A 72,089-nucleotide genomic window follows, 5' to 3' on the forward strand; every position below is an offset into this window, starting at 1 on the left:
CCTCTCTGCCTTTTGCAATGCTAATATTATCATTTAAATTTGAATAGCTAAAGTGTCCCATAATAACAATACTAGAATCCTTGGACTGTAATTTCCTTGTAGATTTGTTCCTCTACACTTTTTCCACTAGTTGGTGAATTATATACCATACTGAACGTAACAAATATAATTACTGAATGTAATTCAGATTTTTTTATTCCTTAGCGGTACTTAAATAGACTCTGTCCTTAAGCCATTTGGAACTTGCTTTCTCTCCAGCACCACAATGTTCTTCAAATCAATTCTGACACCCCACCGCGTTTCCTTCAATCCCTATTTTTCCTGAACACATTGTATCCAGGAACATTTAATACCTCGTCCTGTTCTTCTTTAAGGTAAATCATTTTCTTGTTACAATATCATATTTCCACTTGACTATCTGACCTTAACCCAGTAACTATATTGATCTACATTCACAGTAATCATAATTTAGACTTTATACCTTCCCTCATAAGTTGAACCAAACTCATGCTTTACTATTTCTTACTCTATCATTATCTGGATATCCCAATATTTTCTTCACTTAACTTTTCCTGTCTTGCCTCCTGTTTCCTGCATCAATTTAGTTTAAATCCTCAACAATAGCACTATCAAAACAATTTTGTAGAAAATTAGGCTTGACTCTGTTTAATTATAACCAGTCTGACCATTACAGACCCCAACTCTACAAGAAAGGATCCCAATGTTCCACCAATCTAAAGCCTTCCCTCCTGTACTGTCTTTCCCACCCTGCATTCATCTACTCTGTTCTCTTGTTTCTATGCTAATAGCGATCTGGAGATTAGCAATTTAGAGGTCCTGCTTACTAATTCCCTACCTATCTCACTATACTCTGACTGAAGGACAATATCCTTTCTTCTACCTATGTCATTAGTACGGAGGTGGACAACGACCACTGACTCTTCACATTGACCGATCAGGATTCTGTGCAGTCATCTATTGACTTCCTTGATCCTGGCACTAGAGGTGTAACATACCTTTCTAGATTCACATCTGCCACTGCAGAAATGCCTGCCTGTCCCCCGTTAAAGCACTAACCACTATCTTTCTTCCTATCTTATACGTGCTCTGTACAGTTGAGCCAGTATGGTACCATGGACTTGCCTTTGGTCGTACTGTCAAATGAACAACCACTTTCATCAGTATTCAATATGAATTTTAATTAGAGAGTGAGATGCATTTCAGGAGGTCATACATTTCTTGCCTCCTTCTTCTTTGTTGTGTAGCCATCAATCATTCCTTCTCTCTCTACAAATTCTTAAGCTGCAGGGTGACCACATCCTTAAGCACAACTATCTTAATCTTGCTAATGTGCCACAGTTCTAGCAACTGCTGCTTACACTCCGGAACCCAAAATGGGGATTCAATCATATACTAGCTATTTAGTCAAGTGAGCTAGAGTGCCCCCCCCCCCCCCCCACTCTCATTTATATGAAACATTGCTTTAACTTGTGTTTGTAAAGTTTGAGAATCTATTATTAGACATATGACATATGTATAATGGTGATTACCTCTTTGTAGAAATAATAGATTTAGAAGATCTGTGTAGTTGATGTGTAATAATGCAATCATAAAAGATGTTGCTCAAGATAAGAGATCAAACCTTTTTGGCACAACATATCAAATTGGTAAAAGTTTTTCTAAAATTTTGAATTTTATAAATGTGACAATATGTATCTTGGTTTAATAAAATATTTACAATTTGCAACATCATTTAAATAGTCTTTGTTCAATTAACAGTCCCATGTACTGTTTGCAAATACAATCCTAAATTATAATTATCCATTACTCACTGGAAGAGCTTTAAAGATAGTAGCAAAGAAGATAGTTTGACTGCCAAATGATAACAGTTAATACTCCCTTCCAAACATTTTTTTTGTTTTAGCAGCAGGAAGAGCAGGAGCACCAACCAGGGAGCTGACGGGAAGGTGAATCACTGATTTCAAAACTTTCCTTGAGCGCCGGGGCCCTCCATTTTAGTTTTAGCAGCAGGAAGAGCGGGAGCGTCGACTAGGGCTGATGGGGAGATGAATCACTGATTTTAAAATGTACCTGTGTATAGGCGGAGTGTTACTGAACAGGAGTGGACACGTGACTGCTGAGTAAGTGAACTAATATATTTGGGTGATTGCATTACCCAAACCACTGCTTAGGTAGTGCCTCTCACCCATCCTCCTCCTCTAACCAAAAAAAAAATTCTGTGCCGGTTTGGTAAGGTAACTAGTTTTTTTTTAATTCTTTATTTTTCTGTAGTCTCTTTGGGAATTTACAATAGTGGAAATGGCTGTTAGAGCAGTTGAATTTTCCTCCCGCAGAACGTGGGATGTGAGGGTCACCATTAGTGTCCCTGTTGACGTCATTTGAAGGAAGTGCACCCTGCAGCTTTTTGAAAACTGTGTTAGGGAGCTGTAACTGGAGCTGGATGAGCTTCAAATCATTCGGGAGGCAGATGGGGTTAATCAGAGGAGTTACAGGTAGGTCGTCACATCTCAGGTACAAGGAAAAGGCAGATGGGTTACCGTCAGGGGACAGAATGGGAACCTACAAGCAGTACAGGGCCATTCCCCTCAATAACAAGTATATCATTTTGGATACTATTGGGGCTGAGAGTCACTTACCAAGGTAAGCAATGGGGTACAGGTCTCTGGCACAGAGTATGTCCCTGTTGTTCAGAAAGAAAGGGAGGAGATGAACAAAGCATTAGTCATTGGGGACTCCATAGTTAGGGTGTCAGATAGGAGGTTCTGTGGGAATGAGAGATTCATGGTTGGTGTGTTGCCTCCCAGGTGCCAGGGTTTATGATGTCCCAAGTCATGTTTTCAGGATCCTTGAGGGGGTGGGGGAGCAGCCCCAAATCGTGGTCTACATAGGTACTAACAAAATAGTTAGGAAAAGGGATGGGAATGTAAGGCAGAAAATTGGGGAGCTAAGGTGGCAGCTTAGTGCTAGAAGAACCGGAGATGTTATCTCTGGTTTGTTGTCCATGCCACATGCTAGTGAAGTAAGGAATAAGGAAAGAGGGGAGTTGAGCACATGGCTACAGGGATGATGCATGAGGGAAAGTTTCAGATACCTGGATAATTGGGAGTCATTCTGGGCTGGGTGGGACCTCTACAAACAGATGGTCTACACTGAACGAGAGGGGTACCAATATCCTGGGGGGGATATTTGTTTCTGTTCTTCGGCAATGTTTAAATTATTTCAGGAGGGGGATGGGAACCTATATTGTAGTTCCAGTGTCCAGAATGTTGAGAGTAGTGAGGTTAAATATGTGTTTCAAGGTCGCAAGAGTTCACTGGCAAGTGGAAAGGTTGTTTAAGTGTGTCTACTTCAACGCCAGGATCATCCAGAATAAGGTGGGTAAACGTGCAGCATAGGTTGGTACCTGGGACTTTAATGTTGTGGCCATTGCTGAGACATGGATATAGAAGGGACAGGATTGGTTGTTGCAGGTTCCAGGATTTAGATGTTTCAGTAAGAACAGAGAAGATGGTAAAAGGGGGGTGGGGGGGGGGATGGCATTGTTAGTCAAGAGCAGTATTATAGTGGCAGAAAGGATGTTTGATAACTCGTCTACTGAGATATTATGGGCTGAGGTTAGAAACAGGAAAGGTGAGGTAACCCTGTTAGGAGTGTTCTATAGGCCTCCGAATAGTTCTAGAGATGTAGAGGAAAGGATAGCAAAGATAAATCTGGATCGAAGTGAGACTAACAGGGTAGTTGTTATGGGTCCCTTTAACTTTCCAAATATTGACTGGGAATACTATAGTTCGAGTACTTTAGATGGGTCAGTTTTTTGTCCAATGTGTGCATGATGGTTTCCTGACACAGTAAATACAGACAAACCAACAAGGGGGAGGCCACATTGGATTTGGTACTGGATAATGAAAATGGCCAGGTGTTAGATTTAGAGGTTGGTGAGCACGTTGGTGATAGTGACCACAATTCGGTTATGTTTACTTTAGCGATGGAAAGGGACAGGTATACTGTATACCACAGGGCAAGAGTTATAGCTGGGTGAAAGACAATTATGATGTGATTAGGCAAGGTGTAGGATGCATAGGATAGGGAAGGAAACTGCAGGAGATGGGCACAGTTGAAATGTGGAGCTTATTCAAGGAACATTTACTGTGTCCTTGATAAGCACGTACCTGTCAGGCAGGGAGGAAGTGGTCAAGTGAGGGAGCCGTGGTTTACCAGAGAAGTTGTATCTCTTGTCAAGAAGAAAAAGAAGGCTTATACGGTATTAGGATGAGACATGAAGGCTCAATTAGGGCACTTAAGAGTTACAAATTAGCCAGGAAAGACCTAAAGAGAGAGCTAACAAGAGCCAGGAGGGGTCATGAGAAATCGTTGGCATATAGGATCAAGGAAAACCCTAAAGCTTTCTATAGGTATATCAGGAATAAGAGAATGACTAGAGAAAGGTTAGGGCCAATCAACAATAGGAGTGGGAAGTTGTGCATGGAGTCCGAGGAGTTGGGGAAGCATTAAATAACACTGGAAAAAGACGATGTTGTCGAGGAGAATACTGAATACAGGCTACTAGACTAGATGGGATTGACGTTCACGAGGAGGAAGTATTAGCAATTCTGGAAAGTGTGAAAATAGATAAGTCTCCCGGGCCGGACAGGATTTATCCTAGGATTCTCTGGGAAGCGAGGGAGGAGATTGCAGAGCCTACGGCTTTGATCTTTATGTCGTCATTGTCAACAGGAATAGTGCCAGAAGACTGGAGGATAGCAAATGTTGTCCCCTTGCTCAAGAAGGGGAGTAGAGACAACCCTGCTAATTATAGACCAGTGAGTCTTACTTTGGTTGTGGGTAAAGTGTTGGAAAAGGTTATAAGTGATACAATTTATAATCATCTAGAAAGGAATAAGTTGATGAGAGATTGTCAACATGGTTTTGTGAAGGGTAGGTCGTGCCTCACAAACTTTATTGAGTTCTTTGAGATGGTGACCAAAAAGGTGGATGAGGGCAAAGCAGTTGATGTAGTGTAAATGGATTTCAGTAAGGCATTTGATAAGGTTCCCCATGTCAGGCTATTGCACAAAATACGGAGGCATGGGATTGAGGGTGATTTAGTGGTTTGGATCAGAAATTGGCTTGCTGAAAGAAGACAGCAGGTGGTGGTTGATGGTAAATGTTCATCCTGGTGTTATTTAATAGTGGTGTACCACAAGGATCTATTCTGGAGCCACTGCTGTTTGTCATTTTTTAAAATGGCCTAGAAGGATAGGTTAGTAAATTTGTGGATGATACTAAGGTCAGTGGAGTTGTGGATAGTGCTGAAGAATGTTGCAGGTTACAAAGGGACATAGATAAGCTAGGAGGAGAGGTGGCAAAAGGAGTTTAATGCAGAAAAGTGTGAGATGATTCACTTTGGAAGGAGCAACAGGAATAAAAAGTATTGGTAAGACACTTGGTGAATGGTAAGACACTTGGTAGTGTAGATGAGCAGAGATGTCCATGTACATAGATCTTTGAAAGTTGACACCCAGGTTGATAGGGTTGTTAAGAAGGCATACGGTATGTTAGCTTTTATAGGTAGAGGGATTGAGTTTTAGAGCCATGAGGTCATGCTACAGCTGTACAAAACTCTGATGCGGCTGCACTTGGAGTATTGCGAAACAGTTCTGGTCACCACATTATAGGAAGGATGTGGAAGCTTTGGAAAAGATTCAGAGGAGATTTACTAGGATTTTGCATGGTATTGAGGGAAGGTTTTATAAGGAAAGGCTGAGGGACTTGAGGCTGTTTTCGTTACAGAGAATAAAGTTGAGAGCTTACTTAATTGAGACATATAAGATAATCAGGAGTAGATAGGGTGGTCAGTAAGAGCCTTTTAGCTCGGATTGCAATGGTTAGCACAAGGGGACATAGCTTTAAATTGAGGGGTGATAGATATAGGACAGATGTCAGAGGTAGTTTCTTTACTCAGAGAGTAGTAGGGGCATGGAATGTACTGCCTGCAACAGTCACAGACTCGCCAACTTTAAGGGCATTTAAATGATCATTGGATAAACATATGGATGAAATGGAATAGGTAGGCTTCAGATTGGTTCCACAGATTGACGCAACATCGAGGGCCAAAGGGCCTGTACTGCACTGTAATGTTCTATATTCTGTATTCTTTTTCCCTGGGTGTACAACAGCCAGGGTAATTAAGGGTAATTAAGGATGCTCAACAGACATTGGCTTGGCTTGTAACACCCAAAAATCTGTGAAAAAGTTTTAAAAATTCTTTGTTTTCAGACTCTGAAGGGAAATTTTCTCTGCTCTTCATTCCGAAAATCACATTGAGACAATGCTTCCACATCTTTGGATCTGATTTTCAGTAAAAAGGACAGAGACAATTTGCAACAGTTTCAAGAAGGGGGAATCAGATTTTAACTAGTTCCTCAATCCTAATAATATCCAGGAATTTATGCTAGCATTTATATAAAGGGCAGTTTTGATAATCTTTGCATATGGATTGCAAATTTTCATCAATTAGAGGAGCACTTACCACCAAAATGCAAAAGCTCAGTTCGTCAGCCAATTCAATGTGCTGCTCTGTAAACAGCTTTTTATGTTGGGTTTTTATCATGCTACTACAATTTTCAGAGAATAAATTTTTCTAAAATTAAAATAATTTTTTACTTATTATGATTGAACATGTTGTAAAATATTATTAAGGACATGAGACAGTTCATGACCTGAAAGAGGTCAAGGCCTTACTGCAAAAAAAGTGGTCTTAATGGCCATAATAGATATTGTAAAAGCAGTATCAAAATAAAATAATGTTGGTAGCATCTAACATGCCATAAACATTCATTATCCTCTCTTGCAATCGTCCTCCTCAGGAGCAGATTGCTAAACCCAAGTACTATTGCTAATAGAAATGTGACCATATTCCATCACTTATTGATAGGACTCATAATTACAAGTTGATGACTGCTGCATTTTACTGGCCACACATTAGGACTGGTAGAAATTGATATTTTCAATGCCTTCAAGACTCAAAATGTGTGTAAGGACATTACACAGTCTCCAACTGTCACAACATAGTAGAATTAATTCTTAACATTGAAGACGTGAAGGTGAACAGAAGTCACTAAAGCTTACAGCTAGTATGAATCATTTAATTCTAATATTGCTAATACAACATAAAACGGCATCCCACTTAATGCTAACTAGATTGAAATTCGAAAGGAATAGAAAGGAATAAAAAAGAGAAAAAAAAAACAGCAACCTGGCACAATTACATTGCACCAACACCTTTGAGAAACACATCCCAATTTTCTGGAATAACGGTGGTGAGGCTGTCAGTGCACACCATTATTATAGGATCAATATATCAGCTACTTTAACATCTGTACAGATACAACTGAATGTGGAAACCAAACTCATAATATATTTCTTATCCACAATAATAACCAATGCAATCTTCATTGACAGCCTTGGCAATGAAATGACTATCATGACTTGAATGTTTGGTTAAATATTCATTGGTTCCATAATATTTCCATGCAAGCAAGTGTGAGGTTATTCATTTTGGACAGAAAAAGGATAGATCAGGGTAGTTTCTAGATGGCATGACGTTAAATACAGTGGGTACCTAAAGAGACTTGGGGGTTCAAGTGGATAGATTTTTAAAAGGTCACAAACAGGTGCAGACAATATATAAGAAAGCTAATAGAATGCTGGCCTTTATATCTAGAGGACTGAAGAATAAGGATGCAGAAGTTATGCTGCAGCCATACAAAACACTGCTTTGACCCCACTTGGAGTACTGTGGCGTATAATAACTTTGGAGGGAGTACAACATAGGTTTTCAAGTATGATACCTGGACTTCAGGGGTTAAGTCATGAGGACAGATTATACAAATTTGCCCTGTTTTCTTTAGAATTTGGCAAATTAAAGTGTGATCTGATCAATGCATTCAAGATATTAACAGGAAAAGAAAGGGTAGATACAGATAAACCATTTCCACTGGTTAAAGATTCTAGAACAAAGGGACATTGTCTGAGAATTAGGGCCAGACTGTTCAGGAGAGATGTTAGGAATCACTTCCATACACAAGGGCTGGTAGATGTTTGTAATTCTCTTCCACAAATGACAGTGGATGTCGAATCAGTTGTTAAGTTTAAATCTGAGATAGGCCTTTTTTTGTTAAGCAAAGGTTGGAAAGGACATGGCACATAAGGCAGTACAGAGAAACCTTGATTATCTGAAGGACATGGGTGGGAAGTATTTCATTCCGTTAATCAAGTTCTGGATAATTGAATGCCGGATAACATAGTTCAGCTGAACTTCGGGACCTTGCATTCTCGCCGATCTTTGGATCATCAAATGCTGTATAATCGAGGTTTCTCTGTACATGGAATTTGGCCACAGATCAGCCATGATCTCACTGAATGGTGGAACAGGCTCAGACCTCTTCCTATGTTTTCTATGCTTCCCAAGTAAAAAAAGATTAAAAATTTTAAAACTGTGTATTTAAGAGTCTGCTAATTTCTTTGGTAATAGTAATTGATAATTGCTGATGTCTTTCTGACCTGGAAACTTAATTTATAATTATGGAATCTCATTCCTTCTGAAATAAAAGCTTGTTGGAACACTTCAAGATACATAAAACTAAAATATTTATTTAAAAAATAACTTTTATCTCTCTCCCTTGATCTGATCAGTTTTTCCCATTCTTTGGGTTAGGTTTTATTAAGATTATTGGGATCCCAATGTTGAGACCATTTGCTGGTCTCATCTCCACTCAAGGTCAATGTATAATTATAAGGTGCACGGCTACACAAAGGCTAAAATGTTTGAGGAGAGCTTGGGTTGAGTGTTCCTATATTCATGAAGTTTAAAAGACCAAAGGCCTGCCCTTGTGAAATTGTAGCAGTTATTTCTCTTCTGCATCTCAGTTGCAGATATACAGGTAAAGCATGAACATTATATAAATACAAATAATTATAACTGTTTATATTATTGTATATAAATATTACAATGTTAAGCATGCTACATAAATGTAAACAGTTCTCATTTCAAGAAGGAAGACCTATTGTATTAGCAGAAAAGAAATACCATGCGTACTATGACTTTTGCAATCATTCCAAGCCATCACTTTTTGCTTGCATACAGACAATTACAGTGAAAACTGTCCTATTCACATCTTTAAACATGGACTGCATTCAGTTAATACTTCTCTGAAATTTGTCTTTTACTAAGAGTAAGATTAACAAAGCAGGTTAGATGACTATCAAGAGTCAGTTAGCCTTTGCAATTTCTGAACAAAACCATTTGCATGTGGATTTAGCATGTAATTAAGAAAGCAAATGGAATTATGGATTTTATTCCAAGGGGTTCAAGTGCAGATGTCTTGCTACAGCTCCTTAGGATATTTATGAGAACTGCACAGAATATCATATAAACTTTTGGTCCCTTTACTGAAGAAGCAATATATCTGTGATGAAAGCAGTTCAGAGAATTTATTTGGTTGATTCCTAGGATGAATGAATTGTTTTATAAGGAATGGTTGAGCAGGTTAGGCTTATACTCACTGATGTTTAGAAGAGTGACGACCTGATTGAAACACAAAAGATTCTGAGGGAGTTTGACATGGATGATTCTGGAAGGTTGTTTGCCTTTGTAAGGAATCCAGAAATAAGCAGCACAATTTAAAAATAAGAGGCTTCCATTTAAAAAAAGAGATGAGGAGAAAGTTCTTCCCTTAAAGTGTCATTAATTTGGAATTCTGCTCTCTGGCCAGTAGTACAGTAGGTCATTGAATATGTTCAATGTTGAGTTTAACAGATTTTGATGTATTCAAGATTTGACCAGCAGCAGGAAGAAAGTGGAAAAAGGCCACATTCAGATCAGTCAGGATCTTCTTGAATGTTAAAACTGACTCAGATGCCTCATCATTGTTCTATTTCTTCAGAGGTTATTATACAGCAACAGGCTGTTTAATATCATTTCCTCAGATGCAGAAATTAATTGGCACTTTGTGATCATGTGCAAGCACAAGTCCCTGCCTTTGAACAAGGAATTTAATGCCAGATTCTTCATTTAATATTGTCCTGCTGATGAGATGGCTCATCTGCTTGAACAAAGCCCAGATACAGCATGGGGCCCATTTGTCTTTGGGAAAATGACAAGTGTGGGTGCAAATAGGCCACTCAATTAGGTTAATAGCAAGGGTAATACACATCACATCAACTCCTGGCAGATAGCCCTCCTTATAAAAGCAATATGTTGGACAACTGATGTGCTTTGCTTCAGAGTAAAAATACACACATACATTTTCCTCCATCACAAAAATCCAGTCTACCTTCTTGCCTGTACACTAATGTAACCCATACTTCCCTTTGTTAACTTTGTGATTTAAACATTATGTCATCAGTTAAAGAACTTGATTATTCTTTGTTCTTTTGCCAGGCACCATAGATTCCTTGGTAAAACTTTTTTACCATAGATTCCTTGTAGAGTGCATCACATTAAAACACATGGATAATGACTACAGCCATAGGTGCAAGTTTGTTACCAACAAGGTGAAAAAAGCTGTTATTTAACCATAGATAGGAAAATCTAGGCCAGTTTTTCTCCTGAAATTCTCTTCAAAGTTTTTCGTTAATTCTATGTGGCAAAACATTGTCTTGAGCATCAAGACTACTGCCTTTATTCTATTATGTTCTCTGTGGCTTCCCTGCATCAATCAATGCACTTTCATATGCTCTCATTCCATCTCTCACCACTACCTCTCCTCTTTGGTACTGCACTCAAGGTATGTTTAAGATCAAAATAGTTATTGCTCTACTTTAATATTTAATCTTACTGTCCTTGCATGGTCACCTTGAAGATGTCCTGAAGTCCCATCCCTTCTTGATTGCATGTTTCTCCTTACTCTATGAAACAGCTTGAGGTGTCTGAATATATTGACAATGCTATACAAAAATGAAAGTTTACATTTCAGGGAGGAAGGGCCATTATATTAGAGAACAAATATAACTTCATTAGCATATACATAATGATTTCAAAATGTCACTTTTTTAACACACTGTTAAGTCGAGTGAAGATTGTCCTATTCATATTCAATATTTTTTTTCTGAACTTTTATTTAAAAAGACACCAACAAGGTAGGTTAGCTGCCCTTTACCATTTCTGAACACAACTGTAAGTTTCAGAAAAGTTCTCAACTGAATAATCAATTATTCGTGTGCAACTCAATTGAATAACTAATTATTGGTGTACAACCCCGCCATTGAATGGATATTGCTTCTGGCTTACCCAGTTTAAAAAAAAAACAATACATTTCCAGACTTCCTATGTCCAAGGTGAAATTGGAAGGAAGCTGGAGAGGTTATTGTACGTGGGGGTGAACAGGACATGACCCCCCCCCATCCCAGTCTCCATTGTATAGCAATGGCTGCAAGCTTTAAATCATTCCAGGGGGACAGCTGAATTATCAAGTAATAAACTAATTTTCACAAGAGCGAGAGAGAAACTCAGAGCAAAAAAGAAAAGGCAGCTGCACAAAAGGTCAGTGAAAACCCTAATCTTCCTTCCAAAACAAAAATGGAGATGAGCACTTAAAATGTTACAACATTCAAGGCTATGGGCCAAGTCCTGGAAAGTGGGGCTAATGTAGATTATGGGTAGTTTTTATCCACAAAGACTCAATCAACTGATTTGCCTCCTCTGCACTGTATGATTTCATAGCTATATTTTAAGGTCTCTCAGCTGTACAATTTTTTTCAAAAGAAATCTACCAGTAGACTTTTTCTCCCAATTAACTTCCAAGAGATGTGTCTGTATGTGAACTTTCCATAATGTTCTTAAAGCATAGCAAAAGGGAAAGGCTGAAATAGTTTAAGCAATTTTGTGTGTAATGAAATAAGCCCCTTTTGAAGTATTTCATTTACTTGAAAATACAAATCAGAACGACATTTTAATGTTTTGTTTAAACATCTATAATATTTTATACCTCAGCAATAACTTAAGACAGATGGACAAAGTAATAATCAAATGAATAATCTTTTCCATTCCTCCAACGTAAGAAATTAAAAAGCCTGGAATTATTTTCCTAACAGTTCTATTGCTATACATTTTCCTCTTGCATTTATCTGGAAAGCTATAAGAATATCAAATTTAAAATAATCAATCAATTTATACTACACTAGAAAGGGTGCTGACTGATTGGCAAGATAGTCCTGATGGTTTCCTCAGTGGCATACCTCAGTCAATTGGGAACTATAAGCTCTACAATCTCCTAGGTAATTCAAAGTTGGAAGACCTAAACAGATTCACTTTAAAAAGATGGGTCTCTATTGATGTAAATAATGTGATTCTAGCAACTATAATTAAATCATGTCACAAGCTAAACTGCTGAGCATAAATTGGTTCTAAGTATAGATTTTGACACATGCAGAACTGTTAAGCAATTGTTGCCCAATTATGGAATCACAGTTTGCAGCAAATCTTGTATTTGTTTAGGGTTCTGCAAACATCGACTGCTTGAGCAAGTGCCCATTATAAAACAAAGGAATGTGCTATTTAATTTGATCAGCCAATCACTAGGATGTATGCCTAGGCACCTGGCACCGAAATTCATACATGACATCAATGCACCTTGTATGTCTGTTGTGGGGAAGACAAGCAATACCATTACTAATGGCATCAGCACTAGCTACTTTCTCCTCAACCATATTCCTCTCAACACAGTCAACAGACACGAAATAAACTGTCAATATATCAGACTCTCTCAGCAGGATACTGCTGACATCTGCAACTTCCTGGAACAAAATCCTAATTCCACTGCAGCAGATGGTTCTACCATCTAGCAAAGACTAAGTGGGAAAATATTATACCATGCTCAATTCCTGGATATGCTAAATTTATCTGACTGAGCAAAGCAATAGAAACAAGATGCATCAGTGTGAATGAGATGGAAAATGATGGAAAGTGTAAAAATTGTAAGCAAGAATTTCATTTGGTAAGGCACTTGTAGCTTGCAATGCTTTTGAGAGTTGCACGGCATGTGTATGTTGAAAGGGAAGATTCATTCAAAACTAAAAGATACTGATCAACTCAGTGATGTGGAGGCAAATGTCAAAGTTGATAATAAATGAAGATTGAAAATCAATCTTTGCACTTCACCAGAATTATTAATAAAATCAGAGTAAATTTTGCAATATAAACTGCAGTGCAAACTTTTATTGTGAAAATATGACAGCATTTGCTTTAAAGTGATAACAGAGTTCCCTCGAAATTCCTTTCATGACTATGACACTACGCTATTTAACTACTGCAGGATCCCCAATCTTTTTTGCACACTGATAAACCAAAATAAACATAAGTTTACATAGTCGTAGCAATTGATGGTTAGAAATTCACTCAGCTAAAATACATATAAAATGCTTAGATATCTGTCCTCTTTACTAATTCTATTGCAATTAAAGAAGAAAATCCTGGCAATCATAAACAATTACATTAAATAGCACACTGCAAAGTTCCCATTTGTGCAGTCACTTAGAAAAATCTTGGATGATGGCCTTAACATTTTAAAATCACCACTTTAAAAGATGTGAAGAAAGCATACTAAAGAATTTTGTGACAAACTATTTGACCCCAGACAAGATATTGTATTCATGTGATTTTATACCTGTAACTTAATGTTAACCTGAAATCATATCATTTGTTTCAAATTTTGGTAACTGCCACAGTGCAAAAAAAGGTGAATTGTGGTTGTTTCAAATGTAACAAAATGTCTTTCTATAGACATGTGGGTATATAATTCATATAGAGTTTATACCAATCCCATACATATTTGAACTCCTTCCACAATTCCAATTAGAAAGTTCTTCTGGGTAAATTTTGTTACTTGATCTTCATTTTCCATAGACACCATCATGGTTAGCACTGCTGCCTCACAGCGCCAGGGACCCGGGTTCAATTCCTGCCTCGGGCAACTGTCTGTGTGGAGTTTGCACATTCTCCCCGTGTCTGCGTGGGTTTCCGCCGGGTGCTCCGGTTTCCTCCCACAATCCAAAGATGTGCAGGTTAGGTGAATTGGCCATGCTAAATTGTCCATAGTGTTAGGTGTTGGGGAATAGGTCTGGGTGGGTTGCTCTTCGGAGGGTCGGTGTGGACTTGTTGGGCCGAAGGGCCTGTTTCCACACTTAGGGAATCTAATCTAATCTAATCTACCATTAAAAAGCATCAAGGGTTGCACTATGTGACAAAACAGGACTGGAGCAGCCAGCTTTACTGAAATATATTTTATTGGAATATTCAGTATATATATTGAATAATAAATTAGTCTAAAATACTTGAGGCTAAATGATTTTATCCCACTTACAAATGAAAGTCTTCTTTGGAAAAAAAAGCCCCATGAAAGAACTTCACAAAACTGACAAAATAAGAACAATTTGCATTATCATTTTGTACATAAATTTCTTTAACTTACAGGCTTATAATTTTACATTTGGCTGCTACGTAAGATGTCCTTACCACAAATGAAAACCTTATATTCTCAAAGCATGTAGTAATATGCGTTCTTAAATTTTACAGAAGTGAAATGAAAATGCAGATCAATCTTCAATATGTTGAAGGAGATGTTCAAGTCCCACTAAACTAGTTAATCACAGACATCACAATGTTTTGAAGTATCAACAGAGTATATTGCTTCAATAGTACTACACATTTCTGCACGTATGTTGGTTCAGAAGTTTCATGCATCTGTAAATACTATATTTCTATTGCTACATTAGGATTCTAAGAATGGGGATGAGCCAAAATTCAGATGTTACATTCCTTCTCAGGCAACATATTATGAAATATTATCTTTATACAAAATATATTTGAAAAAAAATCAGATATTAATTTTGCACTTCATTCAAATATTAATCATCTGAAGTTTTAAAGATTTATAAATGAACCCATGCAAGCTGACACTTTTTAAAAAATGTAAATTTTAAAGATATTTAAAAATTGAACTAGCTAAATAATTGTAGGATTCTATTCAATGACTATCTTAAATGAAGTATAAAATCTGAAACTTTTGCTCATCCAGATTGAAACTAAAAGAGCAATGAAATCACATACTTGTTTAGAACCGCACATCAGCAGTTATGTTTCAAAATATTTCCATGGGATTAAAATGAACATTTTCCATGTAATAAGACTGAATCTAGAGTTGCGTGTAGCTGTATGATGTTGCATGTGTATTTGCTACACAATGATTTACAGGACATTTTATACCACGAGCAATCACAGATTGCAGCTCATGTAGCAGTGAAAAAAACTGCAATTTTGAAACCAAAAACCTTATTTACAGCTTTTTACATTCATTTGGCATATCATCTTTAATTCCAATTGTCTATATGAAATCTTCAAATTTCCACAATAGTACATCAATCTTGATGAGGCTTCTCTGGAATAACTTTACACTCATACTGTAATCAGAAAGAAAACACAAAGAGATCATGGTAAATAAATTGTACAAAACCTGAAGACTATCAATTATGAACGTTGTGTTATTTCTTTACTTGTAAAGTCACCTATAAATTCAACTGGAGTATTAAAGAATAGAAGAAAACATTGCAAATGCAAAATAATGAAGATGCTGGCAACCTGAAAGAAAAGCACAAAATGCTAGAAACAATTAACAGGTCAGACATCATCAGTAGAGAAATGCAGGGTTCACATTAAGGATCACTGACCTGAAACATTAACTGTTTTACCCCACAGATGCTGCCTGACCTGCTGAACGTTTCCATTATCACTTCAAGTCTACAACCCATGCTATCAATAAGACAAGTAGACAGGCAGGGGGCATGGCTGCCTTGCTTGTAAGAATGAAATTAAATCAATAGAAGAAATGACGTATGGTCAGAAGACATATGATCTGTATGGGTAGAGTTGAGGTACCGCTAGGGTAATTACATACAGGCCTTCTGTGAGGCAGAAAATAAACCAGGAGAGAGAAAAGACATGTAGGAAAGGCATTATTACAATAATTATGGTGGACTTCAATATGGTGGTCGTCTGAGAAAATCAAGTTGGTAGCAGGTCCCAAAAAATGTGGAAGGTCTACAAGATCTTTTTTTGGAACAGCTTGAGGTTGAGCCCATGAGGGAACAGGCAATTCTGTATTTGGTGATGTGTTCCAGACTGACTTGTCATGGAGCTTAAGGTAAAGGTACGCCAAGAGCAGTGCTCACAATACGATAGAATTCACCCTGCAGCTTGAGAGAGAGAAGCTGGAATCAGATGTAACAGTATTACAATTGAATAAAGGCAATAACAAAGACACTGAGGGGGAGTTGGCATGAGTTAATTGGAAAGGGGGAGGGGGCCTAGCAGCAAATAAGATGGAGTAGCAATAACAGGAATTTCTGGGGGTAATTTGGGAGGCACAGCAAAAAATTCACTCCAGGGAAGAAGAAGCTAAGAGCATGAGGCAACCATGACAGACAAGGGAAGTCAAAGACAGCATAAAAGCATACAATGGAATGAAGTTTACTGGGAAGCCAGAGGATTGAAAAGCCTTTCAAAATCAGCAGAGGACAGCTAAAAAAGCAAAAAGGCAAGGAGAGAAGGTGAAATGAAGGTACACTAGCTACTAATATAAAATAAAATTGCAAGAGTTTTTTTTAGATATATAAAAGACAAGAGTCAGGAGTGGATATTGGACTTACTGAAAAATTAGATGAGAAAAGTAAAAATGCTACAGAAAAAGTAGTTTGCATCAGTCTTCACAGTAGAAGACACCAACAGCATACCAGAACTTTGAGAGCGTTAAGAATTAGGGATACATATAATCGCTATCACGAAGGACAAGGTGTTGGGAAAGCTGAAAGGTCTGATGGTGGATAAATCACCCAGACAGAATGGACTACACCCCAGACTTCAACTTTCTGAAGGAGATAGCTAAGGTTTTGGTGGTGATCTTTCAGGAATCATTGGAGTCACAAAAGAAGTAGAAAACAGCTAATGTAACACCCCCTGACTAAGGAGGGAGGCAGACAGAAAACAGGTAATTACAGACTAGTTAGCCTGACCTTGATTGTCGATAAGATCGGATAGTCCATTAAGGATGAGATTGTGAAGTACTTGCAAAGTGTGCGGTAAAATATGACTGAGTCAGCATAGCGTCATCAAGGACAGGTCATGCCTGACAAATCTATTAAACGTCTTCGAGGAGGTAACAAACATGTTAGACAAAGGAGAGCCAGTGGACATTATCTATTTGGATTTCCAAAAGACCTTTGATAAGGTGCTGCACAGGAAGCTGCTAAACAAGAGAAGAGCGCATAGTATTAGAGCAAGATACTGGCGTGGATAGAGAATTGGCTGACTGGCAGAAAACAGAGTATAAAGTCATCTTTTTCAGGATGACAGCTGGTGGATAGCAATGTACCACAGGAGTCAGTGTTGGGACAACTATTCACATTAATCGTTAACAATCTGGACAAAGGAGTGAGGACATTGTGTCACCTGCAAACTTACAACAAAGATAAGTGGAGGGACAGGTGATGTTCAGGAAGCAAGAGACTGCAGAAGGACTTGGCATGGTTAGGACAGTGAGCAAAGAAGTGGCAGGTGGAATACAAAGTGCAAGTATGAGGTTATGCACTTTGGTAAGAAAAATAGGCATAGACTACTTTCTAAATTTGATGGCTTTGAGAATCTGAAGCACAAAGAGAATCCTAGTTAGGTTTCTCTTAAGGTTAATATGGAGTTCAGATGGCAGTTAGGAAAGGAAAATGTAATTTTGGCTTTCATTACAAGAGGGCTAGAAAAAGAGCAGGGATGTACTGTAAGGCTCTGGTCAGACTATCTGGAAATATTGTGAGCAGTTGTGGACCTCATATCAAAGGAAGGATATACTGGCCTTGGGAGGGATCCAGAAGAGGTTTACAACAATGATCCCAGGAATTAAGTGCTTGTCATATAAGCAGTTGAGAACTCTGGGTCAATGAGGTTTAGAAGGTTAAGGGGGATCTCACTGAAAGTTACAGAATACTGAGAGGCCTGAACAGAACAGAGAAGATGGTTCCATCAGTAGAAAAGACTAGAACCCGAGGGCACACCCTCTGAAAGAATTATCCTTTAGAACTGAGACAAGGAGGAATTTCTTCATACAGAGGGTGATGAATCTGTGGAACTCATTGCCACAGATGGCGGCAGTGGCCAAGACAGAGTGTCTTTGAGACAGAGATTCGTTCTTGATTAGCAGGGATTCAAGAGTTATCAGAAAAGACAGGAGAATGGGGTTGAGAAATGCATCAGCTATGATTGAATGGCAAAGCAAACGCGATGAGCCAAATTGCTTAATTTTGCTCCTATATCTTATGGTCTATTATGGAGATTGCTTTATCCAATTAATTTGAAGAATCTCCATCTAAACAGTCCACGGCGGCACAGTGGTTAGCGCTGCTGCCTCACAGCGCCAGAGACCTGGGTTCAATTCCTGCCTCAGGCGACTGACTGTGTGGAGTTTGCACGTTTTCCCCGCGTCTGCGTGGGTTTCCTCCGGATTCCTCCCATAGTCCAAAGATGTGCAGGTCAGGTGAATTGGCCATGCTAAATTGCTCGTAGTGTTAGGTAAGGGGTAAATGTAGGAGTATGGGTGGGTTACGCTTCGGCGGGTCGGTGTGGACTTGTTGGGCTGAAGGGCCTGTTTCCACGCTGTAATGTAATCTAATCTGTAATCTAATCTAATCCAATTACAAAAGTTATCAGAGCGTGCAGAAATGTCTTTAGTTTTCTATCATATTTCCATTTTCAAATCAGATGTGACTCTGCACAAAGAAAATCTCTAAAATACAGAACTGAACATTCCTCCTTTCCCTGGATTTGGGCTTTGTTTGATGGAATGTCCTCTTCCACAATGATGTATAGTTTTCTGTTTTCACCAACTGCATTAATGACTTGAGGAAGGCACTGAGACAACCCTTATCTCAATTCCAGACTTTTTTTTATTGCATTCAAATTCCATCATTTGCTACCCTCAGAACATTACCCAAATCTCCAAATTACAGTCAGTCCTCCATATTTGCAAGGGTTCCATTCCTGAGAATCCTAATGATTGATGAAATTTGCAAATGCAAAGCTATTTGAAATGGTTAAAATGGCTAAAAATATAGCAGATGCAGAGTTTTTGTCCACAGATGTTATTTCTTGTTATTACTTAATTTTTAGTGTGGATGGGCAAATTCACGATTCATGACTTTGCAGATACAGAGGATTTACTGTAATAGTCTAGCAATACTAAGATTACACCATCACCTCTCCACATAAATTATTCTAGCTGCTTGTGATAGAGGTTGGTGCAGTTATAATTTCACTTCAATTATAAAAGGAAGCATAAAACTTACACACTCAGCACAACATAGAAAGCATCTGACAAGTATATAAAAGAAAACTGATTCATTAAATAAAGAAAGCATTTCTCTAGTTCCATTTTGTATAAAGTGCTATCTTAGAATAAAAAATACAAACTAACCAGTTTGGTTGAGGCCCAGATTTTATTCTCTTTTAATCAGAAAATCCCGAAACAATGGAGAGACTATGCGTAAACATCCACTGAACACAAATCAACTGATAAAAAAGGTGTGCCAATTTACTCACCATTGCTAACTGGCGTCCTATATTTCCCATTGTTATTCCACCAGCAAAAAATATACAAGGTAACCAAGACCGAACATAAAGAAAATCCGGAGATGTATATCTACAAAACAAGGTGTAATAATTCGTTTCCCAATATTGAGATATCCAGTTAACTCAAATCTCTAATGTAAAATTTTGAAAAATGTGTGTAACTTCCAGTACACTTTTAACTCTTTATTAGCAAGTTTGGAATTAACATTATTTATTATAAATCTGAATTTAATGCAAACCTATACACATGAATAAAGACCAGACATCAGTCCAAATGAATTAAGGGGAAGTATTTCTCAATATATACTAACTTTGCACAGTTCAGACTATGCTGTGTTAAAAGCATGTATCACTGATACAAAACACAAATTCATCTAAACATACACACTACATAGAATTTAATTGCTAAACAATTGCTGCAGTTTTAAAAGCAAATAAAACTCCTTAGACTACCAGGTTTGCAAACTTCAACTTCAGTTTACACTTCAAGATGAAGCAAACCTTTTCACTCCTGTGACTTGAGTGTACGCAGACAATCATTTTGAATTATTTAGTGTTTGTCAAATTTTTCCAATAAATTCTCAAAAAACCTGTACAATTTCTTGATTTTATACAGTGAATAGACAGGTGATGGAGAGGTGGGAGTTCAGACCCTCAGCAAACAGATTCCCACTTTATTAAGTTGTTGCATTGCCTCTGATAGCTTAGGGATGTCAAATGTGCTTTTGCTGATTTCCTTTAAATTAACCCACTAATTCCCTACTGGCCTCTCTCCCTGACATACTTATACAGAAAGAAAAATCTGGAAAGCATTTTAAAACCAGAGTACCTTTTCAAAAGGATTTTTTTTTTTTACAAAAGTCTTTAAAAATACAGAAGAGGGGCAATGAAAAACAGATATTTGCTTGTCGTTTAGGTGCAATTCCAGCAGTGACACTACAAATTATAGGCGCAAACTTTAAATTTTTATTTAAGTTATTTGTGAAATGTGGGCAAGGCTAACAAGGCCTAGAATGGTTGCCTATTTCTGATTACCCTCAACATGCTAAGCCACTTTTTTGAACCACTGCAATCCACATGGTGTAGACACATCCAGGGATCGTCAGAAGAAGATTCAGGGTATATACCCAGTGACAATGAAGGAAGTGATATGGTTTCAAATTATATTGATGTGTGGTTTAGAAGGGAACTTGAAGATGGTAATGTTACCCTGGATCTGCTGCCCTTGTTCTTTTCGGTGGTAGAGGTTATGTATTTGGAAGATGCTTTGGGTGAATGCATAGCAAGTAGAAGTGCAGCTTGTTGGCCACCTCAGTAGTGAAAGGAATAAAAGTTGAAAGTGTAGGATCACATGCTAATCGAGCAGACTACTTTGTTCTGGATGGCATGAAGTTTTTTGAATGTTGTTAGAGCTACCCTCATATAGACAAGTAAAGATTAACCCAGCAGACATCTGATTTCTGCCTTGTAGATAATGGACATGCTGTAGGGAGTTAGGAGGCAAGCTATTTGCTATAGAATTCCCAGCCGCTCACCTGCTTTTGGAGCTGTTTCATTTAGAGCATCTTCCTTTGTGCTTTCCCCATTTCCTGATGGCTTCAGATTTACTAAGGAAGCCACATTTGGTGAAATGCTACCTTGATGTCAAGGGCAATCAGCCTCCCACCTCCCCTCTTAAAGATATAAAATGTCTGCAGAATTTCAGACATCTGCAAATTTGTGTATTTAACCTATCTACCATTTTCTTATTTTTAACAGCTTATCTATGGTAGAATATTAAATTGAAAATTGTTACCAACAGCTGCAACGACAATGAAAGCAAAATTGAAAGTAAAAATGAATGTCAAAACAGTAGTGATAATTATTGTTTTGCATAATAGAGAAAGGTATGTAGTGCAATTTCTCCATAGGGTCAGTACAGGGACCACTGGTTTTCATAATACATACTATGACCTAGGCTTAAGGACTGCAGGGCATGATTTTAAAATGTAGGATAACATGAAAGTTGGCAATATTGCAATAAACAAAAGAGGATGTACACGAGCTGTTGCAATGGTCAGACATGTGACAGATAAAATTTCATTCAGAGACGTGTGAGGTGATGCATTTTGGTAGACAGCACATGGAAATAAAGGATTCAATTTGAAAAAGGGTGAAGGAGCAGATGCATACAAAATGAAGTAGCTTCAGTTACTCCTTATTAAGGCATATAGTACAGTCCAGTTAAATAGGGGCATGGAGTGCAAAAGCAAGGAGATTTCGGTTATCCTTTCTGAAATTCTCATTCAGCTTCAATGAAGTAGTGTACCTAATTTTGAAGACAAGTCTCACAAGATGTGAAAACATTTAGAGAGGGTACAAAAAAATTCATAAGAGTGGTCCCTAGGAACAAGGATTGTCAGTTACATAAATCAATTGGTAAACACAGGAATAGGCCATTCAGCCCCTCTGCCATTCTAGGCCATGCTGATCATCCACCTCAAAAACATTTCCCTGCAGAATCCCCTGATGTTATTAGTATCCTCAAATCCTATTTTGAACATTATTAATGACTGAGCTCCCACTGCCCTCTGAGATAGACCATTCCAAAGATTAAATATCCTCAGAAGAAACAAAGTCCTTAATTTTTTTTTCAAATTAACCTGTCCAGGGATGTTATGATATGCGTCTGGAGCAGATAGAACTCAAACCTGGGCTTCGTAGTGCAGATGTATGGGCACTACTACAGCATCACTAGAGTCCTCAATTAAGTTGGGGATTTGTTTTTTTTTATTTAATCTATTTTTCTAAGCAATACATTCACAGATGTTATTACACACCTCTGAATCAGATGGGACTTGAACCTAGGTATTCTGGTCCAGTACAGTTGGGGTTTTCACCTTAATGGAGATTTGATGCAGCTGCTCAAGATTATGAGCAGGCTGAAGCAGATAGGGAGAAACAGTTCTCACTGGCAGAAGTGTCAGAACCCAAAAAAGATCATTAAGGATGAATGGCAGAAAAACCAAGACAACATGAAAGAAAAGGACTTCACAAGATTGATTCCAGAGATAAGGGGGTGGTTTTATGAATTAGCAGTTTAGGCTTATATACTCAAGTTTAGAAGAATGAGAGATCTAATTCATACATAAAATATTGAAGGGATTGACAAAATAAACATACAGAGGATGCATTCTCATGTGGGACAATCTTGAACGAGAAGTCAAGAGTTTTAGGATAAGGGATAGCAAGTTTTAAACAGAGCTAAGAAGAAATTACTTCTCTCGAGGGATCATGAAAATCACTACTCTAGAGTAAGGTGAAGCCTGAGTAACTATTAAACTGACCCCATACTTACTTCACACACACCCAAACATCCCTCCCAAACCACTTCAGTAACCCCCCCCACAACATCATGACCAGACCTAATACAGTTCTCAGGACGTGACTCTCCTATACACCACCATCAGACCCAACCAGGCCCCCTGATGCCTGATCTGACCCAATCCCACTATGCCCTTGGACCTGACCCAATATGTCTTATGCCTTCGCCAGAAATTAACCTCCCCCCAGACGCAACATCCACTCTCCCCATTCCCTGGCAGACTCTACTTTTCCCATCCATCCCAACCTACCCTAAACATTACATCACTTAATTTGCCACTGTGCATCCTACCCCCTTGGCATCCTATCCACTTAGCACCCTACCCCTGACATCGTACCTCCTATTCACCTGGAATCCTACCCTGCCCAGCTGAAATTACCCCTTATATGTCTGGCACTTATCCCCTCCTTAATTGACACCGGGACACCACATGCACCTGCCATCCTAATATCTTTCCCTTATGAACTTAACCATTTGACAGCAGCTGTCACTATGGTTCTGAGGACCTTTGAATTTCAGAAGACAGTTACTATGGAAAGAGGACATTTTCCTTCCCACACCAGAAACGAATGACCAGAATGGAGGTATAGCTCCGTATTTCTGAGACAACCCTGATTAGTATCTTGCCTCAGAAACACAAAGGTCCATTTGTTCAAGTAAGGGCCATGGTTGCAATCTCCTCTCATCGGAAGATCCGGCCCAATACTATACATTCCCCAGGCACAATCATTCCAGGAAAAAGTCTGGAACATTGCAGAAAACAAAACAGACTCTACAATCTTTGAAAAACCAGGCCTGCATTTACTCACTATAAATAAAGCTCCATGCATGTATTTTCATTAAAGATACAAAGTGTGAACTTATGGCTTGTAAATCATTTGGTTGGACATTACAACATTGAACTATAATGCTCCGTATATAGGTTTTATTGACAACAACTGAGTTGTCTACAATTTAGTTTTATAGAGTAATCAAGTTGATAGCCACAGAAGATGTAATTTTACGAGAGAAACAGAAACTTTCAAAGTCAGATATGTTCTATTTTGTACTTACTGGTAAACACCATTGTAGACTAAAAGTTGAGTGACCAGTGTGGCAAGAAAAGCAATTCCTATGCCAAGCCCAAAGCCACTTCGAGATCTATCAAAAGTCCACCACAATCCAATGGAAAGTGCTGCCAAAGTAAGGGACAACTGCATATTGTTGGCAAAATCCACCTTCTATGAGAGACTTGTTAAGGTTTACTGGATAAAAACAGCATTTAATACTGACTTTTATTCTATAAACTATTTATCTGATACAAAATTATTTTTGTACAGTTTATCAGTCATCTCAGAGAAAGCTTCTTCTATCAGAAACTATACTCCATCTCAATGTTAAATGCAATTTTGTAGAAGTAATTTTTCAAAAAATAAATCTACAGAGATTCATCCTAAATTTCCAAACAGTCACTTTTCAACTTTATTGATAAGTTTATTGCCAGGCATAGGCTAACACATTTTATGACTAAGATTGCAGGATATTTTTCAAAGAGAACTGTGAAAAAGAATATTTATAATTCGCAGTTTGTAAAACAAAGACAAGGATACAGCACTAGCATGGTTTATCCCAACAAAGACTGCAACACAACGCATTACACTGGACCATTCCCTCTTGAATTTGTGTGGCTCTCCCAGATGGCTGTCAATGCATGGGTAAAGCAAACCAATCACAGCTGTAGGAACAGAAAAACAGCATTGATTTGTATGACCTAAAATAGCGTCTTTTTGCATACAAGACTTTCAGGTTACTACAGTTCAACAACCTAACCAATCCAAACAAATAAAAAAACTGTTGTTTCAATAGACATAAATTCAGCTAACACAATGTAATATACAACTTAAGACAAATAAACAACAATGCCAAGTGGACAAGCTCTTGAGGATTCATCAAAATATAGGACTTCGATTGTCAAGATAGGTAATTATTATAAGAAAACACAATGTGCCTATATTACAAGCAACAGTAGTTTTCCTTTACAAAAATTGCTTTTATATGCTGATTTTTGTAATTTTGTTTTCAGATTATACACCCTGCCCCACATCCAACTTCCTTCCTAATGATTCACTAATAAACATTTGCCACATTACTCTAATAGCATCAACACAGGAAACACAGATTCCCCATTGATTTACTTTTTTTCTTTTTCCTTCCTGTGAAAGCCCTTCACCACATTCCATTTCATCACCAATATCAGGAACTTGGGATGTTTTCATTCTATAAACCAAGACTGTATTCATAAATCATTGCTCCCCTTAGATGACATTTTCAAAGCTTACACAGAATTGTGAATTTGTTATGCAACTTTCAAAATCCTAAATTAATTTATTTCTATCTGTTTAAACATGATTATAAATTGCATGTTTTTCTCAAAGTTAAACTCGCCCATGGAATCACAAGTATTCCCACTGCTCTACAAATTTCATTAAGCTATAATTTGAACAAACTTGCACAATGCAACTAAATCAGTTATAAAATGTTATATTTAATTATGGCAAAATATGGTAGTAACATGCTCACAGGGCAAATTCCAAGGAACCTTTTTGATTTACGTTTACTGAACTAATACATGCTCCAAGACGGCACCGGCACTGTAGGTACTAATCGGGCTCAACGAAGCCCATCTGCTCCAAGCCTGCTATATCACTTCTCTATGCACTTTGGTCTTTTTTCCTTCTTCCTTCATTCATCTTTGAGGCTGGAGTGGAGTTGGCAGGCAGTGGCTGCGCCCAGAGCAGGGACTCCCGGCAGTAGTAGTGCCTGGAGCAAGGACTCCTGGAGGAGGTCGACTCAGAGACTGGGCTTTTGGCAGGGATGGTGCCTGGAGTAGAGATTCCTGGGGGCAGTGGGCCCACAGCCTGGACTCTAGGCAACTGCAGTGCCCAGAGCAGGGACTCCTAGCAGTGGTAGGCCCAGAGCCTGGATTCATGGCAGTGTCAATGAGGTAGCAGCATCAGCTGAGCCAGGGTTTCCTGGGGCATCAACGTCATCGTTGGTGCTCCCAGAACGGGATTCCTTGGGGATCGCAACACCTTGCGTAGATCTTGCAGAAGCCCTAAAGCCCTCGTATGAACAGAAGATGAACTTTTATTTAAGTGATTTCTTTTTATCCTTATTGTACATCAAAATGGTGCTGGATTGTGGTAACAAAACACTTTTCATCTTCAAGATATATGTGATAATAAATAAATCATTCATTCATTATAATAAATTAGCCCAGAACATTCATCATTCACAACCAATAACACAGGAAGGGAAAAGATTGAGAGTCTGAAGGGAGATTACAGAGAGTGAGGCAGGAATTTATAAAGGAGGTCCTCGAGAGTAGTAATATCTGGATTACTCCCAGTATGAGTTAGTGAGGACAGAAAGAGGAGGATACAGCAGATGAATGCATGGCTGAGGAGCCGGTGTATGGAAGAAGGATTCACATTTTTGGATCACTGGAATCTCTTTCGGGGTAGAAGTGACCTGTACAAGAAGGACGGATTGCACCTAAATTGGAAGGGGACTAATATACTGGCAGAGAAATTTGCTGGAGCTGCTCGGGAGGATTTAAACTAGTAAGGTGGGGGGGTGGGACCCAGGGAGATAGTGAGGAAAGAGGTCAATCTGAGACTGGTACAGTTGAGAACAGAAGCGAGTCAAACAGTCAGGGTAGGCAGGGACAAGGTAGGACTAATAAATTAAACTGCATTTATTTCAATGCAAGGGGCCTAACAGGGAAGGCAGATGAACTCAGATCATGGCTAGGAACATGGGACTGGGATATCATAGCAATTACAGAAACATGGCTCAAGGATGGACAGGACTGGCAGCTTAATGCTCCAGGATACAATTGCTACAGGAATGCTAGAAAGGGAGGCAAGAGAGGAGGGAGAGTGGTGTTTTTGATAAGGGATAGCATTACAGCTGTGCTGAGGGAGGATATTCCTGGAAATACATCCAGAGAAGTTATTTGGGTGGAACTGAGAAATAAGAAAGGGATGATCACCTTATTGGGATTGTATTATTGACCTCCTAATAGTCAGAGGGAAATTGAGAAATAAACTTGTAAGGAGATCTCAGCTATCTGTAAGAATAATAGGGTAATAATGGTAGGGGATTTTAACTTTCCAAACATAGACTGGGGCTGCCATAGTGTTAAGGGATTAGATGGAGAGGAATTTGTTGAGTGTGTACAAAACAATTTTCTGATTCAGTATGTGGATGTACCAACTAGAGAAGGTGCAAAACTTGACCTACTCTCGGGAAATAAGGCAGGGCAGGTGACTGAGGTGTCAGTGGGAGAGTAATTTGGGGCCAGTGGCCATAATCCTATTAGATTTAAAATAGTGATGGAAAAGGATAGACCACATCTAAAAGTTGAAGTTATAATTTGGAGAAAGGCCAATTTTGATGGTATTAGGCAAGAACTTTCAAAAGCTGATTGGGGACAGATGTTCGCAGGTAAAGGGACGGCTGGAAAATGGGAAGCCTTCAGAAATAAGATAACGAGAATCCAGAGAAAGTATATTCCTGTTAGAGTGAAAGGAAAGGCTGGTAGGTATAGGGAATGCTGGATGACTAAAGAAATTGAGGGTTTGGTTAAGAAAAAAAAGGAAGCATATATAAAGTTTAGACAGGATAGATCGAGTGAATCCTTAGAAGAGTATAAAGGAAGTAGGAGTATACTTAAGAGGGAAATCAGAAGGGCAAAAGGGGGACATTAGATAGCATTGGCAAATAGAATTAAGGAGAATCCAAAGGATTTTTACAAATACATTAAGGGTAACTAGGGAAAAAATAGGGCCCCTCAAAGATCAGCAAAGCGGCCTTTGTGTGGAACCGCAGAAAATGAGGGAGATACTAAATGAGTATTTTGCATCAGTATTTAAAGGGGAAAAGGATATGGAAGATACAGAATGTAGGGAAATAGATGGTGATACCTTGCAAAATGTCCATTTTACAGAGGAGGAAGTGCTGGTTGCCTTGAAATGCATAAAGGTGGATAAATCCCCAGGACCTGATCAGGTGTACCCGAGAACTCTGTGGGAAGCTAGAAAAGTGATTGCAGGGCCTCTTACTGAGATATTTGCATCATTGATATCACAGGTGAGGTGCTGGAAGACTGGAGGTTGACTAATGTGGTGCCACTGAAGGATGGTAAGGACAAGCCAGGGAACTATAGACTGGTAAGCCTGACCTTGGTGGTGGGCAAGTTGTTGGAGGGAATCCTGAGGGACAGGATGTACATGGATTTGGAAAGGCAAGGACTGATTAGGGATAGTCAACATGGCTTTGTGCATGGGAAATCATGTCTCACAAACTTGATTGAGTTTTTTGAGGAAGCAACAAAGAAGATTGATGAGGGCAGAGTGGCAAATGTGATCTATATTCAGTAAGGCATTCGACAAGGTTCTTTATGGGAGACTGGTTAGCAAGATAAGATCTCACAGAATAGAGAGAGAACTAGCCATTTGGATACAGAACTGACTCAAAGGTAGAAGACAGAGGGTGATGGTGGAGGGTTGTTTTCAGACTGGAGGCCTGTGACCAGTGGAGTGCCACAACGATCGGTGCTGGGTCCTCTACATTTTGTCATTTACGTAAATGATTTGGATGCGAGCATAAGAGGCACAGTTAGTAAGTTTGCAGATGATACCAAAGTTGGAGGTGTAGTGGACAGCAAAGAGGGTTACTTCTGATTACAACAGGATCTTGCCCAGATGGACCAATGGGCTGAGAAGTGGCAGATGGAGTTAATTCAGATAAATGCGAGATGCTGCATTTTGGGAAAGCAAATCTTAGCAGGACGGATACACTTAATGGTAAGGTCCTATGGAGTGTTGCTGAACAAAGAGACCTTGGAGTGCTGGTTCATAGGTCCTTGAAAGTGAAGTCGCAGGTAGATAGGATAGTGAAGGTGGCATTTGGTATGCTTTCCTTTATTGGTCAGAGTATTGAGTACAGGATTTGGGAGGTCATGTTGTGGCTGGACAGGACATTGGTTAGGCTCCTGTTGAAATATTGCGTGCAATTCTGGTCTCTGTCCTATCGGAAAGATGTTGTGAAACCTGAAAGGGTTCAGAAAAGATTGACAAGGATGTTGCCAGAGTTGGAGGATTTGAGCTAGAAGGAGAGGCCTGGGGCTGTTTTCCCTGGAGCATCGGAGGCTGAGGGATGACATTACAGAGGTTTACAAAATTATGAGGGGCATGGATAGGGTAAATAGACAAAGTCTTTTCCCTGGGGTTGGGGAGTCCAGAACGAGAGGGCATAGGTTTAGGGTGAGAGGGGAAAGATATAATAGAGACCTAAGGGGCAACGCTTTCACACAGAGAGTGGCACGTATATGGAATGAGCTGCCAGAGGAAGTGGTGAATGCTGGTACAACTGCAACATTTAAGAGGCATTCGGATGGGTATATGAATAGGATGGGTTTGTAGGGATATGGGCCAGGTGCTGGCAGGTGGGACTAGATGGGGTTGGGATATCTGGTCGTCATGGTCTGGTTGGACCGAAGGGTTTGTTTCCATGCAGTACATCTCTATGACTCTAAATGTGGGAAAAATAAAGATGTTTTACTGCAACTGCAAATGTATTGGTGTTTCAAAATATTTCAATCATTCAGCAAGCCGCATAGGAACTAATTTAAATAAATTATTGAATTGATCCATATTACAAAATTTGTTTTAATCAATTACTATCATCTTTTACTTTTGGCATTAAATTTACCATATGGAGATGTGATCAACAGCAAAACAGATTATGTGCGATAAGGAAAATCTGTACCCATAACAAGGAAATGAAAAATGTTGTTCTTTTCCCCCTCTAATGTCTTCAGCCACCTGCCAATAACTAAGAATGGTTATTGAGAGGTGTTCAAATATTAGGGAAGCTCAAACTTTGCACTGTGGTGTTACTCAGTCACACAAATGCTCTGTTCTCTCAATATATTTCATTGCAATTCGTATCATGATTGCTCTAAAAATGATTTTATTGCAGCCTTGATAGGTCAAATTTCCAAATAATTTAACTTGTTTATAGATGAGAGTGCGTCAGGAAGATCTGCACAATAAATTTCAACATTTAAAATATTTAAAATAACATCGCTAAATCATTCAACTACATGAAGAGTGAGAGATCAGTAACAAGGGCATAGCATGAACTAGTTTGGAACAACAACAGCTTTCTGGCCATCTTCACATATTACCAGAATGAATTAATAGGTCTTTAAAAAGAACATAAAAATAAAAACTACCTTGTAAACTTATAGATGTATAAGGGCTTTTACAAGGTAAACTTATGTATAAACTTATACATCTTGGCACCATTTTGCTGGAGACTCCAAAAACGGACTCTCAAACTGACATGTCGAAACAAAAATGCTTGAAAATAAAAGCTATTATGATGTTAGTTGTTTTTGGCGATCGGGAGGGATGATTGAAATCATGATGGATGAAACACATGCCCTTATGTAAAACGTTTGCTTAAGAGTGAAACTGATTTACTTTCAATTGTTTGCAACATCACTGCAGACATTTCTGTAAATACAATATCACAAAACAGAATGTGATCACTTACCCGATGCCGTACCACAACATGGTGGAACCCACCAAGCGGAAGAGAAAATGCTGGCAATCACATCAGGGGGAAAAAGAGTAACATTTCTTTGTATCTGTAGCAAGTTCAATACAAGTGCTAAGAACACACCAATAGAAAAAAGGACCACCCCTCGGATAAGCAAATTCATGTTCTGCTTTGTAATAGCAGAAAGGTAGTGGCCATGTCTGATCTGGACAGTCGTGGCTTTGGTTCTTTCTTCCTCTGCCATTGAGACGTGTACTTGAGTATCTATTTTCTTACAGATGATATTGACTGCAAGAGTAGACTTCTACTTAGCCAGATCTATCTTCACTCTTTAATTCACATTATGTATCCACCTAAAAGAATTGAACGAGAATATGATATATAATTGCTTTGGCAAACAATAATAAAACAATAATTTCTGTATAATAGTCGTCCCTTCACAAGCAAATTAACTTTTGACCTGTAGAATACTTGTGACAAGAAATATAATAGGTTTTGATGCAGCGAACAGTGAAGTCACGATGTCACCAGAAAGAGGCCAAACCGTATTGATGATCAGGCCACACTTTCATATTATCAAGTTGTGATTGACATTTTCATGGGTAGAAGGGTGTGGGTGACAAATCTGGAAGACCACCCACAGAACATGGGCCTCTAGCAAAGGTGTTATTGAATGAGGTGGGGAGATTAGCAATGAAATGTGAAAATGAGCCATTATGCTCATCCATCTATTCAAAGAGAAAAAATTGTAGCTTTTTCAGCTGTTTCCATCAGTCCTTTTTTTTGGGACTTTGGATCTGATTGTTCCCAGCTTCATGCCGTGGACAGATCCAACACAACAGGTACTGCACTGAAATTACACTGGCAACTGAATTATGTTACAGGACCCTGCTATACAATGATAAATATATCACATACCTAGCAGGATTAGATTCTAAATTGTAGTTCTAAACCAATAACTTCTAACCTAATAACAGATTACCTGATCTATAAGAATGATTCAAAAACAGGTATTGGTGTATTCCAAAACCATTTTTAGCTCTCTGCAAAAACATAAATGACAATTTTAAAAAGGTATCGGAGGAACTCTACTGTCTGTTCTGAATGGTTCATGTTAAAAGTTCTATTGCTCAAGCATTTTCTGAAATATACAGATTCCACGTAGAACATAACAGCGCAGTACAGGCCCTTCGGCTCTCGATGTTGCGCCGACCTGTGGAACCAATCTGAAGCCTATCTATCCTACACTATTCCATTATCATCCATATGTTTGTCCAATGACCATTTAAATGTCCCTAAAGTTGGCAAGTCTACTACTGTTGCAGGCAGTGCATTCCACACCCCTACAACTCTGAGTAAAGAAACAATCTCTGACATTTGTCTTATATCTATTACCCCTCAATTTAAAACTATGTCCCCTCGCGCTAGCCATCACCATCCAAGGAAAAAGGCTCTCACTGTCCACCCTATCTAACCCTCTAATTATCTTGTATGTCTCAATTAAATCATGTCTCAACCTTCTCTCTAACGAAAACAGCCTCAAGTCCCTCAGCCTTTCCTCATAAGACCTTCCCCTCCATACCAGGCAACATCCTAGTAAATCATTCTGCACCCTTTCTAAAGCTTCCACATCCTTCCTATAATGCGATGACCAGGACTGTACGCAATACTCCAAGTGCAGCCGCACCAGAGTTTGTACAGCTACAGCATGACCTCGTGGCCCCGAAACTTAATCCCTCTACCAATAAAAGCTAACACACTATATGCTCATGCTCATGCAATCCCTTTCATGAACAAATGGATTGCAAATAATCAGGCAAAGATCAAAATAATTTAAAGGTGAAAACTAAATAAATGTCTTCAAGGCTTGATAACAATCATTACTCTATAAAATATTCTACCTCTCCTGATTTCATATCCACAAATAGTATCATAGCTTCAATTTTTCTCCGGCAAATGGATCTTCTAGAGGAGTAAATGCAATATAACACCAGAAACTAGAAGGGAATAAAGAAGCAACGTCCAGGCACATATTCCTGATTAAAGAATTTCACATTTTCTAAGAAAATCCTGCTTTATCTTCAGAAAATCGAGATTCATGGTGAAATAATTTAAAAGTTGAACATTCTTCCACTGTTGCCTGTAGGTTTGGTTTACATTACCATCAATAAAATGAAAATTAAGTTTTTAAGCTGCTACATTAATGCCATATCAATACATTGACATTTAATCTGCTCTGTTCTTGTGAAAAGATCTCTAGTTTCTCCACTGACTTTATTACACTCTCAACCCATGTATTGTATACCAAGTTTTTTTTCTGCACCAATGCCATGTTTCAGCTGAGATGTTAAATGAACATCCAGTTCACTTTCAAAGTTAAATTAACAGGTCCAACAGAATTATTCAACAAACAGGTTCTGCCAATGAACTGGCTTACATTTAAACCTTCCTACCAAACTCATAAACCAAAACATTCAAAAAAGGCAAATTAAGTGACGGCAAATATGACTGAATGTTGAAATTTGCAATACAAATGGGAATAGTCATATATGCTGATATTATTTTAAAACTGAAGGCATACCAACCTAAAATTGTAGTTGGCAAACTGTTAGTCTACTCGTCAGTGTTTTCTTCACAAAGTTTATTGAGGCTATAATTTGAAACTATAAATGAACATTTCATAATTTAAAAATCATATTTTTAAATTATGAAATGTTCATTTATAGTTTCAAATTATAGCCTCAAACTTTGCGAAGAAAACACTGACAAATAGACCAACAGTTTGCCAACTACAATTGTAGGTTGGTATGCCTTCAGTTTTAAAATAATATCAGCTTATATGACTATTCCCATTTGCATTGTAAATATGAGGTTGCATGGCAGCTGAAAACTTCATGAATACTTTTAACCTGTTGAACTTATTTCTTCAATGTCATGTTTGAAAATTAGGTTCATTCTTTCCTTAACTGTATTGCACTTTAATAGATTACTGTGTTGATTTCTTCCAGAATCCTTGAAGAAATGTATAAATAGATAATAAACACAGTATAGCAGAAGTAACTAATTGCAAATATTAATTTCACCCTACAAAACAATTGAACAATTTTATATTGAAGTAGCAGTTCATATTTTGTAGATGTACAAAGTTAACATTTCAAATTGATGACTGATCATCAAAATTAAGAATCAGGAACCTGATAAAAAGGTCATTGCTTTGAAATATAGGGCAAAATTTTAAACTGTGGCAGGCTGTTCTCAAAAGGAAGTATAGTTTCACTCTCCTGCGTTTTGCTAATTCCCACATGATTGCAATTCAAACTTAAAGTTCCAGTGGCATGCATAGGAAACACGTGAGATCATGCAGTGGGGGAATCTTTACAGCGGTCAAAGTCCTCATCTGCTGATAACGTAACAGGTACTAATGGACTGCATTTATCTCTCCACCCTTCAGACACTCTGCTTGCATTCCTGATGAAGGGCTTTTGCCCGAAACGTTGATTTTCCTGCTCCTTGGATGCTGTCCGAACTGCTGTGCTTTTCCAGTACCACTCTAATCCAGAATCTGGTTTCCAGCATCTGCAGTCATTGTTTTTACCTATAAAAGAGCCTCCTGGAGAGGAAGGACCTTCTTCATGACAACTTGCTACATCAAGAGCAGAAAGGTGACTTCCTCCTAATTTAGTCATCCCATTAAACATATTTCACATTCTTCGACTCCATAAAATTCATCACACCCCATTAACTCTGCTGCATTCTCCACACATGCTGCCTGGCATGCTCAGTATTTCCAGCATTTTGTTTTTAACTTAAGCATATAGATTTATTAATACTTCTAAATTACATGGATTTTACTAATTGTGTAGCTAGATCCCTGACTTTGCAAATCTGATATTTAATAGTCATTTTATTGTTTGAAATAGTACATTATAGTTAATAGTTTACATTCCACTGAATTTAATTACATCCTGAATAACTGGGCCACACAACTAGCCATTTAATTTTATATCACAACAGTAAACTGGCTATGTATACATGTTTTCTTTTAAATCCTTTAGGTTGATGACTCAATCGTTTACATTCTTAACAGCATCCCAAAGCAGTTCACACAAAATGAATTCATGTTAGTCATTTGTATGTAGGTAAGTGCACAATCCATTTTGCACATAGCAAGAAGTTAGAAACAATGAGACAAGTGAATGTTTCCCTTATTCGTTGGTGCTGGCAGAGGGAAAAATTTTGTCAGGGCCCAAAGTGGGTGGCACGGTGCCTAGCACTGCTGCCTCACAGCGCCAGAGACCCGGGTTCAATTCCCACCTTAGGCGACTCTCTGTGTGGAGTTTGCACATTCTCCCCGTGTCTGCGTGGGTTTCCTCCGGGTGCTCCGGTTTCCTCCCACAATCCAAAAAAATGTGCAAGTTAGGTGAATTGGCCATGCTAAATTGCCCGTAGTGTTAGGTGAAGGGGTAAATGTAGGAGAATGCGTCTGGGTGGGTTACGCTTCGGCAGGTCGGTGTGGACTTGTTGGGCCGAAGGGCCTGTTTCCACACTGTAAGTAATCTAATCTAAAGAAAAGTATTCCGTCCTCTTCAAATATTACCAAGGGGGACTTTCATATCAAAATGAATAAAGCAGGATTAGTTCGACATTTCAAGGATATTGAAAGGGTGCTCCCCGAAGGTTGAATTACATGGTGGAGGTTTGCTTCATGCTGGTCGAGGGGAGACCCCATCTCCTAACCTCCCCGTGAAATCAACAACAGCAACTCAGGATTTACTCTAATGACCTCGTTCTTGCGGTATGTGGTGTCAAACTCGGTTTCAAGAAAGTCCTAGTACTCGGGGGGGGGGGGGTCATGCATTATATCTCCTCGTATCAGTGCCAATTCGTGAAATAACACGAGCTCGAACAGTGCCAGGGTGAAGCAGGTTACCTCGCCAGCTGAGTGCTGCGGAAGGTCTGGGTAACACAGGGGTGCAATGACCCTCCCAAAACCGGTCAGTAGGTCCTCAACCTGGATCACCTCACCGCTGAAGGCACATCGGGGAGTTCACTTCAACCCTCATCGGACCACCCGCAGTTTTAATTAATATCGAACGTGAATCGACCAGAAAGGAGTTCCCGACCTTACCGACTGGTTTAACCCAAAGCCTCTCTGGCGCCCTGGGGCCCACACTACCTCACTCACTCTCCATCCCTCACACACCAGCTCCAACATCCACATCCACAGGCCAACACGCCACCTGCTCCCTTTCCTAAATAACTCCAGAACACACTCTCACCCGGTTCCGATCGGCTGCTGCAGCCGCGCCCCACGGCTGGAAGCTCGGGCCCTGATCGCAGAGGCCCAGGGCCCAGGCGTCTCTCTGCCTCCCTCTGTCTCCACCGCCGCTTCCGATCGACCGGACCGCGCACGCGCACAGCCACCGCCGCTTCCGATCGGCCGGACCGCGCACACCCAAACAAAGCGGACGCTCGCTCCCCAGCGTGACGCAAGGCGAGGCTCCCGCTTGGCGGTGAATGACAGCCCGCTGGAGGGCACGTCACTGCTGTGGTGAAAGTAATGACAGAAGATGCTGGAAACCACTTTCTGGATTAGTGGTGCTGGAAGAGCACATTAGTTCAGGCAGCATCCAAGGAGCAGCGAAATTGACGTTTCGGGCAAAAGCCCTTCATCAGGAATAAAGGCAGAGAGCCTGAAGCGTGGAGAGATAAGCTAGAGGAGGGTGGGGGTGGGGAGAAAGTAACATAGAGTACAATGGGTGAGTGGGGGAGGGGATGAAGGTGATAGGTCAGGGAGGAGAGGGTGGAGTGGATAGGTGGAAAAGGAGATAGGCAGGTAGGACAAGTCCAGACAAGTCATGGGGACAGTGCTGAGCTGGAAGTTTGGAACTAGGGTGAGGTGGGGGAAGGGGAAATGAGGAAACTGCTGAAGTCCACATTGATGCCCTGGGGTTGAAGTGTTCCGAGGCAGAAGATGAGGTGTTCTTCCTCCAGGCGTCTGGTGGTGAGGGAGCGGCGGTGAAGGAGGCCCAGGACCTCTATGTCCTCGGCAGAGTGGGAGGGGGAGTTGAAAGGTTGGGCCACAGCGTGGTGTGGTTGATTGGTGCGGGTGTCCCGGAGGTGTTCCCTAAAGCGCTCTGCTAGGAGGCGCCCAGTCTCCCCAATGTAGAGGAGACCGCATCGGGAGCAACAGATACAATAAATGATATTCATTGCTGTGGGCAATGAGGTGTCAATCGTGTCCCTCCAATTTTCCTATTCAATTCCCTTCCCCAAAACAAACCTCGCACCGTAAAGAATACTCTATTCTGTTTGCACTGCACCTTTGTCAAACAAAGGTCCAATTCGGTGGAGTAGTGGACAGTTTGGAAGAATGTTACAGGTTGCAGGGGGACTTGGATAAACTGCAGAATTGGGCTGAGAGGTGGTAAATGGAGTTCAATGCAGCTAAATGTGAGGTGATGCACTTTGGGAAGAATAACAGGAAGGCAGAGTACTGGGTCAATGGAAGGATTCTTGGTAGTGTGGATGTGCAGAGGGATCTTGGGAGTCCATGTACATGGATCCCCGAAAGTTGCCACCGAGGTGGATAGTGCTGTTAAGAAGGTGTGTTAGGTTTCAGTCGTAGAGGGATTGAGTTCCAGAGCCGCAATATCATGCTGCAAACTATACAAAATGGTAGTGCGGCCACACTTGGAATATTGTGTACAGTTCTGGTCGCCATATTTCGGGAAGGATGTGGAAGCATTGGAAAAGGTGCAGAGGAGATTTACCAGGATGTTGCCTGATCTGGAAGGAAGGTCTTATGAGGAAAGGCTAAGAGACTTGGGTCTGTTCTCATTGGAAAGAAGAAGGCTAAGGGGGATTTGATAGAGACACACAAGATGATCAGAGGATTAGATAGAGTAGACAATGGAAGTCTTTTTCCGAGGATGATGACATCAGCTTGTACGAGGGGCATAACTACAAATTGAGGGGTGACAGATTTAAGACAATGTCGGGGGCAGGTTCTTTACGTAGAGAGTGATATGGGTGTGGTATGCCCTACCTGTTAATGTAGTCAATTCAACCACATTAGAGAGATTTAAACAATCCTTAGATAAGCACATGGATGATGGGATAGTGTAGGGGCACGAGCTGAGAATATTTCACAGGTTGGTGCAACATTGAGGGCCAAAGGAACTGTTCCGCGCTGTATTGTTCTATGTTCTAATTCCCTTTTAAATGCATTTGATTGAACCAAGTCTTTACCACACACTCAGGCTATAGTGAATGCATCATGCAGTTAGTACCCCAAATGGGTTAACAGACAACACAAGGTAAATGCTGCCAATGCAGATACAAAGCACTGTTCCTGGGAAGTGCTAAGTAATGCTATATCTGTTCTCTGGTTTCCAGTGTGCTGTGGTGATTGTGTCCAGCTTTGAGAATGTTTAGCTCAGGGTATTACTCTCTATTTATGTCTTTGATATCTTACAAGAGATAATCATGTATCTTACATGTAATCTAACTATCAACTGAGTGATATGTAATAAATCTTTACTGCAATAAAACTTTACTGTTTAATCAATACTAATCTCATCTAAAGAAAGATATATTAGCATTGGAGGCAATTCTGAGTTGGTTCACTAGCTTGATCCCAGGTATGGAAGGAGACTGTCTTATGAGGAAAAATTGCATAGGTTGGCCTTGTACACTTTACAGTTTAGAAGAATGAAAGGTGACCTTATTGAAACATACAAGATTCCAAGGGAACTTGACAGAGGGGTACTGGAAAGGTTCTTGCCCCTTGCGGCAGCATCCAGGACTAGAGTGCATAATCTCAGAATAACACATCACCCATTTAAGACAAAAAAGGCTGCAGATTCTAGGTCATTAAGTATATTTAATTAGTGAAGAAACCAAGGGTTATTAGGAGAAAGCAGGAAAGTAGAGTTGAGGATGAGCAGATCAGCCATGATGACGGAGCAAACTCAGTGCATTCAATGGCGTACTTCTGCTCCTATGTCTTATGGTCTTAACCAACACTTTGGCCGACTACATCATATGGATGTCATTCCATATTTACGATCAGTGACTAATACTAATGAAAAGGACTCTGAACATATACAGAATTAATGTGGTGCAAAAAGAAACCATTTATACCATTGCGTCTGCACTGTCTCTCTAAGCATTTTGACTTCATGTCATTCTTCTCCCTTTTGCCTGTAATGCTGATAATATTGCAATTTGAAATAGTCATGTAATGCTCTCTGGAATGTTTCAGGTGAACCTGCATTCAACACTCTTTCAGGCAATGTATTTCAGACCCTAGCTATCCATTGTGTGTAAAAGTTTATTTTTGTGTCTTACCTGGCATTTGCATTGAACCAAACCTTTACCAATCATCCAGATTATGGTAAATGCATCATGCAATGAGTACCTGAATTGGAGTAACTGGCAGCATAAAATAAACTCCACCAATCCAGATGCAAAGCACTATTCCTAAAGGTGCTAACTAACGCTGTATCAGTTCTCTTGTTTTGCAAAACACTTTTAAATCTGTATCTTCTGGTACTTGGCCTATTATGAGTGTACAAGTGGGAACAGTTTCTCACTAAATACTCTGTCCAGACCCCTCATGATTTTGAAAATTCTATCCGATTTCCTCTTATTTTCTTCTTCTCCAAGGAAAACAGTATCAACATCTCCAATATAAAAGTGAGGTGGTATTATACCAGATTGAGTTCTCTCACAACCTTCCAGTTGCTGTCATTTGAATACTGCTCCTTGCTTTTATGTTCACATTTCTGTTCATCTTTGCTCAGTCTATGAGGATGACCACAATATTCCATGTACTTGCCATTTGGATACACCACTCCTTCTGTCCTTGTATTTCTATCCTACATAAGCTGCGTGTTCCATTGAAGCCCAATTCATGCTGGAGGAACAGCACCTCATTTATGCTTATGAACTTTACACCCTTCAGGACTTAATATTAAGTTCAAAACTTTTAGACTATGAACTGGATTCTTGATTTCATCCGACTTCACCCTACATTCCACCCTCAGTTTCTAGTTTTGTTTGTTTTGCCTTGACCTATGTTCTGCTACTAACACCAACGATGAATACCCATTCTGGACCTGTCCTGCTTCTGTACAATAGTTAGCACTCCCTTTGCCTTTTGTTCTCTGACACCTGTGATATCGAACCTACCTCACACTCTGACCTTTTCTTGACCTTCCCTCTGTGTCATGTAATCTTCCCTACCTTTTGTTTCATAGTGGTGAGCACTGATGTCTCACAGCACCAGGCAACTGGGTTCAATTCTACCCTCGGGCAACTGTCCATGGAGTTTGCACATACTCTTTGAGTCTGCATGGGTTTCCTTCTCCAGTCCAAAGAAATGCAGGTGAGATGATTGGCCATACTAAATTGCCCATAGTTTCCACAGGTGTGCAGGCTAGGTGGATTAGCCATGAGACATGCAGTGTTATAGGGGTACAGTAGGGGTGGGTCCAGGTGAAGTGATCTTCAGAGGGTTGGTGTGGACTCGATGGGCCAAATGGCTTGCTTCCACACTGTAGTGATTCTATGATTTTCTGATACAGTATAAAACAAATTATCTTCCACCTCTCTTCAGTTCGAAGGAAGAGTCATATTGGACATGAAACATGAACTCTGTTTTCCTCTTTGAGTAGGACCTTGACTTTGAAACATTAACTCTGTTTTCCTCTTAAAGTTGGACCTTTGGTCCAACACGTCCATGCCGATATTCGAAATTAATCGAGTCCCATTTACCAGTATTTGGCCCATATCCCTCTGAATCCTTCCTATCGTTTACCCATTCAGATTACTCTTAAACGTTGTAATAGAACCGTCTCCATCACTTCCTCTGGTAACTCATACCACATAGACATCATCCTCTGCATGAGAAAGTTGCCCCTTTGGTACCTTTTAAATCTTAAACCTATGCCCTTCAGTTTTGGACTCTCCTACCCTGGGAAAAAGACCATGGTTATTCATCCCAACCTTGGCAATCATGATTTCATAACCTTTATAAGGTCGCCCTCAGCCTCTGACACTGCAGGGAAAATAGCACCATCCCATTCAGCCTCTCCCATTAGCTTAAACCCTCCAAACCCTGGCAAGGTCCTTGTAAATGTTTTATGAACCCTTTCAAGTTTCACAACATTTTTGTATACCAAGACTCTTGTGTTTCTCCAGCACTTCCTATCTGTGTATCATATCTACAGTATTCACATTAATTTGTTATTATGATGCAAGTTCAGAAGACCAGTTCATATGGAACTATTGGCACCTCTACTGGTGGCAACACGATCCTGGGCTTCAGCCTTACAACAGCAAGCATGCTATCAGCTGTACGAGACAAGCAGGGTAGCAGTTTTATAATGCAGTGGCAGCATTGCTATTTCAATGCAGATGGAATCTCAGGCCCTTTGCTCATCAGAATTACCACATCCCAACCTTACAAAGCTTACAAAGCATCCACAGTAAATGGTAAACAACATAGAATGGAAACTGGCTAAAAAACTAATCTGGGCTCAGAAGCCAATAAGATGTCTTGAGGGGATGGAAGAAATTTTATGGCTGTCCTTGCAATCTGTTCTTTTTCTTTGTTATCGCAGGGTTGGTTGTCAGACTAGAAAAATGTTTTGTTGTTCACAACATTTATAAAGATTGAAAAATTTTGAATGTTTATTTGAATTTTTCAAAATTATCAATATTTTGCCCCAAACAATTGAAGTGGTTATGTTGTTTGAACTCATATTGACAGCTGTTTGATTTTTGTTTATAGTTCTACATTTGTTAACGAGTTTTTCAAATATTTAGACATTTTATATTTTAATAAATACTTCAGTTATTTAAACTTTAACTTTTAGGCAGAACTTCATTCTGTCAATTGCTCCAAGCCCAAATTTGCTGAATTCCCCAGCCCCGTGGAACATGGTGAAAGTTAATAGTTGAATGTGATCTCTCTTTATCCCCTTGGCTGACCTAGCACAGATTTCCCAAGATACCAACAAAGACCCAAATCATTGAAAGTTCAACATTGTAATCACTTTAATTTCTGCTGTTTGGTTTCTACAGCCTGTGATCATTAGTAAGGTTGTTATGCAGTGAGTCAATAATACCAATAGTGCGTAGGCAGCTCCTCAGATATCTCCTGAAATCGTACAGTTTAGATATAAATACTAACTCTCTTATGCTGTTTCCTCCACCCTTTGGACCTGTGCCTCTGATTCTCTTCTTCCTCCATCACCACTATCACAAATCAAGGTGCAGCTCTATTACCAGTCATTTTCCTTTATCTTTTCAAGGATAGATTTTGTAATTGCTGACTGCACTTGCCCCATTCTACTCTGAGTCTCTGAGCAGCTGAAAATCTTAATAATATTAATAGGTCCCTAAACAACCCTTAAAGTAGAATACTCATATTTAGAACATGGCAATTTTAATTTCGATAAACATTTGTTTGGATGTAACTTTTTGATGGTCAGATGAAGAAATTGAGGATTTTGGAGCATCTTGCATTTTTGTGCATGCTTGAAGCACGTCCTGTTATCTTCAGAATCCGCATAACTTGCTTGACTCAGATTGCTCATCTTTCTAGCCACATGTGTAAAGAAAACTCTGGACCCTTATGTACGTGTGTGTGTAACCCCACTGTCAATCTCATTCATTATACACCACCTCTAACTCTGGCCGTAATGCCTTCTCTCTCTCTTTTGTCTTGAAGGTACTGCCTCCCTCTGGATCACTACTGGGATGAAATACTCGGCTGTCCCAGAAGTCATCCTCCTTGATATCTGAGGACAAGAGTACAAGACCTCAGATGAAACATCAGCAGCACTGCCTCTTTCACCCCTCACCAGCTCAGCTACTGATACCTCATGGGCCTATTATCATTGGGAAATGTGGGAGTAGAATGTGGTGAGCACCCCAAGTATCACGGTCTGTGTTGGGAGCCTGCTGCTGCAAGTGGAGGCAAGATGCAAAACTGTATTTAGAGCTGACACCATTGCCCATTGCCCACCAATATTCCAATTCTTTCCTTGGCCCATGTGCACAGAAATATACATGGTCAGGAATATATGGGGCTAGGAAGTCCATAGAAAGCAGTGGCCAATGTATTATGGTGGCCAAGGATTAAGAAGGCTGGAGTTCTAAGTCATGAGCAGGAGTCTGAGAGTGAAAGTTATGGGTTATTTTTCGGACTGGAGGCCTGTGACCAGCCGTGTTCCACAGGGATCAGAGCTGGGTCCTCTTATATTTGTCATTTACATAAACTATTTAGCTGAGAATAAAAAAAGCATGGTCAGTAAGTTTGTGGATGAAGCGATGATTGGTGGTATAGTGGACAATGAACAAGATTACCTAAGATTACAAAGAGATTTTGATCAATTGGTTCAATGAGCTGAAGAGTGGCAGACGGAGATTAATTTAGATAAATGCAGGGTATTGCATTTTTGGTAAAACAAAGACAAGACGTACACAACTAAAGTTAGGGCCTCAGTGGTTCAGATACATAATAATTTCAAGTTTGCATCAGATATAGATAGGGAAGTTAAGAAGGTGTTTAGCATGTTGGCCTTAATTGCCCAGATCTTTGAGTACAGGAATGAGGATGTTATTTTGAGTTTGTACAGGACATTGGTGAGGCCTCGTCTGGAGAATTGTGTCCAATTTTGGTCTTCCTGTTATAAAAAGAATATTATTAAGCTGGAGAGGGTTCAGAAGAGATTTACCAGGGTGTTGCCAGGGATGAACTGTTTAAGTTGTAAAAATAGGCTGGATAGACTGAGACTGAGTGGTGACCATATAGAGTTTTGTAAAATAATGTGGGGTATAGATAAGGTGAATGACAGGTGTCTTTTCACTAGGGTGAAGGCTTTCAAATCTAGCTGCCATATTTTTAAGATGACAGGAGAAAAATAAAAAAAAAGACATGAGGGGCAATTATTCTTTATACAGACAGTGGTTTGAGTGTGGAACAAACTTCCAGAGGAAGTGGTGGATGTAAATACAACCATAACTTTTAAAAGGCATTTAGATAAGTACATCAATAAGAAACGTTTGGAGGGATGTGGGCCAAGCACAAGCAGATGGGACTAATTTAATTTGAAATTTTGGTCAGCAAGGACTGGTTGGACTAAAGGGTTTGTTTCCATGCTGGGTGACTCTGTGGCTGCATGTACAATGCATGGGTCTGCATGCAATGTTATTTCCTTTTAAAATCCATCATATCAGTGGGTTTTGCAGACCCCTTCCTCTCAGGTCAAGAATTCATACCTCACCTACACTGAGTGTGGACATAATCACTTTACTCCATTACACACTTACATTTTCCAACATAATGAAAGGTGACAGTGAATTCTTCATTCAGTGATTTCCAGTCTCCACTTCTACATGTTGCTGAGCCCAAACATCTAGATCTGCTTCATGGTAGCCATTTCCATAAACCCCAATAGGTTCGCACGTCACCAGCTATCCATCCAATCTATCTAAATGAGTCTGCACCCATTCATCTTTACCTCCCCAGCCTTTGGATTATGCGGTGAACGTGTTAGGTACGTTCATACACCATTCTTACCACCACCCCACCACGAAGCCAAGCTGTTCCTAACTATCGTCAAAGCCCTCTCTCACATAATACCCTCTTCCCATCTGTGCTTTCCCATACTCTCCCCTGCAGATACTGTAGCATCTCTTCACAATTGTCATATTTCTATCCATCCAGCCTACAGGCCCAAACTCCTAATCTGAAGAGTAGTTTGCCAAGTCTTCTTCCCCTGACAGCAGACCATGATCTTTGTACTTCACCCTCTATTACATAGTTTATCTCATTTTCCTACCTCATCAATTCACTCTCTAGTAAGGTAAGGTGGCAGCTGTATTCTATCCGAGATCTCCAGATACAGTTAGCTCCAATAAGCCACACATCCACGAACCCTCACTCTGATTACATCAATCCTGAAAGTGTAGCTTTGCAGTGTTACTTTTCAACTGGTTCTCATTTTTTTCATGTGATAAAGCTATTTATACCAATCAATTGTAGCTCAGATATACATCACTTCACCAAGAGCTTCTGAAGTTCTATTCTTTTTCTTTGTAATAAACAGAAAACCTACCTTTTTATAGAGGGCTCATCTTGTTCTTTAACTATTCAGGTGTTTAAATGTGTCTTGAAACAACTCTTTCTTGACAGTTGTCCTTTCCATCTGCTTGCCACACTGCCTCAGTCAAGGTTCACTGGTTCACATTGACCAGTATTTCTTGTCATCTAAGAAAAGTATAATTTCTATCTTCATAATTGACACAAGCTCTTAAAAGTCAATTCAAATATTTGTAAAAACAATTACTGATTGCTCAAGAAATTACAATTCTTCTTTACTGTATTGCTTCTGGGTCCAAGGTTGTTGCAACATACACAATTGAATTAAAGCTAGTACCAAGTGAAACGTTAAATAAAAATGTTTAATTCATAACTGTATCCTAGTGTAGACCTAATGTAGAAAAATGGGTGCACATTAAACAGTAAAACAAAGTTAATGATTGTGATAGAATGAATGGATATTTGGTTCATCAGTGTCATACTTTCTGCAGATCATGTACCATCTACTTATAAAGGCCTTTTGGCCATTCACTTAATCTTTCAAAATCAGCAAAAAGCTTAAACCTCTGAACAAAGTCAAGCAAAACTCTACAACATTCATCCTCATAGCTCTAGCAGCAATGAAATTGTTCAGAAAACAAGTCCAATTTTTTGTTTGAAATTAATTCAAATATTTCAGTACTATGAACAGCAACAACTTTCAAAATGCTACAGACTGTTAATTTTCACATTTTGTTACATTAAGAACAGGTTGTCTACATGATCTTACCTGACTGCTTCAGATTGTAAAACAAATTAGGATTTTTTTTAAAAGGTCCATTACGCATAGTCTTTCTCTTCATTTTATTTGAACTAATGATTGTAATGTTATTTAAATTTTAGCTCGTTTCAAGGATCATGTTATGGTCTATTAATTCATTGCATCACAAGCAATAGTATGTCAATGATTGAGTCTTTGACCTTAATGTATCATTGGGGAGAGTTGTAAAGGGGTTCATTGAATGCGAAAAAACAGGCCTCTGAGAAACTCACCCACTTTGGTAATTTTCATAACACCTATCATTCTCTAATGAGTTACCCAAGGCTATTCTAAGAACTCCATACACCCTCATTCTCTTATCAATAGTGAAGTAAAAAATGGCATTGATTGTAACTTGTACATAATGTTGATGATTATGACACACCAATATCCTTGACTTTAAAATAAAGCTGCATTGTGGATTCCCACAGCATTCCTGTAATTTATCAGTAGGCCTCCTGTGTTTGTAGAGTTAAGTAGATCTCAGCAGCAAACACCTAATGTCACTCGATTTATAAATTGAACATCAGGGACTGAATTTCAACAAAGCTGGGTAAACTCTGGGGACCTTAAAAATGGTAAGGGGGGTGGGTCTCAATTTCACCGTTCATAATCCCATTCTTGGTGCCACCAATTCTCACCGGTATGGATGTAGACTGAAGTTTGGTGATGCTTATTATCCTTGTACGCTGTGTTTCAAATGTGATTGGCTACTTTAGGGATATAGGCAAATTTTCCTACAATTTTGGCAACTTTTCAGGGATTTGTGGTTAATGGCCCTTCAAGGGTGTTATGAAACATTGTCTGGATGAGAGAACTTTTTGAAAAGTTCAAAAAGTTTTATCTCACCCATTGCCAACCTGTTGCCCTCCACATACCCCCTTCTCAACCTTCCATGGCTCCTGATACACTCCATGCCAACATATGGCAGTTTAATGTTCATTCACCCAGAAGATAATCTGGATAGAACCCTACTGTGACAATAGTATACAATATGTGGAAAAGCTTTCAAAAAATGACATAAATTAATAACTCACTACATTTTAAAAAAACTTCTTTCACTGCAGATCTGTAGAAGTGTCTATCATTTAGATCTTTAAAAAGATTCAATATCAGAAACTATAAGCACTTATCACCTCTTGAACTTGTGCAAAATCATTGTGCAATTGACAGAATACATCAAACATGAGCTGTCAAAGAAGCAATGGGCAGAATTTTCTCCTCTGAGGTGAGAAAATTGGGAAAATATAGAGTGATTGAAAATATCAGAATTGTGTGATTGAGAAAAAGTATTTGATTTTGCCCTCAAGTTGTAAATGGCAATTTCAGAATCATGTCATTGAGCGATGATTGCTTTACTTTTCTGCATTTGCATTTAATTAAATCACCAATTCACTTTATTTATATGCCACATCCAATTCTCCTCTCCTTCCCTAAGAAACCAGATGGCACAAATTCTTGATATACAAGTCAGAGTGGGTACCAGGCAACTTCAGCTCACCAAATGCTTGGACCAGTTTTCATCCAGCCACAATGGCCCTGCATTCTCTATGGCTGTCATCATCCTTGATCTTTCATTCTTACAAATCATCCGTTTCACCACATCACAATGCTTGCCCTTGGAGCAACTCACATTCCATTTCAGCACTTCAATACTTTACTTCGGAACTCAGGAACAACTATGACTTGCAGTCTTTACCAGGTCCTTGCCCAGAGGAAGGCTCATATATCCCATGAATCTTTACAGAATGCATCGTATGACTCAGCCTGCTTTCTTAGCAGTTATTTACTTTCCACTTAGTTGTTGACTGTCGGACTCGGACTAATTCACATTTCTGTCTTAACTCACATTCACTGCCTTTATCAATGGCTTAGAGGGTTCATCCTCTGTGCATGTCACCCTGTTAGTGCACAGGGTCTTCAGTGCTCAGTTACAAACTGACAGTCTCAGTGGCTTGCATTCTTTATTAGAGAAGAGGGACAGGCAGGCAATTAGTAATAATGGAGACCACTAAACAGTCAATGTGATTTGAAAAAGCATAGCCAGTCAGGCAGCATCCGAGGAGCAGAAGAGTCGACATTTCAAGCACAAGCTCTTCATCAGGAATTTTTTTTAAAAAAGACTCCTTCTAAAACATAAATTCATTTGGGCCTGGGAGAAAGATAATCCTGTGGGAAGAGTCCCTTTCTAAATTAACATTGTTGCAACCCATCAAAGTGACAAGTGAGTAAGGAAAGGGAGCCAGTTTTTGCTCCTCACCCAGGAATCTAACAGTTTGGGGTATCCCATCTTGAACCAAAATGAATTAGGAATGACCATAACATTCTTCATTTGACAGCAATTTTCATAGCAAAACTCACTGCATGTCATTTAAGCAACTGGCCACTTGTGAAACAGAAAAGTAAGCAGTCTTAAGCAAAATGAAGGGAAATTATAGTCGTCAAGGGGTTCTGCCAGAGTCAATCAAGGGCCTTGTCTGATAACACTATAGAGGGTTGGCCACAGTCAGTCAGCCACTTGATTCTACAAAATCTGGGCTCTGTGTCCTTGCACTCCGGGCTTTATGCCAGAGATGGTCTGCAGTTCAAGCAGAATCACTCTGGAGATTACAGGTAGGTCAGTCAAGATGCTGTGGAGTCACCAATCGAGGGAGACCATGATCAGTTAGAGTTGTCCTGCCAAATCAATGCAAGGGAAGATTTCAGTTAGTCTCAGGCATTTGGTCAGTAGTAGTCCTGCCGCTAATCAGACAACAATCCTTGAAGTCCTGGGAGATGTGTGCATCTCAAGACTGGTAATGGGCTTCATTGTATGGATCACCAGGGAATGATGATAGTGAATAAAAGGTAATTGGAGATAGCAGAATGGAGGTTTACCATGAATGGAAGTGGACTGGATGTAGAGTGGGGGATGAATTCACTCAGGACACAATAACTTGGCCTCTATATGGGGAGGGTATAGGGCAACAAGGGCATGGGAATTTCCAAAGTTAGAGGCTCTAGGGTTAACAGATGGCAACTGTAGTTATCAAAAAGGGATCAGCGGAAATGTGGGAGGCTGAAAGCTTGTAGGGGCCACAGGGACAGCAACACAAAAGGAATCTGAAGGATTGGAGGAAACTTCTATGTCATAGGAAGAATCTGCCAGTCACTCACAATGAAATGAAGTTGGATCCTTGCCACAAAAAAACAAAAGTCAATAACTGACCAAAATGGCTAACATCCACTTAAAGTGGGCAAAGCAAGTTACTGATTTTGCTTCAGGGCAGAATAAAACTTTTGGAATTCGACACCCAACTGGGGACAACTGCAGTGATCATGCCTCCACTAATTCACTACTGGCATTAGCGAGCTTCAATTTTCATTTTATCAATATCATACAATCATGATCTTATATAGTGCTCACAATTGCTTCCTTGTCATGTCAGCTGAGCAAATGTAATCAGATAAAAGCTCTAAACTGGCACTTGGTGACTTCATTTCAGAAATACATTGCTTAGCTAGCACTGGAATGCTTTGCAACTGCCACATTTACATACTGAACTGTAAGTAGGAAGGAAGTGGTCTGTGATATGGATTGGAGTCTTTTTGTGGGGAATGGGAGGTGGAGTTGCTAAAGTGGTTACTAGCAGAATTCTACTACTCCAGTATAGCATTAAAACCTGGGTTGTGCAACGTATATTTGGATAAGCTCTCATACCTTAAAGGTCTTTACTGAGGTATGTCAGAGACTTCCTTGGGAAGACTTCATGTGATAAAGCCTCAATCTTTACTAGAGTTGGAACTGCACTCAGAGGATTGGGTTGCAATCCCATCCAGGTGACCACTAAAGTCGTAGCTGCCTTGATTTTAAATGCCACAATTTCTTCAAAGGAACAATGTAACATTTCCTGACCTAAGACCAGTTTATGCATCTTGAATGGAAATGATGCCTTTTTCTCCAGATCACAGCACTTCAAGTCTTCCACATGTGATGAGGAGAGTCAAACAGTTTGGGCAGTGGGATTCTCCATCAATTTTACTGTCCCCCTAAGAATTGGGCATTATCAACAGTTTCCTGTTGTCAATCTGCAGAGTTTGGCAAGTAAGCATGGGTGGGTATTCCCAGGTCTTTTTTTCTAACAATATGTAAATAGCCCAACCAGGGAAAGGGTCATCCAACACCAGGTATTGGAGAATGAGCCCAACCAGGTGATCAAAGTTTCAGTGGAAAAGCATTTCAGGAACAGTGATCATAATTCTGTAAGTTTTAAACTACTAAAGGATAATTTCCTCGGGTGAAATACAGGAAGGGTGACTTCTATAAGTTCTATAACTTAGTGGGCGGCACGGTGGCACAGTGGTTAGCACTGCTGCCTCACAGCGCCTGAGACCCGGGTTCAATTCCCGCCTCAGGCGACTGACTGTGTGGAGTTTGCACGTTCTCCCCGTGTCTGCGTGGGTTTCCTCTGGGTGCTCCGGTTTCCTCCCACAGTCCAAAGATGTGCAGGGTCAGGTGAATTGGCCATGCTAAATTGCCCGTAGTGTTAGGTAAGGGGTAAATGTAGGGGTATGGGTGGGTTTCGCTTCGGGGGTCGGTGTGGACTTGTTGGGCCGAAGGGCCTGTTTCCACACTGTAATGTAATCTAATCTAATCTAAATCTAATCTATAATATTAAGCAGAAATGGGGTAATGTAGATTTGGGGCAGTTGTTTGAGGGTAAATCAACATCTGACATGTCAGGGTTTTTAAAAGGCCAGCTGATTCGAGTTCAAGACTGGCACGTTTCTGAGAAAATGAAGGATAAAGATAGTAAAATTTGCGAGCCTTATGACAGGAGAAATTGAGATCTTAGTTAACAAAAAAAAGGGCATACGTAAGATTTAGGAAACTGTAAGACGGAGCCTTCAAAGAATACAAAGATAGCAAAGAACTCAGACAAGGAATTATGAGTGTTAAAAGGGGCCAGGAAATGTTTTTGCAAACTGGTTTAAGGAAAATACCATATATAAGGAGCAATAGAATAATTAGGGAAAGAATAGGTCCACTCAAGGAATGATGAGGGAATTTATGCATGGAACTGGAGGAAGTGGGTGAGATCTTAAACAAAAACTTTGCATCATAATTCTCCAATGAGAATTGGAGAATATGGTGGGTGGTGGGTTTTGGGAGGGATATGTTGATAGTCTAGAGCATATCCATATAAGAAAGAAGGGAATGTTACTTGTTTTGAAAAGTATTAAGGTAGACAAATCCCGAGGATCTGATGGGACCTATCTCAGAATGCAGAGAATCGTAGAATCTCAAAAATGTGGAAGCAGGCCATTTGGCCCATTGTGTTTACACTGACCTTCCAAATAGCATCCCACCCAGACCCCACTCCCACTGGGGTATAAATGTCAATTACTAAGGCACATAGGTTTAAGATAAAGGGAGTAAGTTTAAGGAAGATGCGAGAGGCGGGTTTTTTAGACAGAGGGTGGTAAGTGCCTGAAATGTGCTGCCAGAGGAAATGGTGGGAGTAGATACAATAGTAATGTTTAAGACACATATTGACAGATATATGAATAAGCAAAGACTTGAGGGAATGGACAGCATAGAAGTAAAAGGTTTTCAGTTTAGAAAGCATCATGTGTTAGTGCAGTTTTGGTTGGCCTATATTATTCTTTGTTCTTTGTTCTATGCTCCTCTACACATTTCTCTATGGTTCATTATAGCCTCTATACTAATCTAATGATAATTAATAATAACCTATGTAGCCCCACTCACCACCTTTAACCTTGTACGTGCCATGTCAACTCATTTAATACCAACCATGGGCAGACCTCAAGATCCAGGCAGAGATCAGATTTTTTTTTAAATTCAACAAAATTGAGCTCCCAGACATCAAAAAACGCTGTTTGGGAGCCTGTTCATTTGGAAATATTGAGCCGCTGCAGGTTTTACATGTTTTTTGTAGTTAAACCATGAGCCATCCTCAAGATTCTTTTTGTTAACTATCTCAAAGATCTGCTGTGGAGAATTATGTTCATACAAATGTTGAAGTGTTGAAGAGGTTAGGCACAGGAAGGAATGGACTTGTGGATGGCCCTACTAAGTCTGTGCAGTGTGATCAGAGGAAGATAGCCATTTTGAGACCTCATTATGTTAGATAGGCAGGAGAAGGAAACACACCTTCTAATGTGTACCCTTCATAAGGATATCTCTCTCTCATAAGGTCCACAACTCTGTCCTTTACAATCAATAGCCAAAATGTAGCAAGATAACATTTACAATCCCAGTCTTCATCTGGAAGGTTTCTTCTCTCACAGCCTTATATGCAATAAATGTATGGCTGAACCTTACCAGAAACTGATTCAGTGTCACTTCTGTGTATTTCCTGGCGGGGGTGGGGGTGTGGTTCTCTCCACCAGCCTGAGGAAGGTTTTTTCATACTATCCTTCAAAGCTTGCCTCATTGCCTCAGTGGCATGCCCCTATCGTGCCCCACTCATTGTATTTTTCCACTTGTCATAGATGGAAGCATTGGCCACTTCTGGGAATCCTTATGTTGGTCCCATCTTTAAAGGATGGCTGTGGAGTGGTAAAATACTGGCAGTCCAGGGAAGTCCTGCCTATTTCCTGTCAATTTGTCCCAGACATGTACGACTGAGGGAAATTGGCAACTCCAGCTTGCTAATAAACACTTAGAGGTCCTGGTGAAAAGGGGAAGTGCATGTGCAGTCCATAGAACGTGCTCTGAGATGCTGGTGACTAATGGAGCACTGGAGAAGCACCTGATGACCTGGAATTGCCAGGCTACTTTTCTACCTACCATGTCTGGAATTGTCACCATCTAGTTTATATCCAATGGGTGGGAGTATTGTAATGAGGACATTAATACATTTAAATGCATGTAAGTAGGCCTCTTACAACTCACTAGTGGGAATCTGATCTCCCTTTTCAACACATTGTTGCAAAATTGATTTTTTTTTGTTTTTGACATCAGAAAGCTCCTCCACTTTCAATCTCATGTGATTCTCCTAATTTTCTCAGCAAGACCCGCATTGATCAGGGGCTGGGAAGATTCTGCTCACAGTAAAATTCTCCTGTTTAATGCATGTAGCTGTTAAGTGTCCACTCTAGCCTGTATGTGTGGTCTTAGGGCTGAGTGTCTCAGTCGATTGGCATGTTCCTGAGTGGTAGAGAAATGACAATATAGAAATATGACAGGGGTGATCGTCAGGATTGTTTCCTTGCTACAGTGTCATATTACTAGTGACAGGAAACCTTTGGTGATGTGGTCCTCCACTGGTCAATCAATTAAGCAATTTAAGTGGAAAATTAATAGCTAAACCCATAGGCATTTACTCTGCACCGGGAGTGCTTACCAAGCAGCACATTCCGAGGTGTCTTCCAATTTAAGCACTCCATGTACTTGATAGTTCATTGAGGCCTTGCCACCCCTTAATCCTCACTCCTCCAGGGCAAATGCACCACTGGGTGCTCTGTGACAACCCTACACTCCCCTCAATGCCACGATTTGCCCACCTGTAGCTTTCCTGATAGACTTATCTGCTTTGAGTGGAAGCAGTGGCACTATTGAGCTACCAGTCCTCTTAATTGACCCATGGAGACAAAATGCCACCCTCTGATTCCACTGCCCCCTGGAAAAAGGTGACCTTCTGCCTTTGGACCCTGTGATAGGATTTCAATACCCTCTTCATAAAATTAAGCCATTGACTTTTACTATAGCTCATGTTATCTTAAAGAAATTTCACCTTTTCTATCGTTTTTAAAAGAAAACAGAACCCAGAACAGCTGGTTGGTGACAGATGATGGACCTTCAAACCTGAGAACTTTCATTTCCTTTGGGAGAAAGCTTTACATATCTTGGGGAGGGACTATCAAAGTTATTGGAAACAGGACGTAGGAGTATGTGATCCAATAGAGGATTCATCTAGACATTTTGAATTTGAATTTGGAAACCCCAAAAGAGTTATTTTTTAGAATATCCCAAGAGATTCTAATGGCATACATATGGAATAAATTCCCAAAAAGCTCTTTATAACAGTTAAAATTGACATAAGTGAGATAAACTAGCTTTAAAGAAAATAGTACTTTCATTTCCATTATATTTTTTTCAGACTACATTTGCAAAGTATTATTCTTCAGTTAAATGTTTATCTTTGCCCAATTAAAGCAAAAAACACTGCTTTGTATTAACGGTTACTTTATTAGCTGTAATTTTAGGGATATATTAATTTATGTTCATTTTATTACTTACACTTATATTTGTATTCTTACATAATCGTTCTTTTAACAAATCACTTATAGCTGTATGTTAAACATTAAGCATGTGTCAAATACTGAATTGTCATTCAGTAGTATGATCTCATTTACCTTCGAACACCCAGACCAATCGTGTTTATCTACATTAAGTACAAATAAATGAATAAGTTCAATTTTCACTTTAATTGTCATGCTGGTCACAGTCACACTATGATTTCATTGCTTCTTCACACTTTAAAATAATTCCTTTGCTGAGGACTGTAATGCTGTTGGGTGGGTCTAATCAGTTGATAATCAGTTTGTTATTACTGCATGTAATTATCTTTTCTGTAAAATGAATGCAGCTAACCAGAGTAATAAAACTGTCTGCCCCGTTTCCAACCACAGCCAATGAAAGTCTTTTCCTTAGAGAAAAGCAAGAGATTGACACAGACTGCTGCTACAGAGCCAAGAGGCATTTTTTCTCAATAATGCTGCTATCCAAAATACAGTAAAGGATGAGTAACCTTGACACAATGTGAAACAGATGTTATACTTTTGTTACTATGATACATTTAGCATTCTCAATTTTTTTAAATTAATGGCTCAATCATTCTGATATTTTCATATGTACAATAATGTTTGTTAACAAATGCAAATTGAATAAGTATACAACAAAGCATAAATGACTAGCAATTTTTGGTGCATAAAAATTAAATATCATTATCCATATAAAACTGGAATTATTGTTTGCTTTACTCAAAATAAACAGATATCGACATACATTTTCTTTCACTATTACCATACATGATTATACATCCATCCATAATGGTCATACATGAGAAAAGAAAATTACTCAATAGTGAATCATCACATATTGGAATAAATATTTTCTCTATATTATTAGGAAAGAAAATTTAATTTCTAAGGAATGTCCCATATCTTCAATATTTTTGTCGCTACCATTAATTTGCCTTTTTACCTAGTAGTGTTGATGTGATTATGACCAGGGATCTATAACACATGGCATAAAAAATAAATCTTTAAAAATAAATAACAAATCTTATATTGTGAAAACATTGGGAAATTTTTGGAAGGAGTTTAGGGCTGTAATTCAATTCGTTAAATGCTTTAATTTTATTCTCCTATTTTAATCCCAAGCTGAACGAATTGATGGAATAATTGTATTGTGACTTATTGCTAGATATATATTATGCAATGAAAATTATATGAAGTGTATAAAATTTTGTACATCATATCTATATAGGTGTGATCTCATTTACAAATGGAAAGTATTATTACCAGCAACAAAAATGTCTTTAAATTATTGCATAACATGCACATTTCATATTATATCCAATGAATAAATATTCGGCCTCTGGCAGATGAATTACTTACAGGAAAATATATACCAGATGTTACTTCCTTCATTTTTTTATATGTAAAAATGAAAGCCACATATAATCTATTAGTAATTTTTTAATGAAATTGCACAGCTTCTTACTAAAGCAACCAGTAAAAGCACTGCACAATAAATTTCAATTATCCTTATCAGGCACCAGTGGAATGAGCATGTGAAAAATGTCCATCACAAAGCTTGGAATGTACCTCCTTTCTGACTCAGCACTTGAATATGATTCACCCTACAACCCCAGGAGATTGCAAGCATAGTCTAATAGCTTTCCCCGCAGATACCATTTAAAATATGCGCAGCTTGACTTATAGTCAAGTGAAATATTCTGGAGTATGGTATCATGCATCTGGCTTCAACTAAAGACACAGCATTACAATGAAAATGTTGCCATCTTGTGGTCATATTGTAGACATTCAATTTAACAAATAACATGGCAATTCTTCAATTATGATGCATGAACTTGCTTAGCTTAGTTACCTGAAATGGCTGGATTGCAAAGCAGAGTAAGTGCAACAGTGGGTTTCAACAGTGGGTCCAACAGTGGGTGGCTAGGATTAGCATGAAGAACTCTGCTTCCCAACCTCTTTCCTTGCCTGAGGTGTGGTGACCTTCAGGTTCAGCCACCATCAGTTGTCTCTCTAATGAGACAGCAGTTCTATAGTGCAATAAGACTGTAGCAACCTAGCATTTACAGAACTGAGATTTACTCTCTCAGCCACGTCAGACAATTGCTTAATGTTTTCACGTGACATTCTATTGTCTGTAACTTTATCCAATGCACTATATTTATCAACTGTCCTTCCAGCAATAGCCTTAGGGTATTACGTTGATGATGATCTGTTGAACGTTAGTTAATGCCCATCTAAAAGTTTCAATACAAAAAATCTAAAACTCTACACTTGTAACAAAACATCACAAGAAATGAAAATATAATTATGCATCACTTGTAATAAAATAATACGAGTCAGCTCAAATTTATTTCCAAACCATAACGTGTCAAAACTTTGAGGTCACATTATTGCAGTTTGGAGTGCATTTGTATGTGGTATTTGTACAAATGAATGCACCAAATGATTTATGACTCTTTTTCTAAAATAACACTTAAATGTTGGCTGTATTTCATATGAAGAGCAGCTTGATTTTTTTTTACAAGTTGGAGATTCTTGAAATACAGGAAAGTTTACAAATGAGGAACAATCTGTCAAATTTATCCTTTTTTGATTGCTTTAGATTCCACCTTTCTTTACCAATTTCATTCTTTTTCATAAATAATTCTAATTAGTTATTTATATCAATTCATAGTATTGGCTTAATTAAGCTTCAATGGCAATTATTCTTTATTACTACTACACTCAAAATGAAGCAGTTCCATCTTGATTTCCAATCTATTCCTCTATCTATCTTTCCCACTATTTAAATGAAGACTTTCACTTTTTAAACTCATGCCAGTGCAAGTAACTTGAGTTAAATTTCTTTGAGGTGAGAATCTCAATCTATACCTCATTCAGAAGTACAGCACACATGGGGCAAAAGAAGTTGGGACAGACAGGGTGTTGGAGGAATTCAGATACATCAGATTTCAAATTTGTATTCTGTCGATTCCTGAGGGAGACAGTACAGAGAGAATCCTTGTCTATCTCAATGTATATGGCCGTACTGACTATAAAGGATCACTAATACTGACACACAGAGTTTCAGCGTTACAGTCAGGATTTTATCGGTCCCCATAGTCATTACTGTGTCCAATAATCTCAGTCAATTTTTAACATCACATGGAATAAATTAAATTGGCTAGATTCTGTCATCTATGATGGTGGGGACCAAATGAAATGGAGTGGGATTATATTGTTGCTGGGACTCTCAATGTATTTGCTGTTAAGTCATCTTCCCATTTTATAAAAATTGCAGAGCTCCCCCTGTGAATACAACAAATCATTTTCTCTGTATAAAATAATTAATGCAATAAATCACATTTATTATTTTTGTTTTTACTTACTTATAACAGAGCTTTTTGCTGTTTGCAGGGAACAAAACAATGCTCAAGTGAATAGGGATAAATCTTCTTGTGAGGGATGTAACAGCACTTTGCAGCTGTGAGCCTTCTTGTCTGTGTGAGCCATCATGCCTAGTCATTGGCTATCATCTGAACGGAATGTCTTGATGCTCTAGTGTAGGTTTTAAAATTGATTGGAGAGAGAGAAAGATAGGGGAGATGGAATGGCATAACAGATGACTGTCATCTGGTTACTTTTGGCAGATCCCTTGATCCATTCCTGCTGATCCACAGACAGAGTGCCTATATTTTGCTTTTCGAGCTGTCTATGCTATTTACACTTAGCCACACCATAGATGAGGTAAGTAATGGTCATGAAAGCACTCCTTTTTGATAGCTGCATAATTGTTAACCACCATTCTTATCTGGATATGGTAAACTTACAGAGTTTGTATTTGGTTTTGAGGCCACATAATTCTGCTGTGGCCTGCTGCATCAGCATCCAACATACAAATGGTCATCATGTTGTAATTTCAGGAAATGATCGCCCAAATCTTCAAAGGAGCAGCAATCCCATCAGATCATCTCGGGGATTGGAAAAGGATCATCAAAAGGGAGACATGCTACATGTTCTATTTACAGCAGTAACCATCATATTCTAGTTAGGTTCATTTACTGACACTCTTAAAAACCTTTGTGCCATTTAAGCAGCTTTTTTAGTCGCTAGAAAATGACTGGGAAGGGAATGGGTGTGTAAATGGGGGTAATGAATATGTAGGAGAAGGTGAGGACTGCAGATGCTGGAGGTTAGAGTAGAAAAGTGTGGAGCTGGAAAAGCACAGCAGTTCAGGCAGCATCTAAGGTGCAGGACATTCAATGTTTTGGGAGTAAGCCCTTCATCAGGAATGTGAAGGGAGTGGAAGGGGACTGGGAGATATATAAGAAGGGCATGGGGCTGGGAGAAATGTAGCTTGGAAGGCGATGGATAGATGCAGATGGAGGGGGGGTGATGGTGATAGGTCAGAGCAGAGAGTGGAGCAGATAGGTGGAAAGGAAGATGAACAGGTGGGACAGTTCAAGAGGGCAGTGCCAAATTGGAGGCTTGGATCTGGGATGAGTTGGGGAGAGGGGAAATGAGGAAACTGGTAAAATCAATGTTGATGCCATGTGGTTGGAGGGTCCCAAGGTGGAAGATGAGGCGTTCTTCCTCCAGGCGTGGGTGGTTCGGATTTGGCAGTGGAGGAGACCCAGGACTTGTATTTGCTTAGTGGAGTGGGAGGGGGAGTTGAAATGGTTGGCCACAGGGTGATGGAATTGTTTGGTGCGTGTGTCCCAGAACATTTCAGAGAACATCTCTGAGACACATGCACTAAGCAACCCCACCATCCTGTGACCAACCACTTCAACTCCCCCTCCCACTTTGCTAAGAACATTCAAATCATGGGCCTTCTCCAACCACAAGGCATCAACATCGATTTTACCAGTTTCCTTATCTCCCGATCCTCATCCCAGATCCAACCCTCCAACTCGGCATCAAACTCTTGAACTGTCCCACCTGTCCATCTTCCTTCCTACCTATCACTCCACCCTCCGCTCTGACCTATCACCATCAACCCCCCCCCCCCCCCAACATCAACCTATCACCTTCCAAGCTACCTTCTCCCCAGCCCCAAGCTGCCTACTATTTATATCCCAAGCCCTTTTCCCTCCCCACATTCCTGATGAAGTGTTTATACCTGAAACATCACCTGTCCTGTTCCTCGGATGCTGCATGACCTGTTGTGCTTGTCCAGCTGCAGACTTTTTGACCATAATAAATATGTAAATGTGTAAATGGGTACATTGTGTAAGGTAGGGAGATGGGGGAATGAGGTAGAAGGGTACAAGGATAGGATGTCAGCTTGGGAAAGTGGTAGTTGGTTAGGGTGGCAGTTAGGTGAGTGAGGTGAGTATTCAAATTGGGGGGAATGGGGTGAGGGTGGAGTCAGGGATCAGGATTGAATTGGTGTTTCTGGGGAGGGGGTTTTAGTAGGGGTGAGGGGGTGGGGGGGAGGAGGGTGGTTGTCTTGAGGTCCAGAGAGGAGTTGGTCAGATGAATTGGGTCTCAGAATTCAAGGAGAGGTGGGAATTCGGGAGGGGTCAAAGGGTCAGAATTGGAGCATGGATTGGGGGGCTCAGTAGGAAATTAGGGTTTCAGGGCAGAGAGGCAAAGAAGTCATTGAGGCTCCCAAAGAGAATGGAAATTACCCAACAGAAGGTTAAACCTCCAAGACAATTTCCATGGAGTCAGCGTATTGAGACATCCATGGAGTTATGATGCATATCTCTGAGTTGCGACTTGGAATTCTGCAAGGATCCCTCAAACAAATCATATTGAATTTGAATTTGCTTTGGATTTTCTTTCTTGTCTTAAAGGGTTAATCTAGTTAAAAGCATTTCCCTTGCAGCGGCAGAATAATATGTTGTATATGATATAATAATCCTGTTACTAAAAAAAGCAAGTCATTCAATTTACCATAGGTAACTGTGCTGGCAATACTGTAGCAACCATTGTGTTTTAACAAAAGATATTTTGAGACACCTAATCAATGCAGCAAAGGTGCACATTATCATCTTTTTGTTTCATGCACAAGGCACAGGTATGTGTGCCTATTTAGGCTAATAATTCAGACCATTATTTATAACTTATAATGAGATCTTGTCCATTTTGTTTAATATGTATTGACTGTTGTAGGATTTCCTTCTGTTTTATATAAACTGAGATAGAAATGTAGTTCCAAGATTAATACAGTCAAAGGTATCACAGACTCCATGCTATGTGTCAGATTGCCTATTTTATTGCAATATATTTTGTAGCTCACTGAAGCTTTGAAATCATGAGACCTGTTCAGTGTAATTTTGAAACTCAAATGTAGTCTGTAATAAGACTGATAGTCAAACATCCCTGCTCCTAGCCTTAGTTTATCATAAAATTAGATGGTGTACAATATTGTCTGCTTTGAGATAAGCCATCCGTGTAATGCTATGAATTGTCTTATCTAAAAAAGGATAACAGATTTATTTGTGTTATCTACCTTTATGCTGCTCTCTCAACTGAATTTAGTGTTTTAGTAAGTTCAACAAATATTGTTTTCAAACTGCTTGCTGTTATGCATTTTTTGATTTATTTATTACCTTTTAATACTTGTTTGTATTGCTACTGCTCTGTGTCTAAAAAGAATAGTTTACATATACAGAAGGTATGCCCCAGGTTCTTTAAGTCACTAACTGTAACCTCCAGCTCAGTGACACAGTGAGCATAGCAGCTAATAGCGAGATGTGTGAGTGGACATGTATCCCATTCATCATTCTGTTTAGGCCAATATAAGGGTCTTTTTATCAGCACTATTTGTACCAATGTCATTACCCTTGGTATAAATCTTCTGTCAAAAGCTCTGGTAGAGGCAATGTTGTTGTCCTATTAGTGGCTGTGATCTGCCTCTGACCTCTGGATGTCTGTAATTAACTTTTGGCCTGATGCATACAGTCACAAAGTCAAATGATGTACCTCCGCATGTGCATTCTCTACAGGGATTTTACTTATTATGTGAAATTTTCTTAATGAAATACAAATAATGTATCAGTTATCTATCCATTTTTTAAACATGGCATAAGTGGCCTCATCTTGTTGTGTACTTAAATCTAAAAAGAGACAAAAAGTTAGCTTTAATGTACTTTTAGCAGTTAAATCTGGAATGCAGTGTGAATGAAAATTATTTACAATTTGTGAATAAAAGACTTGTATTTATACCATTCAACGAAACTAATGTGTTATTGCTTAATTTTATCATAATAGCACATTAATTATTATTCGTCTCTGAGTTGAATTTCTGCAGGAATTTGCCCACTCATCTAGTGCGCATTTGGCAGAAGAAATCTAGAAGCCCTAGAAACAATGGAATGACCTTTATTTGTGTCAAATGGCATTGTCACATATCTAGTCTGAGAATCAAACTGACAAAATCATTATTTGCTTATTATTCCATTATCAAAGGTTATTTGTAATATGTCTCAATGGATCTTACTTCTACACGTAAACTTTTTTTTTGTTGCTCTGTGGTGCAAATCCAGGACAGCTGATAGTTCTACCTTCATCTTTGACAGATTTAGTAACGTAACTGAACAACTGCTGTTTTGTGGTTACGTGCCTGCCAGTATTGAGGGACCAAAGGATAGGAGACAGCATAGAAATTAACTGAGAAATGTGAGTAATAGGTTCATTTATTCCATAACCCAAGGGAATCCTCAAAGTATTACCAAGCCTGGTTAGTTCTGCACTAAATCCCTTGTTGACCAAGAAACACTCCCATATCCAGCTGCCCAAAATAACAGTTTAGTGAAAGTTCAGAAGCTCTGTAATATAGGTGCAGTGGTGTGGATGTTGGGCTACTGGACCAGTAAACGTATAGCTTGCACTATTAAGCCAGCAGAATGTGAGTTCAGACGTTGTTATGGCAGTGTGAGATTTTGAATTCAGTTAAATAAAAACTTAAATAAACACAAAAGTGGGATACCACAGCTACTGGAAATGTGAAACAAGAAGAAAAAGTGCTGTAAGTACTCAACAGCATCTGTGGAGATGGAAAGAAAATTAACATTAAAGGCTGGTGATCTAAATAAAAATAAACGTGACCGTAAATCTATTAGAATCTTGTAAAATCACAACTAATTAATTAACATGCTTAAGAAAACTACCTGGTTTCCACCAAACTGTTGTAAAGGATAACAAGAATTTACAATGACTCAAGCAGAGAATCCACCATCATCTTCGCAGGTCAGCAAGGATGGATAAGATCTATCTGTATTGCTCATGATAGGTAAAAACAATGACTGCAGATGTTGGAAACCAGAGTCTAGATTAGAGTCGTGATGGAAAAGCACAGCAGTTCAGACAGCATCCGAGGAGCAGCAAAATCGATGTTTCGGGCAAAAGCCCTTCATCAGGAATACAAGCAGAGAGCCTGAAGGGTGGAGAGATAAGTGAGAGGAGGGTGGGAGTGGGGAGAAAGTAGCAAAGAGTACAATAGGTGAGTGGGGGAGGGGATGAAGGTGATAGGTCGGTGGGGGGAGGGTGGAGTGGATAGGTGGAAAAGAAGATAGGCAGGTAGGCAGGACATGGTTGAAGAGCTTCAGAGCAGAGGGGATGTCCATATCGTGAAAATTAATTAAATATGCAAATACCCTCCAGTTCATACTTTATTATGTGGATAACAGATTTTTTTTTAAAAAGACATAGTAAACAGAACTTTCTTCCTTAAAATAAATTGCTAGCAATTTTTACGATAACCTCGCATGTAAAGTTATCCTTGGTTCCAAACAGTGTAACTGATTTGCCCTGTTCACCCCTCAGATCAGGTTTTAATGATGCAAAAGTTACATTTCTCCAGAGCTCTTCTATTGGGGCTAATTTAATAATCATATCTATTCGAAAAAAAGTCAAATCTCTGAATTTGGTAGAGGTATTTAATCCATAAAACACGTATAAAATAGATTACTGTTGGTAGTTGGTTTCATTTTCCTTTTTTGTTTCATTGACTTTGGCTTTCCACTCGCGCTTTTGAATAAACAGCCTGAACTGAAAAGCTAGTTCTACTTGTATGCTTTTTAACCATGAAAGTGACCTGGAATGATCAGCTCTGATCATTACTCTTTCCTCCAGTTGGCTTTCCTGCATACACAACAGCACAGTTAATAACAGGAATTCAACACAAACTTGCATCTTATCCTTAATACACAGAATAAGTTTCGCTACCATATGCTGAGCTACTGTTCTCTGCTACAAAATAATCTTTGTAGTTAAATAAGCATTGAATTATGCTATGTTCCTCTAACTATAGTTTTTCACCTTTAGGTGAAATAGAAATGGCTACATATTTCATTGCACAATAACAAATTTAACAAGCTGAATGATCAATTTACTATCGGGCATACAATATCACATTATTAGCTATCCATTAAAAATCATAAATCACAATTTTCAAAGACAAACTGCAACTGCATTAGAGAACTTATAAATTATTTTAATCACAATTTTACTGGATGATGTAAGATTGTCATTTTCTTTTTGTTGATATTCTAGGTTGTGATAAAACAAGCAAAAATTCTAAACTTTGTAAGTTCCTCTGCTTGAATAACAGATATTATCAAATGTAATTTTTTTGCTGTAGGCAAAAGGCTCATGTCTTAATGGCTATAAGGTCCCACACAATGCATCACTGGCATACATACGCACAACAGAAGTTCCACTTGTATGTCATGCAACATCAATATTTTCCATTACACTTTTTTCTTTAAAAGATTAATCATAGCCCATATGCAAAATCTGATGGATTGGGAAAAAAAAATTATTGCACATCCATGTCAAACTGCCTGAGTGATATATGGAACTCTAATGAAGCCTTACAGGTTCCATTACCTTTACAGGCATTCACTAGACTGCCTGCATATTCTGTCAGTGCTAATCAGGTTCCATCTTTTTAAAGTGAGATGCAGTTATCAATGAGGTGAGTTCTAATATTCAGATTAGAACAGATGATAAATCATTTCTACATAATTAGTGTACAGCAAGGTTACAGCTGACGTGAATTTTTATCTTAATTATGGAATAAATTTGTTCCATTAATTTAATTTAGTTTGCATGAATGAGTAGATGCTTAACAAAGTTAATCTTACACCTGTCATTACTAGATTAGAGAGCTTCATTCTAAAAATGTGGAAGCAGACACCCCATCACACAAGGTTCTTCCTGCTTAGTGCATTATAAATGGGTGGGAAATGGTAAGGTTTTACAATTTGCCTTGCCTACAAATCACTGCTTTAAACGTTATTTAATTTGTGGTGTGCTTAATACCATCCCATAATGCATTATCGCTTTCATTATGGCTAAATATCTGAGCTTTTAAGTTGCAATTCAGTAATAGCATGATAATTTAAATAATGAACTAATGATACATCAAAACTGTATTTAACTAAATTTGTAGTCATGAGTGCTTTGCTGTCTCAATTCTGTATGTCATTATTTACCTCAGAAATCTGACATGACAAACTATGTCACATTTATTGCAGACAGCAGGAAAATACAATAAAAGTATGCAAATGTTTTGGATAAATTATATTTATAAAATCAGTTTTAGCGAAAAAAAATTCAAGTGACAATTCAGTTAGTAGTTTCTCCTTTGTATTCACAATTCTAAGATTTATATTGTGATCATTGTAATACTGGCAATATTGTATTACATCTAAAGCTGCAGTCAATTTCTATTGAATGCCAAATTGTCACACCAATGAGAGAAAGCTGTAAAATCACACATGATTGCATTCCATTAATTAAGTTACCTCACATTAAAATGTATCATTCAAATGTAATTGGCCAAATGATCAAGTACTGTAGTGGCTAACAAGACAGATCATGAAATGGTAGCCTAGAAATTCCATTGCCATTCCATAATCACTTCATCAGGATAAACTACATTTGCACAGGGGGACCATGCAGAAAACCTGATGCAGTTAGGTCAACGAGAATTGCCTGAAAAGTTAAATTTCCTTGAGTCAATTACCCAGTGTCTGAAATCTCAATGAAGAAATTCCCAGCTAGTCTAGATTTAGAGATTTCAGAGGGTTCTTACTGATTTAAGTTTAATAGTTAGCCAGTTAGAAGAATTACCCTATACTCTTTATAAAATCATGAGGGGTATGGATAGGATAAATAGATAAGCTCTTTTCCCTGAAGTGGGGGAGTTCAGAATGAAAGGGCATAGGTTTAGGGTGAGGGGTGAAAGATATAAGAGACATAAGAGGCAACTTTTTCACACTGAGAGTGGTGTGTGTATGGAATGAGCTGCTAGAGGAAGTGATGAAGGCTGGTACGATTACAATATTTAAGAGGCATCTGGATGGGTATATGAATAAGAAGGGTTTAGAGTGATATGGGCCAAGTGCTGGCAAATGGAACTAGATTAGGTTAGGATATCTGGTCAGCATGGACGAGTTGGACTGAATGGTCTGGTTCTGTGCTGTACATCTCTATGACTCTATGATTTCTACTTAGGATACCATGACTCACCACTGACAAACTCCATAACCTCCTCAATGATTTCTGACAATACTGTCACACTTGACAACTCTCCCCCAGTATGCAGAACTATCGAAGCAATGAAGATAAGAACAGAAGTAGAGCATTCAGCCCCTCAACACTGCTCTACCATTCAATATTATCATTGCTGATCATACAACTCAGTACTCTGTTCCCACTTTCTCCAATACTTTTTGACCCCTTTAGTCTGAAGAACCTTCTTGAAATCTTTTAATATTTTGGCCTTAACCACTTTCTGTGCATAGAATTTCCACAGGCCTGTCAATGCCTGAGTGAAGATATTTGTCCTCATCTCAGTCCGAAATGGTCTACTCGATATCATTAAACTGTGACCCTGGCTCTGAACTCCAGTCATTGGAAACCTCTTTCCTGCATCTACACTGTCTATCCTGTTAGAAGTTTACAGGTTTCTATGAGATCCCCACCCCATCCTTCTAAACTACAGTGAATATAGTCCTCACCTATCCAGTCTCTCTTCATACATCAATCCTGCCAACCCAGGAATCAGTCTGGTAAATCTTTGTTGTACCACCTTCATAACCAAAACATCCTTCCTCAGATAACTGCACACAGTTCTCCAGGTGTGATCTCACCAAGGTCCTGTACAATTCCAGGAAGCCATTTCTGCTCTTTTACTCATATTTGCATGCCAGAAAGGGCAGCATATCATTTGGTTTCTTCTTCGTCTGCTGCACCTGCATGCTTACTTTCAGCGACTAGTGTACAAGGAAACCCATGTCTCGTCACTTCTTCCCCTTTCCTGATCTATCACCATTCAGATAATAATCTGCCTTCCTGTTTTGGCCAGACCTGATCTTCCCCACCTGACGGACACCTCTCCCCAACTCGACTCAACCAGCCCTGATAACCCTTCCCAAACCAACACAGCTAGAACTTTTAGCTTGCTCCTCACCCCTTAACCTATTCCAACAAATAATCTGATAATGACCCCTTCCCTCACATGGTATCCTATCACCTTGCCCCCTCACCCACCTTGCACCCTACTTCTCACCCATCTGCGACCCTTTCCTGCACCCCCACCCACTCTCTGTCGAATGGATTGCCAACTATAAAATGACAGTCATGAGTAAAACGTTCAGTACTATACATTGATTCTCCCACTCAGCTGATTCCTGAAGAAAGGCTTATGCCCGAGACGTCGATTCTCCTGCTCTTTGGATGCTGCCTGACCTGCTGCGCTTTTCCAGCAACACATTTTTCAACTCTGATCTCCAGCATCTGCAGTCCTCACTTTCTCCTGATTCCCTTCATGCCAAGCAGGTAGAGTCAAAATTGTCCCTCATACCAACCTCAACCTTGTATCCTTCCAATGTTTAATCCCAGAATAGCATTCCCAAAAACCACACATCATGCTGCCTTCCTGCTTTTCTAGCAGTTGATGAAGACTGACAGAGAGACCTAAAGAGAAATTGATAGAAATTTGCATTCATTATGAACATATACTTACATAGTAATTGTACAATTATTCATGCCATTTGCTGAGATAAATAAATGACTGGTGTTTACTGTGTTAGAAGTTCAATTTCTAATCTAAGGCTGTCCAACAAAATCAACATGATAACAAATTCTGGGACAGAAACAGATGAAGACTAAAACAGAAGGTCAGGGTCTGATGTGAGGGCAGAATGATAAGTGTGTGTGTGTCTCCATCCAGTATGCAACATTTAAGGGGGCGGGGGGGGGTGGTCACAGCCTAGTGGTATTATTGTTGGACTGTTAAGCTGCAACACAGATAACATTCTGGGGAACTGAGTCATAGAGTCATAGAAATGTACAGCATGGAAAGAGACCCTTCAGTCCAACCCGTCCATGCCGACCAAATATCCCAACCCAATCTAGTCCCACCTACCAGCAACTGGCCCATACCCCTCCAAACCCTTCCTATTCATATACCCATCTAAATGCATCTTAAATATTCCATTTGTTCCAGCCTCCACCACATCCTCTGGCAGCTCATTCCATAATGTACCACCCTCTGCGTGAAAAAGTTGCCCCATAGGTCTCTTTTATATCTTTCAACTCTCACCCTAAACCTATGCCCTCTAGTTCTGGACTCCCTGACCCCAGGGAAAAGACTTTGTCTATTTATACGATCCATACTCCTCATAATTTTGTAAACCTCCATAAGGTCACCCCTCAGCCTCCGATGTTCCAGGGAAAACAGCCCCAGCCTGTTCAGCCTCTCCCGTAGCTCAGATCGTCCAATCCTGGCAACATCCTTGGAAATCATTTCTGAACCCTTTCAAGTTTCACAACATATTTCCGATAGGAAGGAGACTAGAATTGCAATATTCCAACATTCCGATAGGAAGGAGACTAGAATTGCAATATTCCAACATTGGCCTAACCATTGTCCTGTACAGCCGCAACATGACCTCCCACCTCCTGTGCTCAATTGTCTGACCGATAAAGAAAAGCATACCAAACACTTTCTTCACTATCCTATCTACCTGTGACTCCACTTTCAAGGAGCTATGAACCTGCACTCCAAGGTCTCTTTGTTCAGCAACACTCCCTAAGACCTTACCATTAAGTGTATAAGTCATGCTAAGATTTGCTTTCCCAAAATGCAGCACCTCACATTTATCTGAATTAAACTCCATCCGCCACTTCTCAGCCCAATGGCCCATCTGGTCAAGATCCTGTTGTAATCTGAGGTAACCCTCTTCGCTGTCCACTACACCTCCAATTTTGGTGTCATCTGCAAATTTACTAAATGTACCTCTTATGCTCACATCCAAATCATTTATGTAAATGACAAAAAGTAGAGGACCCAGCACCAATCCTTGTGACACTCCACTGGTCACAGGCCTCTAGTCTGAAAACCCTCCACCACCACCCTCTGTCTTCTACCTTTGAGCCAGTTCTGTATCCAAATGTCTAGTTCTCCCTGTATTCCATGAGATCTAACCTTGCTAATCAGTCTCTCATGGGGAACTTTGTCGAACCCCTTGCTGAAGTCCATATAGATCACACCTACTGCTCTGCCCTCATCAATCTTCTTTGTTACTTCTTCAAAAGACTCAATCAAGTTTGTGAGACATGATTTCCCATGCACAAAGCCATGCTGACTATCCCGAATCAGTCCTTGCCTTTCCAAATACACCTACATCCTGTCCCTCAGGATTCCCTCCAACAACTTGCCCACCATCAAGGTCAGGCTCACCGGTCTATACTTCCCTGGCTTGCCTTTACCACACTTCTTAAACAATGGCACCACGTTTGCCAACCTCCAGTCTTCCGGCACCTCACCTGTGACTATCGATGATACAAATATCTCAGCAAAAGGCCCAGCAATCACTTCTCTAGCTTCCCACAATGTTCTCAGGTACACCTGATCAGGTCCTGGGGATTTATCCACCTTTAACCATTTCAAGGCATCCAGCATTTCCTCCTCTGTAATCTGGACATTTTGCAAGATGTCACCATCTATTTCCCTACAGTCTATATCTTCCATATCCTTTTCCACAGTAAATACTGATGCAAAATATTCATTTAGTATCTCCGCCATTTTCTGTGGCTCCACACAAAGGCCGCTTTGCTGATCTTTGGGGGGCCATATTTTCTCCCTAGATACCCTTTTGTCCTTAATATATTTATAAAAACCCTTTGGATTCTCCTTAATTCTATTTGCCAATGCTATCTCATGTACCCGTTTTGCCCTCCTGATTTCCCTCTTAAGTATACTCCTACTTTCTTTATACTCTTCTAAGGATTCACACGATCTATCCTGTCTATACCTGACATATGCTTCCTTTTTTTTCTTAACCAAACCCTCAATTTCTTTAGTCATCCAGCATTCCCTATACCTACCAGCCTTCCCTTTCACCCTGACAGGAATATACTTTATCTGGATCCTTGTTATCTCATTTCTGAAGGCTTCCCATTTTCCAGCCGTCCCTTTACCTGCGAACATCTGCCTCCAATCAGCTTTCAAACGTTCTTGCCTAATACCATCAAAATTGGCCTTTCTCCAATTTAGAATTTCAACTTTTAGATCTGGTCTATCCTTTTCCATCACTATTTTAAAACGAATAGAATTATGGTCACTGGCCCCAAAGTGCTTCCCCACTGACACCTCAGTCATCTGCTTGAATCCTACCATAGTAGATGGTGGAATTTGAATCAATAAAAATCTGGAATCAAGTGTGTAATGATGACCATGAATTGATTATCTAGGAACGTCCTTTATGGAAGGAAACTGTCATCCTTACTTGGTCTTACTCCAGCTGACAGCAATGTGGTTGAGTCATAATTGCCTCTGAACACTGAGAGAGTCAATAACTGTGCTACCCTCATCCTGTGAATGAAATTTTTAAAAACCCTAATTGAACAAATATTCCTTGTTGTATTTTAGTCTGTAGAGCTACTTAATTAGAATCTCTATATGAAATATGATTTAAAGCCTAGAAATATCTGAGATTAAAGATTTAGAAAGTGTAATAGAGCTTCCATTTACATCAGATACAATTCAATTTGTACAATTATATTCAAAGACCAAATCTATAGTAAATTTTTAAAACCTTCAACTTACAATAATTACCAATTCCTAAATAACTATATTTTGTAATTAGTTATTTTTGCCATTGTAGTTCCCAATGGACTGTCATTTCTCAGCATATTTGTTCTCATCCTCAAAACATAAGAATAGTAATTTTGACTCTACAGCAAAACCTAAAAGATTCAATGCTGATTCACTTCTTGTGAGTTGTTCCACTATTTAATGTTTGAGATAATCAGGTCTAACAAAAAAATGTAAATAAAATTTGCTCGCCAACACCTTTTCATTCAATGACTCAGTCGTCAATTCTCTGACAGATTGAGTACAAACTCAAACAGATTTTCACTCTTGTACTTGATGTTGGACTAAATTAATGATGCAGTGAATTCATTGCACACCTGTTCACACCAGCTGCTGAGGTAAATAAGTGGCAAGATACTGCTACAGAATGAACAGAACACCTAATCTGTGCTTGTGTGACAGAATAGAAATGGGAAAGAACTCTGTGACAGAAAGGGATGTGGCTTGCAAAGGAAAACCGGGGACACAGATGTGAGAGCAGCATGATAAAAGGAGACAACATCTGAGGGAATAAGTGCAAACAAAAAGCAAATGTCATCTCATTATTTTACATAAAATCTCAGCTTTTGAAATATTTTACAATCGCTCACACAGAAATGAACTTTGGATTATAATACATGAAATTAGTTTTTGCTTATTTTACCAAAAGGTCAATGAGCAAAACTAATTTGTTGATAGTATAAATTTTCATCACAACTGAATAGTGCTTTCCCCTGCTCTTCCTTTTTATTCCCCTTTTCTATTACATCTCAATCAATGTAACAACATTCTTATTCGATGTTTCTGCCAATGTTGTTCCACAGCCATTTGCTAAAAGGTGTACAACAGCTGTTTAATCTGGGCATTTTCTATTTCTCTCTTCCACTGACATTTTACAAAACATATCACTGAAGATTAAGGCCTGCATTCTTTCATTCATTAAACATGGTAATGATACAGCCAAACGTTTTCTTAGGATTCATTAAATAAGTGTTGTTTTATTTATTTACATATAAAACTAACAGCAATAATCTTGAAATGAAAACACAAATGTTTTGTCGACTTCAAAGAAGCTTTTAACCTTTCTTTTTGGAAAACTAGCTTGATTAATTAATGTAATTTGCACATTCTGGGCTTTACAGAATAAGAATGTAAAGTGACCAGTCATCCAATTCAGAATACGGAGTTGTTTATATGAACTTTGGCATTCATTATGTGATGTCAGTATTACCTAGATTTTGTTCAGTGTGCACGTGTGAAAATTGGCTATCAGGTACATACACAAATGGTTGTGGTCTGTTCTGAATCCAGACTCTATTACTGCCGTTCATCTTTTGTTTTGTGATGGCACTGTGATTGAAGGTTGTGTTTTTTCACAAAAACTAAATAGCTGGAAATACTTAACAGTTCAAACAGTATTTACAGAGACAAACAACAGTTAATAGGTGGAATTTAATGTCAGCCTCCAAGCCAAGTCTGGAGTCAGGAGATACTTAATTAAATGGGAGCATGGTGAATCCACCTTTCCAGCTCTGTCCTAATTAAATTCTTGGCAGGGAGACCCATGGATGACTTTCTCATCCTGTCACTGATTGAAGTTCTTAAGTGGACATTTCATGCCTAATTAAGTGTCGAATTCTATCATTAGTTTATTATATAATACAGACATATCTTAGAAATCCATAGGAGTTGCAACATACTAGATTGGCAGGGGGGTTAGCTACCTAAGCTACAGGTCAGATGATGGAGTAGGTATTGAGCAGCCAGATACAGCATGCAGAGAGTCTGTGAGGAGGAATAGGCAATTGATAGGGCAAAGGTGCAGCCAGTATGATGGGTTGAAGTGTGTCGGAGCCACAGGTAATGGGGGAGATACTAAATGAATACTTTGCATCAGTATTTACTGTGGAAAAGGATATGGAAGATATAGACTGTAGGGAAATAGATGGTGACATCTTGCAAAATGTCCAGATTACAGAGGAGGAAGTGCTGGATGTCTTGAAATGGTTAAAGGTGGATAAATCCCCAGGACCTGATCAGGTGTACCTGAGAACATTGTGGGAAGCTAGAGAAGTGATTGCTGGGCCTCTTGCTGAGATATTTGTATCATCGATAGTCACAGGTGAGGTGCCGGAAGACTGGAGGTTGGCAAACGTGGTGCCA

General features: G+C 39.3%; 1 protein-coding gene across 1 annotated transcript; it reads right to left on the minus strand.

Annotated features, from left to right (window-relative positions):
• Window positions 1-13,217: 13,217 nt before the first annotated feature.
• Window positions 13,218-36,093, minus strand: insig2 (insulin induced gene 2). Its single transcript, XM_043694003.2, has 6 exons — window positions 35,942-36,093; window positions 30,657-31,015; window positions 24,641-24,765; window positions 24,105-24,271; window positions 19,658-19,757; window positions 13,218-15,477 (listed from the first exon to the last, which is right to left on the minus strand). The coding sequence occupies exons 2-6, from the start codon at window positions 30,904-30,906 to the stop codon at window positions 15,436-15,438; spliced, it is 684 nt and encodes a 227-aa protein (XP_043549938.1). The 5' UTR covers window positions 30,907-31,015; window positions 35,942-36,093; the 3' UTR covers window positions 13,218-15,435.
• Between the last annotated feature and the right edge of the window lie 35,996 nt (window positions 36,094-72,089).

Source organism: Chiloscyllium plagiosum, unplaced genomic scaffold, assembly GCF_037043375.1.
Source record: "Chiloscyllium plagiosum isolate Xiang-an unplaced genomic scaffold, Cpla_swu_hap1 HiC_scaffold_7, whole genome shotgun sequence".
NCBI classification, from domain to species: domain Eukaryota; kingdom Metazoa; phylum Chordata; class Chondrichthyes; order Orectolobiformes; family Hemiscylliidae; genus Chiloscyllium; species Chiloscyllium plagiosum.

Coding starts and splice junctions, on each gene's coding strand:
- insig2 (XM_043694003.2), bottom strand. CDS start 30,906: ATGGCAGAGGAAGAAAGAACCAAAGCCACGACTGTCCAGATCAGACAT. Junction 19,758..24,104: donor GTCTACAATGGTGTTTACCA/GTAAGTACAAAA, acceptor CTTGTTTTGTAG/ATATACATCTCCGGATTTTC. Junction 15,478..19,657: donor TAGGACGCCAGTTAGCAATG/GTGAGTAAATTG, acceptor TTCTGATTACAG/TATGAGTGTAAAGTTATTCC.